Consider the following 72,089-nt stretch of genomic DNA (forward strand, 5'->3'; position numbering starts at 1 on the left):
TTGTTGTGTTGCTGGCATTTTAAACTAATAAATGTTGACTGCTTTGGTAAGCCGAATTAATAATTAAAGACATATTTACATGTGTGTTTTATTGGGGTTTTCAGGAGGTTATGTGCAGTTATTAACTGTATTTGTATTTTTGTCATTTAAATGTATATGCTTTGATTAGCATTAGCTTGTGGACATGCGCATTTTACATGTAAATGTGCCTTATGTGTGTCTTTACAGGTATGTTTATGGCTTGCTTTCAAGTCCATATATGTTTAATTAAATAAATAAAAATAAAATACAAATACTTTTTATTTTAGTTTTTTTGTACAGAAACTGTTTAGGATGTAAAGGAATAAGGTTGCCATAAGGATGGCACTCTATAGTGTTTATTCATATATTAGTTAATGATGTGTGATATGTGCATCATGTCATGACTTTACTTGAGGGGGCACAATCATAATTAACTCATTATTAACTAAGCATATACTAACATCAACTAATGGTTTGTTAATGTATACTTATGTCGGCACAATCATAATTAATTCACTGTTAACAACTTACCAAATTCAGCTCATGATTATCATTAACTTACTATCAAATGCACTTGTACTAACACAACTATATAAGTATTCAGCCCAGTTAAGTGATGTTGTGTGACTTTTCATAAAGTCAGAGAATGGAGGTACAGTATATGATCACGGCCTGCGTCTGGATGGAGAGTGAATCTGATCTTCTTCTGAATCTGATCCCAGCAAACGCTCCCTGACCTTAGTTCATGTTTCCTGTTTGGTTATTTTTTTGGGAACCGATTCCTCAGGAACTGATGTAAGTCACAGTAGTTTAGTTTGATAGGAAAGAATATCACAAAACTAATTAAGACCTTTTAAGATAAATAGTGTATTTAGTATTTTATATGTTTAATAAGGAGGGTCTGAAAATAATGGCAAACTAATCTGTGCCTTTCAGTAATGTTTATAATGAAGCTGCTGATGTCAATAGTTTAAATTCTGACAATAATAAATTGTTTAAATTTATTTCAAAGTCCAAATATGTATTATTCCTTCTTATAGAGACTGTTTGATTTAGTTTACCCTAAATGTTAATTAATGCATTAATTATCAAACATGTATTAACGCATAATTAAGGCTTCTGTTTTCATGCATGAATCCCTATGACTCCTGTCGTAGTTAAGGATCACTCTTCATTAGTTCATATCTTAACTAATCATGAGTTCATGTTGAAGTAACTATTAATTCAGGTATTAGTTCATGGTTATTCATGTACTGTTATTGTAAAGTGTTACCGAAAACTTATAAGAAAAGGCTTAAAGTGGCTTAATGTACTAAGACAGTGATTTTAACAGACCAAACTCACTAAATATCATTATAATAAAGTATACTATGTGCAAAAACGTGTTAAGATCATATTTTGGGCTCATATGATTTTTTTTGCACATAGTATACTTTATTATAATGATATTTAGTAAGTTTGGTGGAAGTGGTGTTGTTGCCTATTGGTTTTAACGTGTTAGCAAAGTTTTTCAGGGCTCTCAAGTGTAACGCACTGAGCGTGACAGTCACTCATTTCGGTCTTTTGTCACTCACTCCCGCCACACATTGTATTTCTCACGCAGAAAAACTATTTTTCATACATTTAATATGCCGCCCCGCTGGGCAGGAATCAAGCGCGTCTCCCCTGGAGTAGCCTGCCACTTCAGCCAATCAAGAAAAGAAAGAGGCTACACAGTAGCCAATCAGAAAATAGCACTATTGTATCTGGGTAAGATTTAACGCAACAACCAATGAAAAAAAAGCATATCCTGGAATTGTTCACCATCATCCTCGTTCACCCACAGAGGAAAACACTGGAGCTCTGAGCATCACTTCGAGCACAGAATAAGTCATGATCTCCTATTTTAATGTTACAACAAATTCACAGCTTGTTTGACACAAACAATGACAACTTGACTGCTGTTAGAGAATGTTTCCCAGATAATCAACATCAGTTTTTCATGAGTGTCTGAACTTAGTCAACAGTTTTATAGCCTGTTCACTGAAAACACCAGAGGGCTGTTTCATAAAAGATGCTAAGAAAAGCGAGGATTAAACTCCAAAACCTGACTTGAATTAACCTAACAAATGAGTTTGGGCTAAAATTGGTTCATAAAAGGTAATTGAAGTTCACGCAGTCCCGCTAATTCGATCCAGGTTCACCTAGTCAAGATAATTTCGCGTGTACAGGTTTTTCAAGCAGCCCTAGAGGTCGATCATGGATCAAATCGATCCACGTAGGAAACGGCATACATTTTGTGCTATTTTATGCATTTGAGACATGGTGTTTTCCTCAGTGCATAACTTACTTTTCACAAGTTTATTCTCCATCTGTAAATGTTAGAAAGTAATGCAAATATTTCCATTTTGCGGCTAAACTTCACAGTGAACGAGCGCTGCTGCGCGCATGCGCGCTAAACAGACGGAATGCAATAAAAGCGCAATAATTCTAAAATATACATTTCGCTAAAATATTTGATGTTGTACATTTAATGTGCCTTATGTACACTTTTAAACCTACAAGTAAGGTATGATCGTAACTGTAATGGACTAATGTAATGGGGTAAATCAATATACTTTGGGCCAATTACTGAGTTTAGATTCATCTTACCAATTAAAATTTAGTCTGTGCATATTTATTTGAATTTTTAATTTTATGATTTTAATTTCTGCTCTTCTAATAATAATAGTACTACAGCTGCCAAACAAAACCAGAGAGAAATGTATTCATATCTAATTAAATATTGGGTATAGGCCTACAAACATTTAGCCAGTAAGAAAAGAAAACCTGTAGTATATTTTATATATATATATATATATATATATATATATATATATATATATATATATATATATATATATATATATATATATATATATAATTCAGGTTGATTGGGACACTTTTTGCTATTGAAATGACTGGGGAAAAGTTTCCCTAGTGGCCTACATTTGTTCATCTGGAAATTAAAAAGTTCTTACAGATTTTATTCATTTGAATCTGATTGATCTTTTAATGCAGGTGATTCAGCATCTGAAGAGATACAAGCTAGTTGCTCTGGATGTAGTTGTTCCTAACAGTAACTGTATGTAATATTCTGTTGACTCATTTCTATCTCAGGTCGAGGGTTAAGAGTGAATAAAGCCTGTACTCAGTCGTCAGATACTGTTTGTGAGCCTCTGGATCAATTCTACTGCACTGAACGAATTAAAGATAGCTGTAGAAACGCTGAGAAACACTCTGAATGCAGCTCTGGACAATATATCAAACAAGCAGGTAAATGATAAAATGATATAAATATGCTGTTTATTGTTATCTGTGCTGCATTAGCAGCAGTTTAGGAAACAAACACAATATCTTTTCTGTAACTGTATGTCATTTTCTTCACAGGAACTCCCTCCACAGATACAGTATGTGCGGATTGTGAAGCTGACACATATTCAGACGGCTCTTTTTCATCCTGTTTACCACACACACAGTAAGTGTTCATTTATACTGTTGGTGTGTGCTGTTGATCATCATCTTCATCTGATCCTGGATATTATTCACAGATGTGAAGCTCTGGGACTCACTGAAACATCTCCAGGAACACGATCATCTGACCGGGAATGTGGAAACAACACTACTGCTTTATCAGTCATTGTCTCTAGTGCTTTAGTTACTTTAATAATAATAATAATTGCAGTAGTAAGTGTTTTTACAGTTATTCAGAAGAAGAAACAATCTAATCATTCAGGTAAGCTTTATTCATTTTGTTCTGAATGTTTTTCTAGTATGAGAAATAAAGTTGTTTTTTGAAAAACCTCAGTCACAATAATAGATTTCAGTTGTGATTTATTTAATAATATTTCGATCTTCTGTGGTTTGACTGTGAGAAAGCAATGCAAAACATTCTCTGCTTGTTCAAGCTGAAGTAGCTAATGCTTTCCTTCACTGTGTTTTCAGTTGTTGTGTGCTGATATAAATAAAAAAACGTATTGGAAGAAGAAGTGAAATTGTGAATCACCAATTACAGTCTAGAGACTCCTCAGGACTGTCTCCACATCAGGGCAGAGACCAAGACTACAATATTTTTAATACTTTAAATAAAGTCACTTTTCTGTTCATATAAAACACCAAAAATATCATGATGTTGGCTAAACAATTTCAAAACATTTTTAAAACCCAAAAATGAAAATAATGTCATTACTTACTCACCCTCATGTCGTTCCACACCCGTAAGACCTTCGTTCATCTTCAGTAAATGGAAATTTCCTCTCTCAAGATCCATTAATGTACTAAAAACATATTTAAATCAGTTCATGTGAGTACAGTGGTTTAATATTAATATTATAAAGACACAAGAATATTTTTGGAGCGCCAAAAAAACTAAATAACGACTTATTTAGTGATGGTCAATTTAAAAACAGTCATGAAGCTTCTGAGCGTTATGAATCAGCGTGTCGAATCATGATTTGGATCGTGTGTCAAACTGCCAATGGCTGAAATCACGTGACTTTGGCGCTCCAAACTGCAGATTCAACACAGATTCGTTTATGATCCGAAGCTTCCTGAAGCAGTGTTTATAATATTAATGTTGAACCACTGTAATCACATGAACTGATTTAAATATGTTTTTAGTACATGAATGGATCTTGAGAGAGGAAATGTCCATTTACTGAAGATGAACGAAGGTCTTACGGGTGTGGAACGACATGAGGGTGAGTAATAAATTACATTATTTTCATTTTTGGTTGAACTAACCCTTTAAATCTCTCCATTGTGTGTAAGTGAGCTCCAGTCCTCTAGGTGGCGCCCGATGGCGCGTGTAGTGGACGTCATCAATAAGCGCGAGGCAGGAGCAGCATGAACTGATGGGTTCAGATCACAATCGTTCAGTTTTATAGTTTACACAAATTAATCATATAATCATGCCGATGAAGGGAAGATTCCCCATTCGCAGGACGCTGGAGTATCTGCAGAAAGGAGAAATTGTGTTTAAAAAAACGGTGAAGATTATGACAGTCAATTATAACACACACGGAGACCTGAGTGAAGGAGCAAGGTCAGAAACACAACACTGCATCAATGTCTGCTCTCCTTACTGAAATAGTGTTTTCACTGGCAATAAAAATACTATATAATGTCAGAAGAAGAAAAATGATATTAAAAAGCACTCATGTATCAGAAGGATAATGTTTAATGTTATTTGACAGGAAGTTTGTGTTCTTCAACATTCCTCAAATCCAGTACAAAAACCCCTGGGTTCAGATAATGATGTTCAAAAACATGACTCCATCGCCTTTCCTGCGCTTTTACCTCGGTGAGTGTTTTATTCTCTGTTTCCCTCACTGTGACAGTGTTTATCTGTAACCTCTGCCTCTGTGTTCAGATGATGGAGAGCAAGTGCTGGTGGATGTAGAAGGAAAACACCATAAAGAAATCACTCAGCATGTCAGGAAGATCCTTGGCAAGTCCGAGTAAGTAGTGCATAATGTGCTGTAAAGCCCCATGAGATCAAACATGGGTCACACTTTATATTAGCTGTCTTTATAACTAAAAACTACTAAATATAGATGTTCATGTTAGTAATAGAGATGCACTGACACTACACCGATATGATTGAGTAATATCTGCTGATACCGATAGTTTGAGGGTTCTGCCTGTTATACCTTAATATCATTACAATTATTAATTTATCATATTTTTAATTATTATATTTTGAAAGAAATGCTATTATACTTAATTTCATCATCTTGTTTCAGAGAAACTGAAATTAATTAATTTAATATTAACATAAATTTGATATTTGAAAATTTGAAAAGATTAACTAAATTCTGAAGATTAAAATAATATTTCTTAACTTTCTGAATGTTATTAATTCATGTAAATACTATATGTGACCGTGGACCATAAAACCAGTCATAAGGTCAATTTTTTTTTTTTTTATATGCAATCTGAAATCTGAATAAATAATCTTAACATTGATGTGTGGTTTGTTAGGATCGGACAATATTTGGCAGAGATACAACTATTGGAAAATCTGCAATCTGAGGGTGCAAAATATGGGAAATCAGCTTTAAAATGATCCAAATGAAGTCCTTAGCAATGCATATCCACTCACAAAAATAAATTTTTGATATATTTACAGTAGTAAATGTACAAAATATCTTCATGGAACATGATCTTAATATCCTAATGATTTTTGGCATCATTTTGACCCATACAATGTATTGTTGGCTATTGCTACAAATATACCTGTGTGACTTATGACTGGTTTTGTGCTCCAGTGTCACATATTGAATATCAAACTGGTTTCTTAGCATTTTCTCTACACAAAGCACAAATTCAGTGCCCTCTTTTGATTGACAGGATATATCAGCTGTTTTTAAACTATCCATTATTGGTTGATATATTAGTGCATCTCTAGTTAGTATATAGTTGTTACTCTTGTTTCCAGAAGTCAGTCGCTAGTTCAGCCTTTTCAGTGACATCACGCGCTTCGTTAAAGATGGCAAGCGATGATTGTGTAGTCTGACATGTTTTTTAATGACACGACAAGAATTTAGGAGTCAAAATCACATAAAAATGTTGCGTAGTCTGAATCCGGCATAAGACAAAAAAATATACAATTGCATCGGTCTTGGAAAAAAATCAGCATTGATTGATATGTTGGTTATATTCAAAGTTTATTTGTACAATGTATTTTATAAAAAATATTGATCTGTTTTTTCATTATGTTAAAACCGCTAAATATGGGGCATGTGCAATGTTTCCCTCTGACGCTGTGCTGTTTCTTGAATTTTTGTTGAACTACTCCTTTAAGTGTGTGAAGTTATAATTTCATTTCCTTTATTTTTCAGTTTCATTTTAATTTGTAAAAATAAAAAGTCAAAGTTTAGAATGGATCTGCCTTGTGTAGTTGTAGTGAAACTTATTTAATAGCACCACCTAGCGGCCAACCAGTGCTAATACCAACATTCCCATGTTGAACATGCATCCCATCCTGATCACAGTGAGATGTGAGGTAATGATGTGTTTGTCTCTGTCTCTTTCTGCCCACAGTAAAGTTCTTGAAGCTGAAGCTCTGGCTAAAATGGAGTTGTCAAATCCCGCTAACTTTGGGCCCAAGAAATACTTCCTGCGGGAGTGTATGAGTGAAGTGGAGGGTCAAGTTCCTCATCCCGGTCTGGTCCCGCTTCCCAAAGAGATGACTGGCAAATACAGGGCCAAACTGGCTGTGGTCTCTGATGATTAAAAACTGTTTGGTGAATGTGAGAAACACTTTGGACTCTTTACAGTAAAAAAAAAAACATTTTTTTTGGGGTGTGTGAACAAGATTTTGTGTAAACTGTGATGGACTATGGAAAGCAGACTTATTTTATAAACTTAAAAATGATTTATTCTTGGGTTAGAAATGAATACTTCCTGACCACATTTTCATTCAGTCTGTTTTATTAATTATTAGTGTTACATTTATGATACCTGATATTGCTCAATGTAAACACACAACATTATCCAAAAGCTAATGGACAGGTTGTTAATATTGTTGCTTTGTTGACAAAAACATGAATAATTACAATTGCAAAAAGCGTTTCATTCAGCCACAATATGCTGCTGTTGTGTGTCTCACTGTATTATAATGGAATACTGCTTCAATTCATAAGAAATAAATGTTGAAACTAAAGCTCTTCAAATACAGTATGTATTCTGCACAGGAAAGCCTTGACGAGTTCATGTTAGTCAGCACTCGTCAGTCTGTTTGTGATGGGTACAATTAAATGAAGAATTAATAAAACATGCAATCAAGACTGAGGAGATTTAAGCAGAGCTGGAGGCAATTCTGATCACTTTAAGCACAGGTTCAACACTTGATGTGTCTGCATTAGTGCTAAATCATTTTGCTACAACAGAAAATCAGTATATAAATACAAAAAAAGATATATACAGATCTAAATTACATACACTATGATATCCGACATTGATTAGACTAATCAAATTTTGTGTTTCAAACAAGAAAAACGATACAGAAAGGTTTAGTAAACAGAATTTTCACGTTTGAGTGAACAATCACTGATGTTTCTGAGATAAAAACACTGGACATCAGGATTTATATCTAGTGAAATGCTGCTTATGCATTAGATTAATATCATAAGAAAATTATTCAAAGCTGTAGGTGTGTATTCATTACGGCTGGGACGATAAATCATTCAATTGTGAAATGGTTCTGGTTCGATTCTGAGATTTTCCGAATCCACCGCGATTCTGAGCCTACGCCAAGTTCACACTACAGGATTTCAAGTCCGAGTTAACGAGCTCGCCATCAGGTCCGGCTGAGATCGGGGGCATATCAGCGCTTGCCACACTTTATGTGTGAACAACGCATCAAAATCGCTCCCCGACGCCAGAAAAATACCTAGCATGCTAAATATCTGGAGCTGTCGGCCGCCTCGACATCCTGTGGCGTCACGTGTCACGACGAGAGCATAGGCGCCGATCCCGAGCACCCATGGAAAAACACGAGATATTCTTTATTCATTTTAATAACAAAGAAACACGATTGTAGCTTTCAGACACAACGTTCTCGTTTTCATAGGTAATTTATGGGCATCTTTATGGCGTTATTTTAATGACAAATGACCGTTTGCAAAAGACCCGCCCTCTTTAGTTACTGTTGCTACGTCCGACAAGCCATACCGCGCTCGTGTTCTCACGCCACGAAAAATACACTGTGGAGCAAAAAGGACACTGACTACACGTCTACAGACAAGACAAGGCAAGTTACTACTAGTTAATTTATAGCATCAAATAACATGCATGAACATCAGAAGGAATGCCGTTTCAACTGCGGAAAGAAGTCAGTACACACCATTTTTCAAGTTCAAGTCCACCAACGTTAATCTACTAAAGTCCTGTCCCAAATGGCACACTCCAGACTTGTGGACTTCCTCAGAGTCCACACTTTGGTGACGTCATGTAGTGCAGACCTATAGGGCCCTTGGCGCGAGTCCACGAGGGCACATTGAAAGGTATTTTTGGGACAGACTCGATCGTCACGCCGGAAATAACGGTCTGGTTGTTTTTTGACAGGAGCTGCAGGTTCAGGGATAATATTTAGCATCGAGAACAGGTTTCTTTTGCAAAATATTATCTCCATGTCAACTACACAGCCTGCTTTTGCTTATGCCACCTGGGCATTAGACAATATATACATGCTTATTTAAATAATGTATACAGTTGTAATAATACATAATGTTCCATTTGAACTAAGATTACAATTTTAACACATAATAAACATGTGCGTGAGTTTCAGATGAATTTACAGGTTTAAATAGGTTTACATATGACTCAATAAAGCCCTGACATTCGGTTCTATTTATTTAATGAATCATAATGCGATTGTATTATTCAAGGCGCTATTATTATGTTTGAGATATCAACCACTGGTCGATGACCATAATGTTTGTATAAACTGTAGGTAACAACTGGTAAAATGTACACCTAGGTCATAAAAGCCGTAATGATACCTACACTTATATATTTTCTTCTCAGCCATGTCATCAATTGCTCTTGAGCGAAATCTCCTCCCATCCCTTGTCTGATTGGCATTTCGCAAGGATTCCTGGGTAGTTAAAGTGTGCGGAGCCTGCATCTATGCGGGCTTCACGGAAGACTGCTTCAAGGGTACAAAGGGGGCGCTGCTGAGCACACTTCAGAGCATTAAAATGCTGAATGGGACGGCCTACGGACTCGTAGACTCGACGAGCACGCGCAATTTAAGTCCACGAGACCGAAAGTCCACATTTGGGACAGGGCCTAAGTCCCCTGACTGCTTTGTCGGACAACATGGTCGATTGGGCATTATGATTGGTTAGATCACCTGTCAATCAAACTCCCAGCGAAGGGTCAATTGTAAAGAGTGCATTATTGTTATGCGAAAACAATATATGTATAGTATTTCAGTTATCATTTGCTCATGGAAACCGAGGTGAATAAAAATGTGTTTTATACGCGTGTATTTCCCGTTCCACTTCTCGCATGTTTTCGTGACAAAATGTGGTTTGGGACTGGATCGAGTCGTTGAGAGCTCGTGTAGTGTGTAACCCCCTGTTGCAGATCATTTATGTAGTGTGAACACCACAACGACTCCACAGCAAGTCATGTAGTCTGAACAGCACAGCGATCTGTCGACATTTAAAGTCGTGTAGTCTGAACTAGGTAGTTTTTAACAGTAGATGGCACTGTGTTCCTTACACACACCACTTGAACCTTCTCCAAAATAATCATTCATAAAGTTTGAAAAGGTTGAAGTGAATTACAGGGGTGTTTGCAGTGGGTCTCGAGTCATAAAAGCAATCTGAGGTGCCGAACGCATGAGTGCTCGTCTTCCTGAGCATGCAATTAAAAACTAGCCTAGAGCGGCACCTGCCGTTAATAACTAATTCGGAAAATCTCAAACGATCTACCAATCGAGATGAATTGATTTATTCTCCCAGTCCTAATGTTCATGCTACACTCCTCAAGACAAAAGTGATTCAGAATAAACAAAATCTAAAAGTAGCTTTGTGCACGAAATACTGACTTTGTTGAACAAAAGCTTTACTTCAGAAATTTTAAGCGCATTGCATAAAAACCTACCCATTTAAAATGACTTGAAACAACCTATTAAAAAGGAAAATAACACTAAGGTTTTGTTCACATAAAATATCTACAATGCTTTTTTTTAGAATTTATTAAATTGCAAGTTTAAGTCAATGCAATTTGATTACAATTCTCTGTCTTTGTGTTTCTACGACTATTCTTGCACAGAAAATTCTCATTTGTTTTGCATTTTTGTCTAGTGCATCAGTGTGTGTTTGTAACTGAAAACAAGCCTTGTCAGATTGCATCGGCCGCTATTTTTTTCTTTTCTGCTCTTGTAGTGTGCGTTGCAGCTCCTTCAGGTTCTCCGACAAAAGCTCCACTTCATCCGAACGTCCGCTTAGCTTGGCGTCAAAGATATACGCCCGGATATTATCAATCTGTTGTAGCAGCAGCTCTTCCTCGATCGTGTCGTCAACTGCCGTGCCATCCTCATCGTCCTCTTCATCAAACGGATTGGTCGACGTAGCTGGAATTTCATCAGAAACCTCTTTAAAAGGGTTCCCGCCATCTTCGCACTCTTCATCTTCAAAGGGATTTCTAGGCGACTTCGCTTTACCTGTATCTGGATCTTCAGTTTCGTCATCCTCGTCCTCGAATGGGTTGTACTCTTTCTTTCCATTGGCCGTCTGAGAGTTTGTTGGTTTCTCCTCAACTGGAGAGAAGTGCTCCTCTTCGAAGGGGTTTCTGGCTGGTGGAGTCGGTGTATGTTTTTCTCTCTGTCTGTCCAAGGGAGGAGAGTTTCCTAACAGACGTGAGAAGGACTCAGGGCTTCCGATCAAACGTTCACCTTCCTCCTCTTCTCTCTTTTGGTCTCTTAAGTCTGAGGAGGTGATTTTAGTGTGGGCTCTGTGCTCCAGCTCTCTTTGCTGTAGATGTTCGATCTGGCTCTGCTGAAAGTCTGTCTCCTCGGCCAGCCTCTGTGAAAGCCGGATGGCTCGACTGGTCTGTTGAGCGTCAAACTCGTCCTGAAGCTGCCGCAGGTTCTCCTCCAGCATGGCCACTTCATCGGTGCGGTTGGCGGAGCGCGCCTGCCGTAAGAAAGACTCAATGTTTTTGATCTGCTGCAGCAGAGGGTCGTCCAGCTCCGAGCGAGTATGAAGAGAGTCTGATTGTGGCAGCCAGCCTGCAGCTTTGGTCACGCGTGGACCGGGAATATCCCCGTTTGCACTGAGGGTCGGCCGGTTCTTTTCATTTTCCAATCGACGTTTTTGTGACTCCAGGCCTGCCTAAGTGACGCAAGACAAGAACAGAGTTACAATAGGACTTTTATGTCAAACGTCACATAGACAGGAATTTTTTTTTACATTTTTTTTTATCGTTGGCATTATTTTCTTAAACATTTTTAGATATCAATCCGCAAATGAGATGAACATTGATTAAGCTCGCTAATTTGAAGGCATCTTAAAGGATTAGTTGACTTCAGAATTCAAATTTCCTGATAATTTACTCACCCCCATGTCATCCAAGATGTTCATGTCTTTCTTTCTTCAGTGGAAAAGAAATGAAGGTTTTTGAGGAAAACATTCCAGGATTTTTCTCCATATAGTGGACTTCACTGGGGTTCAACGGGTTGAAGGTCCAAATGTCAGTTTCAGTGCAGCTTCAAAGAGCTCTACATGATCCCAGACGAGGAATAAGAGTCTTATCTAGAGAAACCATCACTCATTTTCGAAGAAAAATAAAAACGATATACTTTTTAACCACAAATGCTCATCTTGCACTGCTCTGTGATGTCCACGCATTAAGTAATCACATTGAAAAGGTCAAGTGATGTAGGTGGAAGTACCGCGGTAGGAAAAAAAAAAAATCATTTTCTCGACCTACTTCAAAATTGTCCGACATTGTTTTACCTATATAGTAAAGGCCGTTTGATTTAGTCTTTGCACGTTCATTTTGTAAACACTGGATCAGTACTTCCGCCAACGTCATCATTCATGACCTTCCAACATGATTACGTAATGCGTGGCGCATCACAGAGCAGTGCAAGATGAGCATTTGTGGTTAAAAAGTATATCATTTTTTTTTTGTTTTTGAAAATGACCAATTGTTTCTCTAGATTAGACTCTTATTCCTCGTCTGGGATCATGTAGAGCTCTTTGAAGCTCCACTGAAACTGACATTTGGACCTTCAACCCGTTGAACCCCAGTGAAGTCCACTATATGGAGAAAAATCCTGGAATGTTTTCCTCAAAAACCTTAATTTCTTTTCGACTGAAGAAAGAAAGACATGAACATCTTGAATAACATGGAGGAGAGTAAATTATCAGGAAATATGAATTTTGAAGTCAACTAATCCTTTAGGTAAAAAGGCTCTTTAATTAATGAAGCACATACAAAAAACCTGAACCTGATGCAAAGCAACCTGTTTTGCATAACCCGTATATGACCCTCAAAATAATTAATGCACCAGACCAGCCTTTTATCCAGCTATTGCACCAGTGTTACTGTACAAGAATGAAAGTATCAATATTTATTGGAAATTCATACGTAGTGTACAGAATAATCAATCAGGCTCATCACTGATTCACTGATTCATTGAAATTGGATCATCTCATAGAAACCTGAATCTGACCAAAGCTGAGAAATATGTCGACACTTGTGGACTTTATAAATTATTTCTCCGTGCACATCTTTTTTTTAAAAAAAAATCATGTTCCTCATAATCTTAAATCAGAATATTTTCTCCTCCCTCTTGCAGCATGATGAGGGCGGGGCAACCTGTCACTCACATGAGATCCACCAATAGCAAACCACAACCATCCAATCAATTCCCCACAGACAAAATCAAGCCCTGCCTACATTTGTTCTTGTCCCAGAAACTTTTTCCCTCAGATATGTCACAAAAGAGAACAAAAGACTACCGCAACTTCTGTTTCATGCTGGCTTTAAAGTTTACCACAAAGAAAAACTGACCAGCAAACTGAATGATACCAGAAACAGAATATGATCATGTTGCTGTTCTTTCACCTGTCTCTCCTGCTGAGCTCTTTTCTCCAGCTCCTCTCTTCTCTTCTCTTTAAGCTCCTCGTGTTTCTCCTTGGTGGGGAGGGACGTCAGACCCAACAGTTTCTCCTATAGGATCATGTAAGAAAGCAAGTGTCGAATGTGAGCTTCTACCTGTATATACATTTGCACAAATACGTTTGTAAACCTGCAAAATGTTTAACATTTAAAAATATATATGAGGGATCATAAAAATTTAATTAGGTTTTTTTTTTCAGTACTGCCATAGCAAAGCTATTTCACATAACAAATGTCTTCACCAGACAAAATAATAGAATGTATACAAATGATCCATTTCAAAAAGATTTTGTCTTCTGGGAAATATGTAAACATCCTACTACCCTTCAGAATTCAAATAAGATGTTGTTCGCATCACCTGTATAAAGAGCGTAGCTGTGTAGCGCACCATCCTCTGCAGCTGCAGGGCTTTCGGGTGAGGCTGGACCTCCTCTTTCAGCCCGAGTGTGAGTATCTTCTTACTAATGCCAACAGAAACCCACAGCAATGCATTCTGAGAATCCTGATTTAGATATATCCATCACATCAGTCAGTATATGCGTCTTTAGTTTACCTCAGAACATCAATGAGCTCGTAGTATTTCTGTATCTCCATCCTCAGTCCAGCAGCATTCTCCAGACTATAGGTCGTCTCCCCGGCACTACAGAGGAGAAGAGAATAAATGATATATAAACACTGTATATATACACACATATATACAGTATAGACAAAACTATGGAGTCTGGCAATGTTTGGGATGTACCACCAGGCATTAAAAGCTCATTAAATAAGTTGAGGGCTTACTTGAGCGACTCTGCCATGCGAGTGTATTCTGGAGCCTTAGCTTCAACTTTCTCCATACACGTCCTTAACCTCTGCACAGCAAACACACACAATACTGTGGTGAAGTCTATGCTGTATATTAAGAGAGAAAATCACTAGACATATAGCTGCATGCGACAATCATCGGTCCAAGCACCCATGTGGGCGATTAGATAAATTATATATAAACCTAAAAAGGACTTAAAGGGACAGTTCACCCAAAAATGAAAATTATCCCATGATTTACTCATCCTCAAGCCATCCTAGGTGTATATGACTCTCTTCTTTCAGACAAACGCAATCAGAGATATATTTAAAAATATCCTGGCTCTTCCAAGCTTTATAATACTAGTGAATGGGGGGTGAGATTTTGAAGCCCGAAAAAATGAATCCATCCAATATAAAATAATCCATACGGCTCCAGGGGGTTAATAAAGGCCTTCTGAAGCGAAGTGATGGGTTTTTGTAAAAAAAAAAAATCCATATTTAAAAATTTTATTAACTATTATAAAGCTTGGAGTAGCCAGGATATTTTTAAATGTATCTCTGATTGTGTTTATCCGAAAGAAGATAGTCATATACACCTCAAATGACCTCAAATGGGATAATTTTTCATTTTTGGGAGAACTAACCTGTTAGGCCAGGATTCAGAAGAAACACGCATTCTGATTCCATCAGTCATGGTTGTGGAGTTATTACAGCACCATCTACTGGACGATGTTTCACAAAATTTGGTACAAATACTCATTTTTGCACGATGTATGAATGTGTCCATTTTCATAACAGGCCATTCAAATTTTAAGTTATTAGCTGTTGAAATTTGATGTTTTTTATGTAACCAAGTCATATTTAAGGATACGACATGACATCCACCAAAGAAGATTTATACAAATTTTTTTTCCAGTTGTAGCACCCCCTATAGGTGCAATTTTGGCACTCATTGGTGTGTGTTCTCAGGATGTCCTGTGGTCTGTGTGGTTCAAGTTTTATTAAAGGTGCCCTAGAATTAAAAATTGAATTTATCTTGGTATAGTTAAATAAAAGTTCAGTACATGGAAATGTCTCAAACTCCATTGTTTCCTCCTTCTTATGAAAATCTCATTTGTTTAAAAGACCTCCGAAGAACAGGCGAATCTCAACATAACACCGACTGTGACGTAACAGTCAGGATCATTAATATGTACACCCCCAATATTTGCATATGCCAGCTCATGTTCAAGGCGTTACACAAGGGCAGCCAGTATTAACGTCTGGATCTGTGCACAGCTGAATCATCAGACTAGGTAAGCAAGCAAGAACAACAGCGAAAAATGGCAGATGGAGCAATAATAACTGACATGATCCATGATATCATGATATTTTTAGTGATATTTGTAAATTGTCTCTAAATGTTTCATTAGCATGTTGCTAATGTACTGTTAAATGTGGTTAAAGTTACCATCGTTTCTTACTGTATTCACGGAGACAAGAGCCGTCGCTATTTTCATTATTAAACACTTGCAGTCTGTATAATTCATAAACACAACTTCATTCTTTATAAATCTCTCCAACAGTGTGTAATGTTAGCTTTAGCCACGGAGCATGAGATTTAAAGGGGCCTGAATCTGTGCATATTTAATGATGCCCCAAAAATTAATAAAAAAAAAAAAATGGGGTATTTTGAGCTGAAACTTCACAGACACATTCAGGAGACACCTTAGACTTATATTACATCTTTTAAAAAGACATTCTACGGCACCTTTAAGTTTGGACATTGCTTTCAGAAGTTATAGGGCAATTTGTGGAAAACGAGTGGCGCCAGACCATTTAATACACTTATATCTTCATAACGCTTTGACAAACAACCCTCTACGCACACAGTGACTATATAGTCAATGCCGATTCTATTGCCAGTGTGAGCGTAGAGGGTTGTTTGAGCAATAGATGCTATTTACAAAGTAATTGAAAATAGCAGTATTTGTTATCGCAGTAAAAAAATAGTAGTTATAACTAAAATGTGGTGGTGATGCTTGATATTGTTGGTGATTCAATGCTTAATAATAACAATATAAAACACTAAGGTCTTAGAGACTGTTGACCACATGAATATTAATCACATCTTTAACTCTGAAGTTTGTACCTCATAGAGTTTGACGATATCAGGTACGTGGTCTTTTTCCTCTAGTTTGCGCTGGTGCCGGAGGAGTGCGTCCATGCAGTGACGGCAACAGCGCACACGGTCCTCATCTTTCTCCTCCAACACAGAGGTGACAGACGAGATGCTGCTTATGGAGCCGCGGCGAAGAGTCTGCTGCACCACCGGGCCTGCGCTTCCTGGAGAGCCACTCTGGCCCGGAGCCCACAGCGCCTCCCTGGTTCCACTGGTTAATTTGTCTGAAAGCACATTACAGTACGTTCTTAAAATCTGACAGACCTGCTCAGGATGACCTACCAGCAGTTAGAAGTACTAACTGACTCAAGCAGTTGATCAATTAACTGGTGTCTAATGTGTCTGACACTTTGACTTGAAAGGTAGAGTCTTTTATTCTAAAGTCTAGTGATGTCTGATTTTGCTAACTATTTTGTTCCAGCCAGTTTGCAAAATGGATAGATGCAGTTCTCGAGTCACAAAACACTGAACTGAGAACAGTCTTAACTGCCTAAGTGGCCCACCACCACAGTCTAATCTGTCCTGCAACAGTTTCACAATAAATCAAAAATAAGTTTACTAATAATAACATAAAAGACCTCTTAACATTGTGTTTTGTGCATTGCTTTGGCAAAGCATCTGTCAATTGAAATATAGCTTAGTGCGCTAAAGGTTGCAATTTAAGTACAGTAAATAGTCAATATAGGGGAGTCTTAATTTATAGTCCTTTCCATTTAACCCTCTGGTGCTCTTTTGTAATTTTTGTCCAAAAAATTTCACATTTTAATTTTTAAAATGTTTTACTTCTTCAGAATGGTACACGTAGTGACTTTTGTGGCACTTGATATTTGAACAAATGAAAAGGTTACATGGTCCTAAAAATAGTCACACTTGTACTCCTCGAAAAATGAACGCCATAAAAATGAATGGGAATTTGTTTTTAAAATACAGAATTTTTGGGAGGTACAATCAACAGATCAGCCACAATGCAGAAAACTAGCAAACAGCAATGAAGGGGTTAATTGAAAAATATATATATATATATATATTAAAAAAAAAAAAAAAAAAAGGTCATATTTATTGCATCAATACTTGGTACCATAAAATTTCCTCAAAAAATTAAATAAACAAATTTTATTGAACAACAATATATTACATTAACTTTAAAGGGGGAAAAAATTCAATAAGGTGTTGTACCACTTTTGACTAAGAAGAGTATGAGTGTGTCCCTTAAACGAGGAGCACCAGAAGGTTTGATCATATCTAAACGTGTGTAACTCACATGCCAGTGGCAGGGGCACAAACTCTGTGCACTTTCTGCACATAATCGAACCACAGAGTCGGCAATGGTGGCGGCGGTTACGGATGTTGAATTTGCCCCCACAATCAGGGCAAAATGGCACATCCTGGTCATTCACCCATGATACCACTGATTTCTCAAGTGCTGAGAAAACAAAGAAGCATAGTAGTCACATTTTAACTTATTACTTAAGTGGTACAGAACACATTTTTGATCTTTTGTTCACATACATCTTATTTGCGCTGCATCCATGCTGGTTCTGTCAAAGGAGGTTAGCTGAAAATGAAAAGCAAAAGTAGTAATGTTAAACAACTTGATTAAATAGACAGTTCTATTTAAGATCTAACCCATTATCTGAATTTATCAGACTTTTAAAACTTAAGCCCAAAAAAATCTGCTTTATTTATGTGTATCCAGACACTTCTAGCTTTGCAAGCTCATGTGATCCAAAACACATTTCATGTATTCGTTGCATTTCCAGGTTTGGCACAAGGTGCAGTTGCATGAGCGTAAACTGAAATTACCATCTGACACGGCAAGTTTGAAGAGAATTTAGCCAAGCAAGTCAGTTAAGGTTAATAAAACTGTTATGTTTATAGCTAGCTTCCTGAAAAATCACATCCGGTTTAATGTTCCTTTAGGGCTTTTCACACTGCACTTAACCATGGGTTACTGTCATTCTAAACTCAGCTTTTAACTCCGTTATTATCATTCTTAACCCAGCTTTTAACACCGTGTCATTGTCCTCCTTAACCCAGCTTTTAACCCTGTGTTATTGTCGTTCTAAACTCAGCTTTTAACCCTGTGTTATTGTCGTTCTAAACTCAGCTTTTAACCCTGTGTTATTGTCATTCTAAACTCAGCTTTTAACCCTGTGTTATTGTCATTCTAAACCCAGCTTTTAACCCGGTGTTACTGTTGGTCTAAACCCATCTTTTAACTTTGGGTTACTGTCATTCTAAACCCAGCTTTTAACCCTGTGTTACTGCCATTCTAAACCTAGCTTTTAACCCCGAGTTACTGTCGTTCTAAACGCAGCTTTTAAGTAACCCCGGGTTATTGTCATTCTAAACCCAGCTTTTAACCCTGTGTTATTGTCATTCTTAACCCAGCTTTTAAGTAACCCCAAAGGGCTGTTTCATAAAACAAGATTAGAAAACAAGCCAGGCTTATTTTACTTAGACTTGTTGTCAGCGAAACAAACTTTCGCGAAGCGAAACTTTCTGTTTCATAAAACAAACTTAAATTAGTTCAAACTCAGTTACTCTGTCAGGCTAAGCTGAGCTCCTCTAACACTGACCAATAGGAACGCAATGATATTACAGCTGACTCTCTCACATACAATTATTTGACTTTATTAACATATATATATATATAAATTCAGGTTGATTAGGACACTTTTTCCGAGTCATTTCAATAGCAAAAAGTGTCCCCAGACAAAAATCAAGCCCCACCCTACATTTGGTCTTGTTCCAAAAGCCATTTCACTCAGATATACGGCACAACAGGGAAGAAAAGACTAACACAACTTCTGTTTCATGCTGCATTGCGGTGCCAAACGTGTGCAGTGTGAAACAACTCAGTGTTAGAATGTTACAGTTAGACGTTTAGAAAAAGACAACCAATCGCGTGCCTCCCATTAACCCAGGGTTAAGGAATGTACAGTGTGAAATGTCATTGTATGAATACACAGGATTATTTGTTAATATATGAGCAGTGTAAAATGTGAAGCCAGATAACCCAGGATTCTGTTAAAACAGGGTTTAGAATGACCCAGGGTTAACTAGTTCAAGTGTAAAAAGGTCTTTTGAGTACTGGGGTTTGTTACAGTAACATTAAAGTGCCCCTATTATGCTTTTTCAAATATTATCTTTCACGCAGTGTGTAATAGCTGTTTGTGAATATAAAAGCTTGACAAATAAAGTTTGAAGTGTTTCTGAGCTGCCTGAAACGAGTCGTCTGCAATTCCAGCCTCACCTCCTGTTACAAGCCTATGTAACAATAAAATTTGCATAATGTCAGCCTATGGTCTTCATTGGCTGCTTGTGAAAAAATATACTTCCAGTTGAGACTGGAAGAGTTTGCTGTTTTCAGGGCTGCAAATCCGTTTTACTGCAATTCCAAAGGATAAGGACTCACACTGGAATTAATACAGAAAATGAATACTGTTCGTATCACTGTGTATCATCAAGTGCTGAAGAAGAGCTGAAATTCAGATATGCTAATGAGCGTTTTGTTTCTGACACGCTGTAGGCGGTCTACCAATCACAGATCAGAGCAGAGAAGGCTCAAGGAAAGGCTGGGTTTAGAGAGAACCATTTTTCTTACGAACCGTTTTCAGACTCTTTTTGTAGGAGACTCCAAAATAAAATTAGGAACCTTCAAAGTAGCATAATAGGGGCACTTTAAACATGTTCAACAGAGCCTGCACTTGCAATGTGATGCTGGCAAAGCATTCGTGTCTGATTCTCTAAAGTACATCAACAATCACATGAGATGAAATTATTAGGAGGGCAATGCTCAAACATTCACCTTTTCCAGTCGTATAATGCATTTGTTGACCTCAATAACATAATGGTCGATTCTTGCAGCTCTTTGCTTCTTGAAAGAATCCAAGTGACTGCGGGTGGCTCCTATTTTAACAGAAGACATATTACAGTCTGACAATGACAGCTGATTGTAGTAAACACCCAATGATCCAGGAACAGCTTGAATGCGTGTACAGTTACACTACCGACATTTAACTGAACAGCACTGAAAGCAATGTGAATGGCTAAAGAGAATGTTATCCATCTGTCTTTGGCAGTAAGAGTCTTACCGAGCTCCTGCGGCTCCCACATGTACGGGTCCACTCCTCCGTAATAAAATGACTCATAGCTGCTGTCTGTCCGCTCATCTCCATCCCGCTTTAACAGCTTGTCTTTGGCTTTCTTTGCCTTTTGCACCAGGCCTGAGAAACAATGTGAAAAATACATCAATTCCTCCACTTACTAGGATGTAAACTAATGACATGTCCACATTTAGATGAATAGTACACAAAAAAAGCTGCCAAATTCAGGAACAACAAAAGCGACAATGCAAATACCAGTTACAAATTGTGAGCATTAATTTCATCAATTCGTTATCCCCAAAAACAACTGCTCCACTAATACAAACTCTGGAATTTGAGTTACTAATTTCTGTGCTCCGATAACATATTGCTCAATTTAACAGAAAACATAAATCATTTCACATTCACTACTCTTCCTCGTTGCAGACCGATGTCGATCTAAGTTACAAAGTGCTGTCTTCATCTTTCAAACGCATCTCCAATATTTATCCGTGTTTTATTATGCCTCTGGTCATGAAGCTTTTTAAATGGATGCAAAGGCTTTTTAGGTCGTGTTGAATCTGCCATTTCGGATCCAGTTTATGCTGCTTTCATGTCTGCAGCATGCTGTGTTTGCCCACCAACTAGGAACCCTGGGTGTCGAAAGACTAATGAGACAATTTACAGCTGTGGGATCACACAGGCCTTGGCTATTTATTGATGACAGAGTTTGGCCTTTGGGGAATCGTTTTTTTTAAAAATTAAAAAATAAGCATGACTTGTGCCCCTATTATGCTATTTTAAAGGTTCCTAATTTTGTTTCGGAGTCTCCTGCAGTAGGTTTACATGCATCTAAGGTCAAAAAACACTTTAATTTCTCATCATCTCTTTTCTCAGTGTCTGAAATGGTACGATCAAGGATTCAGTCTCTCTAAACTTTGGCTTTCTGAGAGTATGCTCTGCTCTGATTGGTCAGATGGCCCAGTCTTTAAAGGGGTGGTTCAATGCGATTTCACTTTTTTAACTTTAGTTAGTGTGTAATGTTGCTGCTTGGGCATAAACAGTATCTGCAAAGTTACAGCGCTGAAAGTTCAATGCAAACGGAGATATTGTCTTTTAAAGTTATGGCAGTTTATTGCCTACAAAAACGACTGGTTTGGACTACAACAAGCTTCTTCCCGGGTTGGTGACATCATAAACCCTGCAAAACACGCCCCCGGGAACACGCAGCAAAGTGGGCGAGGCCATGTGGCGCAGAATAATGGAAGCGGAAGAGTTGTGTACACCGGACGCGAGCGGCGCATCAAAAGATAATAGAACCCATTATAATCTGTGATATTTTCCACACTGGATGCGGTGCTGAAGACATCCTCCAGGATCTACACGAGTTCAGTGCTGGATTTGCACAAATGCTTTTACTGAAAGATGAAGCAGTTCCCACTTTAAAAGCAGAAGCTGCTGTTTATTGGCTTCAAACTGTTGATGTGTTTTATTGTTTGTACATGTCCGTTAAACATAGTTCTGTTGCTATTTTTTGGTTGCATCAAGGACATAAAGAGCAAGCCAGTTAGCTGTATTATAGTGCATACTTCAACAAACAAACACCAACAAACTTCTATATTCATACACAAACAGTTGTTCATGCTATAAATTAAACACTACCTTTACAAAAATGCGACTACTCAGTCATGTATTCAGCTACAGTAAAGCTTTAATCAGGATTAAACTGTATATTGAAAGCTAACAAACAGCAGTGACAGCATATCTAAACACTTTGACACAAATACTAAATGAAATACCATTCATAAACATCCTTTACAAGCCGCAATTGCTTTTAAATTCTGGCTCAATTTGATACAGAAATAATCATGCATACAATATAACTGAAGCGCACTTAACTGGTAACAAATGGGAAGGGGCGTGGCGTTTCTGGGTGCTTCAGCGAATCACGATGGCTCTGGATACACTGGGCCAGCTAACCAATCTGAGCACATTGCGTATTTCGGAGGGAGTGGCTTCATAGAAGCAGGAAGTCAAACGAGCCGTTCATATGACATATGAAAATACAGCGTTTTCAAAAAAACGAAGCATTAAGACATGTTAAACTGTGCCCCCAAAAACACAATTCAAGCCTAGAAAAAACAACACTAAACCACCCCTTTAAAACTTTGCAGACCGTTTATATTCACAAACAGCTTTATTACACATTACATGAAAATATCTGAAAATGCATAATAGGGGCACTTTAATAAACAAGGAAATCCCTAGAAAGGATAACAATATATGACATTATTTTTCCTCTGTTTTATAAAACATTATTAGCAAAATGAATTTGATAGTTTCACCATGTCTACACCAGACGTGAGCAGTGCAACGTAACAAAAGCAAACCGAACCCATTATAATCAGTGATGCTGTCTACACTGGATGCGAAACAGCATTCACAGGCCTCGTTCTATTTCTGATGTACTTCAAGCACTCGAGCTACTTCTGACACAAAGAACAAAAGGATTTGCAACCTGTACTCTGACTCATCAAACCCTTTTCAGTAAACATTTCTACTGGTCAATATGTCTTCTAAACTAAAGACTGACAAAATGCATTGAATCGGAGCACCCTGCAGCGTCGTCACACACACTTGAGTCACGCACATAAGAGGAGTTTGAGGTATGATAGCATAATATACTTCAGTTACAAATATGCAATATAAATTACCATACTTTTATTTAATATACACATTGTACACTGTGTTCCAAATTATTATGCAAGAGACAAATCAGTAAGATTTCTGTACAATAAACATTCAGAATTTAGTTTTTCTAAGAAAATGTTTGTTTGTTTGTTTATTTATCCATGTCTTTTTAGATAACTGGTATCAATCTCAGACAGCTGGCGGGTGATGATTTGGGCTGGAATACTGGGAAGTGAGATGGAGGGTATTAAAATTACTTTTGCAAGATATGTAGAGTTCATAACTGGCCATTTTCAGCTATGGTATAAAAAGAAGGATAGTGCCTTCTGAAATACAATGCACTATTCACTATCCCATGCTGCAAAAAAACACCACAGCAATAAAACTGTTTGAAAATGTATTTCTAAACCCACTGTAAATGTTTCTCTTTGTGAGGTTTGGTTAGGAGTGGCTGAAATGCATCTTTACGCACAACTGCCAGCCTGCATGGAGAGCTTCTTGAGACTCCAGAGACACCAAAAGCTTCAAATACCTGTTTGCTGCTCAACACTGGCTTTTTTAAAGCTGCCCTTTTAATACAATTATTTTTTTTGATAGGAACTTTCATTAATAAGTCTTTATCTGACCGAGTTCTGCTGTGCTCTAAATCACTCATTCGATAATCTCCATTCAGTTTCACACAATATTAGTTGTTTTCATGCCTTTTGCACAACATTGCACCATTTCATGCTTTTCATCTTCAGAAAGATCTTTCTTCCTCCCCATATTGCATGAGAACTGTGACTTGCTTAATAATGTGGAACAACATCTTTAAGTAGGGTTTCCCTAGATCTGGCAAATTATTTTGTCTGAGATTGATAGCAGTTATCTAAAAAGATATGGATAAATAAACAAACAAACATTTTCTTAGAAAAACTAAAATTTGAATGTTTATTGTACTGAAATCTTACTGATATGTCACCTGCAGAATAATTCGGAACGCAGTGTATATAATGCATCCATGTGTGTATAAATAAATATTAAACTATCATTAATTTAATTTATATAAATTGTCATTTGAAAGAGCTAAACTGAGTGAGTGATAAATGTCAGTTGTGATGTTTAATATGATATGGATTTAATAGATGTGTATTTTATGTAATTATGATACTTGCCCTGTAACAGTCATATCTTGTGCACTTTATACAGTGTAGGGTTACAAAATTCCAGGAATTTTCAAAGCTGAAAGCTTTCCATGGGAATTAATGGGAATAAACAGGGAATTTGCCAAATTGCAGGTTAGTCTATAACAGGGAATATAGCTGGAAAAAAAAAATCTTACAGCCTAATTTTGGTTAAAACGAGATTTAATGTAATTTCAATTAAATTTTTCCCCTGCACATTCCTCAATCACAGTCACACAGCACATGACTTACTGCAGGGCTATTGAGGCCACACCCCTGCATGCACTGTGCATTCCCCCAGTCCATAACATGCACTTTTGATCACAAATACAGAAAAAAACAGTAATATTGTGTAATATAACTACAATTTAAAATAACAGTTTTCTATTTTAATATACATTAAAATATAATTTATTCCTGTGATCAAAGCTGAATTTTCAGCATCATTACTCCAGTCTTCAGTGTCACATGATCCTTCAGAAATCATTCTGATATGCTAATTTAATAGTCAATTATCAGTGTTGGAAACAGTTGTGCTGCTTAATATTTTTTATAACCTGTGATACTTTTTTCAGGATTCATTGATGAATACAAATTTAAAGAAAAGCATTTATTTAAAATAGAAATATTTTGTAATATACACTACCATTATTATTAAATATACACTACTGATCAAAATGTTGGGGTCAGTAATTTTTTCTTTCTTTTTTTGAAAGAATTTAATACTTTTATTCAGCAACTATGTGTGGAATTGATAAAAACTGTTATTGTTAGAAAAGATTTCCATTTTGAATAAATGCTGTTCTTTTTTATTCATCAATGAATCCTGAAAGAAAATTCGTTTCCAAAAAAAAAATATGATGATAACGGAGTATCAAATCAGCATATTAAAATGATTTCTGAAGGATCATGTGACACTGAAATAAATAACACATAACAATTGCTGCAATAAAAATATATTTTACATATTTACTAAATTAAAATGAATTGAATGCGAAAAATAAATAACTGTTATTTCATGTTATGACCAAACAAAATATTATACATTTATATTCACCTAACTCCGCCCCATGACGCTTTGCGCAAATTATGGGAGTAACTTCCTTTAAGCTGTAAACAATCAGTGAAAGACTCGCTCTATGAACGCAATAATACATTTATTTTTAAACTGAGTACAATGAGATGACATTATACTCACCCTACAACCATCGAACATTAAAAGGACATTTAAAAGTGTAAAAGCATCAACAAGGTACTTTCTACAGACCATGAAAAAGCGTGATTCTTTCCACAGCAATAACAGACGAGGTAAATATAACTATAGTGATATATATCTGTATTATGTAATATACGTTGCCTTAATAAAAAATGTATATGAACTTCAGTATTGCGTGATACTATTTCACAGTGATTTCCATCATTTTTACAGATAATAAATTGTATTTGCCTGTGAAAACAATCCTGGAAAGAGACGTGAGGCTTTGATGAGAATACGAGAGATTCTTCATGCATTCCAGTGAATTATTAATGGGATATATCATAAATTATATCGGGAGAACAGACCACAAATGTGCAGTATCTGTTGCGATATATACTATTATAGCGGTAAGCAAAGAGACAAAAGAAAATAATCACGAGGATAGAAAGCAGCGACTGAAAATAGCTCTTGCCATAGATATTCTTGTTACGTTAAAATACCAAGCGTTACGTTATTCTTGTGATGTCTGAAAACAAAACATGAAAGAATATTAACAGCTCATTCAGTCAAACTGACGGAGAAGCTTTATTTGTTGGGCAACCTTATGATTTGAAACAATTCGTTTCAGTCTTTTTAAATGGAAGTTCCCCAAACCAGAAGTGCAACCCATCATTCGAAACGCAGTAGGCTAGTCAGGAATTTCCCAAAATTTCCAATTAATTCCCATAAATTTCTGTTAAGTTTCCAAATTGGAATATTTCCAAAATTCCCCAGGTTAAAGGGTTAGTTCACCCAAAAATGAAAATAATATAATTTATTACTCGCCTGTAAGACCTTCGTTCATCTTCAGAACACAAATTAAGATATTTTTTGATGAAATCCGATGCCTCAGTGAGGCCTGAGCAATGACATTTCCTCTCTCAAGATCCATTAATGTACTAAAAACATATTTAAATCAGTTCATGTGAGTACAGTGGTTCAATATTAATATTATAAAGCCAAGAGAATATTTTTGGTGCGGCAAAAAAAAAACAAAATAACGACTTATATAATGATGGCCGATTTCAAAACACTGCTTCAGGAAGCTTCGGAACGTTATGAATCTTTTGTGTCGAATCAGCTGTTTGGAGCGCCAAAGTCACGTGATTTCAGCAGTTTGGCGGTTTCACACCTAATCTGAATCATGATTCGACACAAAAGATTCATAACGCTCCGAAGCTTCATGAAACAGTGTTTTGAAATCGGCCATCACTATATAAGTCGTTATTTTGTTTTTTTGCCGCACCAAAAATATTCTTGTCGTTTTATAATATTAATATTGAACCAGTGTACTCACATGAACCGATTTAAATATGTTTTTAGTACATGAATGGATCTTGAGAGAGGAAATGATATTCAACAAAAATATCTTAATTTGTGTTCTGAAGATGAATTAAGGTCTTACAGGTGTGGAACGACATGAGGGTGAGTAATTAATGAAATTACTTTCATTTTTGGGTGAACTAACCCTTTAAGTTCCTGTGGAAAGTTTCCGGAAATGTTCCGCCCCTTTGCAACCCTAATACCGTGTACAAACCACATCCAGGACTAATTATACTCAATAAAGACACTAGCACCTCATTTTCACAGTGTTATTGCAGTTCTAAGTGGTGCATAAATTCGTAACGTGTTCTCTTATTCCCTTTCACCATTCGTCAATCTCACCTAAGATGGCATAAGTCCACTTATGATGGAATAAAACACACCTTGTTACACGTTTAACACAAGAGACACTCTATTCTTGTTGGTGAGTGAGAAATGGCAACCAATCTGCCTTAATTCCAACTTACTTTTCAGCTGGCCGCTGACGTGCCGGTTGTCTCCAGAGTGTTCCTCTTCATAATGGTCCTGTAGCTGGTAGAACGACTGAAGATCTTTCAGACAGAGTGGGCACAGGAAGCCCTCCTTCACCTCAGCTGACTCCTCTAATGATGGAGGGTACATGGAGGCCATAAGGTGGGTTTGGATGTGAGAGGCTGGATCCAACGCTTCTGAGATTACGCTGCACCTGTCTGACAGCACCGGCCACCCCAGACCCTCTCCATCACTCAAACAATACAAAAATATTAATATTACATAAACAACTGTGATATCTCAAGATAAAACATGTGTTATATAGAAAATTCAACCACTAATCTGGCAAAAATCAACTTAACATCATTTATAAAGAGGCAATTAATGACAACATCTACAGACCTATGGGCATTACTGGAGTAAATGATAGAGGGAATATGAATTTTCATAGGTTTGGAGTCATTCTTATTATCTACATGTTAACAAAAAAGACTACTTCGATGTTTAGCAGACCCATTGTTAGTGATTTAACAGCTTTCATTAGCTTAGCATCTCTCTTATGTGGATTTTTACATCAAACCCTTTTATCTCCGCAGAAGAAAGTATTTTTTCTTATTATTGTGAGTTAACTTGCATCGAATAAATAAATGTGCAATGTGTCCTCTATTGTAAACATCCATAGCAGTGTATAACAGTTTGTAAACAGGCCTAACACAAACACACTGACAGATGAAAAAGAAACACGTTCATCTACCTTATTCCTCAGCGACAAGCCTTCAGTCTATTTAACATCTTCTTAAGAGTCAATGCTTGGAGATATGAAGAATAAATGCGCTGTAAATGGAGAGTAAAGCGCTGATCGTACAGATGATCGTGTGACTCTCGGTTCACTAGGCGTGATCACAGGAACACTGAACTGCGCGTGCGCGTCACTTCAGCGTGTCAAAATAAAAGTCCGCTCTGAAATTAACAAAGGACAGAACATGCAGGTACTGACAGAACACAACACGTACAACTGAATGTTCTATTAAAAGCTTGTTACACCTTTATATGCCATGTATATGCCAACGCGAGTTCACCTAACAACATTCGATCTCATGTCAACGCAACACGCATGCGTGGTGGTGCTCTCGCGAACGCACGTTGGAGATTAATATTTTGTAGCCTAAATAAATTGATAAATTATGTTTTTTGTTTGTTTTTTTTCGCAAACTACGGAAGCCCTAAACGGCCATGGATTATTTTTTTCTATCTTGTTTTCTCGTTATCACGACTTATTTTATCGTGATCTCGAGATAACAAAAGAAGCGTGGTGAATTAAAGGGGCCGCAGCATGAATCGGTGCATAGTTAATGATGCCCCAAAATAGGCAGTTAAAAAAATAATTTAAAAAAATCTATGGGGTATATTGAGCTGAAACTTCACAGACACATTCAGGGGACACCTTAGACTTATATTACATCTTGTAAAAAATGTTCGATGCACTCTAAAAACTCCTGGGTTATTTCTTTAACCCATTTTCTGGGTTATTTGTGTTGGGTTAAAATTATGGATTATTTTTTCAGAGAGTAACCATTTTCTGGGTTATAGGGCTAATATTTTGACCCAATTCCTGGGTTGTTTAGGTTTCTGGGTTATTTTTCAAAGAGTAACCCATGTTCTGGGTTAACGCCCCTCTCCCTGCCCCCCGCTGTTGTTCTGGAATTTTCTCACAACAGTCGTTTGGAATAACCGTCACTTGAACTTGAACGCACTCGATCCGTTTTGGTCTGGGCTTCTTCGGTGCAACTTCGTCGCGTATTCAAGGTAAGCAAGTATTTTCAGTGTCAATGTAACGTAAAGTTTTCTGTGTCCATGTCCCCGTTGCTAGTTTAGCACCATTTGTAAAAAAATGACCATGGCTTACCGTGGTAATTCTGTGGTGAGCATGTAGCCGCCTGCGGATATCGCAACAACATCTAACTAGTTTAAAGTCCGTGTAAAGTCAAAATAAATGTGTGTTTTGAATTTGTCAGACTAAATAAGAAAGTGTTATTAACCACCCAGCCAAATTTGAATGATTAAAAATAACGATAAGTTCATGAAATTAGGTGTCAAAATGGTTGAAATGCTTTTTACACATAGTTGAGAAACGTGTGACCTATTTAATGTGTTTAGAAGGAAATGACAACTGTGCTGTACTTATCTCATTGTTATAATACTGGTAATAATACGATAGGTACGTGCAGCTAGTGGCGACTTCATGCCGCGTTAAGGGGGTTGAACACCGGACGAGAAGCGCCGCGCCGCGCCGCGTCTAGAACAACTCGAGGTATCGTGTACTTTCTCAGTTTATGGCCAGCAATATTGTTATGTTTTAGGACATTGTGGAATTAAGATAATGTCAGTATGTTATGAGTGTACTGTATAATTAAATACAACCGTTGCTGAGTATGCAGTCTGAACACTTTAAGTTACCGTTAACTGAATGGAGAATATCACCTGAAAATCCAATAACATCAGCAATTTGTATTCATGCAGCTGATTTCTGTAAATTAATGTAAAACTAACTTTATATTGCAGCACATGGTGAAGTCAGTATATACATTAACGACGATTTGAGACAAATAAGTGTAAATTTAATATAAATCTATGTAACATTACATAGCGCGCTGTGGCGCTGCAGGATTTTGAACAAGGTCCTGAACCGTTGCTGGGCGCCGCCGGTGTGTGTACACTCATAGAGAATAATGTGTTTGAATATAACGTTACGCTTCTCTTCCGGTGTGCGACCCCCTTTAGCCGTGGCTAGAGCGACGAGGCTACAGAATAACCAGCTGCGCTGTGCTTATCATATTATACAGTGCTGAGTAGTGAGAGTTAAAGAAGCGTGTCAAGTCTTCAAATTGTTGCTAACCTCTATTGTTTTCTCCAGGTCATTTTAAATGTACAGCTTTGTCGCTGATAAGCTAACTGAGTGGCGGATGTCTGAGCTGATAGAGAATTTTAGAGGTGAGCGTTTTACTCTTTAAAGGGATAGTTCACCCAATAATGAAAATGTGATGTTTATTTGCTTACCCCCAGGGCATCCAAGATGTAGGTGACTTTGTTTCTTCAGTCGAACACAAATGATGATTTTTAACTCCAACCGTTGCCGTCTGTCAGTCTTATAATGCGAGTGAATGGTCACACAATTTATAAGAGTCAAAAAATATACTTAGACAAATCCAAACTGAACCATGCGGCACGTGACGACACATTGATGTCCTAAGACACGAAACGATCGGTTTGTCTGAGAAACCACTATGTCAGTTGGACATAGTGGTGTTTTAGAGGTAAAAAATGATATAAATCATTTTCGGTTTCTTGCACAAACCGATCGTTTTGTGTCTAACTGTGTGTTCACACCGCCGGCGGCGAGAACGTCAAAGTGACAGGAAGTCATTAATTTTCAATAAGAGCACGGCGGCGAGCTCCGGCGAGAGCGGTGCGGCGCGGCGCGTTTTGGACGATGAGAGCGGCGAGGAGAGTTGAAATCAGGTTAACTTTATGGTAATGAGCTATGACGCGGTTCGGCGGCAACCAATCGGAATGTAGATGTCCTCGCTTGACAGGCTTCCGATTGGTTAACGCAACTTGTCATTTACTTTGACCCTCCCATCGGTTTGAACGAACAGTACAGCGTTGTTGGCAGGGCGGCCAAGGTGACTGTTGACGCTCTCGCCGGCGGCGGTGTGAACGCACGGTTAGGACATCAATGTGTCGTCACGATCCGCAGGGTTTAATTTGGACTTGTCTAAGCATATTTTTTGACTCTTATAAATTGTGTTACCATTCATTCGCATTATAAGACTGACAGACGGCAACGTTTGGAGTTAAAAATCATCATTTGTGTTCGACTGAAGAAACAAAGTCACCTACATCTTGGATGCCCTGGGGGTAAGCAGATAAACATCACATTTTCATTTTTGGGTGAACTATCCCTTTAACTGCCCTCATATCATCTCTCTATACCTAAATATTTTTCTTTAATATGGCTTAAATGTGTCAGTGCAAGATTTTGTGACAGTCACAACTTCTTCGACAGTGGGGAATGCATCTCTATAATAACCCTTATAGTTAAAAGATACTTGTGCCTTGTCTTTAAGCTGTTATGCATAATAATAGGCCAGATATTTACCTTCGCATTAATGTCATTATTACACTTGTTAATGAAAGAAAAGATGGACAGTATAGACTGTCATTCACACAAAATGGGTAGTGCTGCAAAAGAACCACATTAGTTAACTAGCAAATTGGGCCAGGTTTTTTTTTTGTTGTTGTTGTTGTTTTTAACAAAAAAACAAAAAACAGCATTCCCATAAAAGTGATTATTTGTTAGCTTGATAATCAGAGTGTCCGGTGAGTGGTTCACAATTGTCTCGACTTATTAACAATACTCATGTTGTCTTGTTTTCTGTCCTTCAGGTGAAGACAGAGATGAGGAGGCATTTCTTCTCTTAGATGAGGACACTATCAAAACTCTTGTCCCTCAAGTTCAATCCAGTTATTGAATGTTGTCAAATGTTTGAAAGAGAATGAGTTGTTTATTTTTCTATTTTTTCTAATGTCTAATGTTATTACAGTGTGACCTAAGATAAATAGGTCCAAGTGTGTAGAGTTTATGTAGAGTTTAATTTAATTTTAATGCAATAAAAATGTAAAAGTGCTTGAAGTGTGTAAGTGCCTGAAGTTTTATTTTCTGAAATAAGGCATACTGGCATAGTAACCCAAGTTAGGTTATTTTTGACCTTTGGTTAAAAAGGGACCTACTCATTTCTGGGTTATTTCAACCCAGATATTGGGGTTGTTCTTTTGACCCAGAAGTTGGGTTATATTAACTACAATTTTGGGTTATTTTAACCCAAAATTTGGGTCAGGTATTTGACCCAGAATTTGGGTCAAAAAGAATAACCCATTTTTCTGGGTTGAAATAACCCAGAAATTAGTTGGTCCCTTTTTAACCCAGGATTTGGGTCAAAAATAACCCATAATGGGTTATTTTTGACCCAGGAGTTTTTAGTGTGTGGCACCTTTAATGTCTGCTCTAAATTACACAAATGTGCCAACAGCTGGCAGTATATTACCAAATACAATTTCTTTGTAGGAAACTGTCATGATCACCAGTGAGAGTGCCCTATCAGCCACTAGAGGGCACTCCATCCCGGACTCTCATTTCCACCTGTTACATGGACTACAATTCCCACACACACTCACCGGACTCCTTATCCAATGTCATTACACCCAGCTGTATTGTATCATGTCATTAGTGTCTGTCTATTTATACTGAGTTGTTTCTTTCATTGGTTGTGGTTCATTGTTTAATGTCACGTGTTTTCTGATTCCCTGGTTGTCTGTTCTGTTTTTTCTTTGTGATGCACTTAACGTCACGTGACGTATATGCACGTGACGTCACCGTCGACCGTTACGACTGCGGTCACTCCCACTGAGTGGCGAAAGACTGAAGGGGCTCGCACACCGGCCGCTCAGCGCCGCGACACGTCTTTCAAACTAATTTCAAATTCGAACGCATTGTTTTCTATTGTTTTCTGAGACGTAGCTAGGCGCCGCGGACAGGTGCCGAATGTCGCGTACACTCATAGAAAACAAAGCGTTCGAATTTGAAAGACGTGGCGCGGCGCTGATCGCTTCGTGTCCGGTGAATGCTGCGTTAACCAGCATTGGTTTTCAGCGTGAATGTCGCGAAAAAAACACAAAACACATCCAAAACGGGAAAGAGCTTTGTGATTGACTGTACAAATAGATTTGGCACAAAAACTGCAGAACAGGGAAAAAAGCAAGTGGATCACTGTAATTCACAGAAACAGCTAGACCTCAGGCAGAGAAACATGGATTTGCAGTTATCATTTTGTGTCAAAATGTTGGATTTTGAGGTAAAATCATACCGTATTGTATTGTTATATTATGTTGACAATTCATCAATTAAATATTTACCATCTTATATTCTGCATAATTGGGTGTTTTTCAATAAACAACACTGACAAAACCTATATACTATAAAACTATTTATGTTTTAGGGCTGGACAATATGACGAAATAACATTGATATAAGTGAGTATGCGGATTTAAACCTACCAATATTGTAGTTATATAAAATATTCATAGGCAGATTTGCTTTAGGTATTTCCCAGCCGTCGAAATCAGGCACATATAAATGTCAGGAAACACGACTCCAGGCTGCATGTCAATATCTATGGATTAGGTTTATTTGACAAGTTGTAAGGAACACTTTCGAGTCCAACCTTTAGTGTAATTCGCGTTTTCGCAGTTTCCTCTATTAAATCCAGTCATGCAGCAGGTTCTTTTGCCACTCAGTCCAGCTGAGGGAGCGCGCTTTCGGCGGGAAAGTGATGTCGATGCATACCCTCTATAATTTTATGACACAAAATTTTGAAATGTAGGCTTAAATCAAACACATTTTAATTCAGATTCTGTGTATATATATATATATATATATATATATAAAACGGAAAACAAAAACAACGAAAAAAAAACAGCTGGCTGACCCCCCCCCCCGCCCCCGCCCCCCCCTGTTCCAACGTCTATGACTTGGATCTACCTTTTGTCTTTGTGTGTACCGTGACAGAACGAATCACCACTATGCAAGGATCCAGCGGCAGGAGACTCCGGTCATCAGTGGGGGCTGAGGAGGCTCAGGCCCTGTTGTCAACTCTTCGTCAGAGGAGAATGGGAGTGCGGGCATTTGTCCAGAAGTTCTGGTCACGGGCGGAGGGGTATAGTCTCTCTGATGCAGTCCTCAAGGACACAGTTAATAACTGTCTGAATGATCCTCTGCCGCAGTGTGAGATGGAGCTGGTGGGGAGGTTACATTTTTGGAATTTCGCCAGTTACCTGTATCTGCGTAGGGATGGGCAGATTCAGAGACCTCCAGTACCCGCTCCGGCCCGTGACTCCGCTCCAGTCCGTAAGCCCGCTCCAGCCAGTGAGTCCACTCCAGAGCCCGCTGCAGCCCGTGTGTCCTTTCCAAGGCCTGCTCCAGCCCATGAGGGTGTTCCAGCCCGTGAATCCGCTCCAGAGGCCTCAGAGGAGGTTGGCACTGAGTCTCCGCTTCACACTCGTAAGAGGAGAAGGAGGAAGGCTTTAGTTATCCCTCAAGGCCTGAAGGCCCTCCCAGAGCCCTCGCCAGCCCGTGAGCCCACTCCAGAGCCCTCGCCAGCCCGTGAGCCCACTCCAGCTCCGCATGCTCTCCATGTCAGTCCGGACATGGCCCAGAAGGTGGTTTTAACCTTTTATGTCTTGGCGGTCTTGCGTGCCTGGAGGATGCACACTGGTGTTGTTGACTCTGGATCAGGCGGCCAGTTCAAGGTCGCTGCCATCCATAAACAGCCCAATGCCATCCCGGAGCAGCCCAAGCCCGACCCCGCTGCCATCCCGGAGCAGCCCCAGGCCGAGCCCGCTGCCGTCACCGAGCTTTCCGCTCTCCCTGATACGGCCACGGAGGCCGTCACCGAGCTTTCCGCTCTCCCTGATACGGCCACGGAGGCCGTCACCGAGCTTTCCGCTCTCCCTGATACGGCCACGGAGCACCCTTGGCCAGCCTTGACGCCGCCGTCCAGGTCGTCTGCCCTGCTGCCGCAATCCAAGCCTTCTGCCCTGCCGCCTCTGCCCAGGCTACCTGAACCGTTGAGGCCCGCCTGGTCAGTTCCTCCAGCGCCACCCTGGCACTCAGCCAGGACTCTAGAACCGCTGGAACCAGCCTGGTCAGTTCCTCCAGCACCGCTCTGGCTATCAGTTGGGGACCCTGGATCTGGCCCGCCATCCCTCCCCCTGATCCTCCTCCTGTCCACCTCCCTCCTGAGTTTGTGTTTTTGTTTTGTTTTGTCTGGTGGAGCGTCTGGTAGAGGGGGGGGGTAATGTCATGATCACCAGTGAGAGTGCCCTATCAGCCACTAGAGGGCACTCTATCCCGGACTCTCATTTCCACCTGTTACATGGAATACAATTCCCAAACACACTCACCGGACTCCTTATCCAATGTCATTACACCCAGCTGTATTGTATCATGTCATTAGTGTCTGTCTATTTATACTGAGTTGTTTCTTTCCTTGGTTGTGGTTCGTTGTTTAATGTCACGCGTTTTCTGATTCCCCGGTTGTCTGTTCTGGTTTTTCTTTGTGTTATTTTGTACCTGTTTGTTTTGGACTGATTTCATGGACTTTGACCCTTGCCTGCTCTGTGGATTACGCTTTTGGATTACCCTTTAATAAATCTCTCTGCTGCACTTGGATCTACCTTTTTGTCTTCGTGTGTACCGTGACAGAAACAACCATAGACTGTAAAATTTGATACATGCATAGGTCTGTATCATGTGCTATGCCATATAATGTACTTCATGTAATAAGATTTAATTCCGTACGAAACTTCAAAAAGCAGTTCTTCTCTGCTGTGAAATAGTGGTGTATGTTACAATTTTTGCACATCACTTTGGGTGTTCCTGCACACCCAGGAACCTTGCCTCTTCCCTTCTTATAATACATTGTGGCCAATGTGAGGTATTGTCCAAAACATCCTCGAAATGTACCCTTTATCGCACAATGTTGCCCTGAGGCAACGAAAAGAAAAACTGAATATCTGAACATGCAAAATAAAAAACTTCATAAAACCTGACAAAAGGCTTCTCTACACTTTCATACACGCACACATATTTTTTTTTTATGTACAGTTCATGTCGTTTTAAATAAGATTACTAAAGCAAATAATATTGCCTTGTTCTCACACATGTGCTCCTGTGACCATGTGTCAGAACAGGGTGTCCCACCTTTAAATGGTGCTTGATATTGACTCCAACACCTTACTGAACTGTTCTTTGGTACTTTCTCAACCTTTCTAATTGGTTGTAATCATTTAAAAAAAAATTACTAAACATAGGGCTTAAGAAAACTTTCCGTTGCCTGAGGGCAATGCTGTGCTGTAGAGGGTTAATGATGCCTTTGCTAGCTTTCTGGGCCTCGAAAGTGTCGATTGCAGACTCAATGGAGGGACAGAAGTAAAGCTCTCAGATTTCGTCAGATGAATAAAAGTCTCACGGGTGTGGAACGACATGAGGGTGAGTAATTAATGACATAATTTTCATTTTTGGGTGAAATATCCCTTTAATACGAATTTTCCCGCCGAAACGCGCTCCCTCAGCTAGACTGAGTGGCAGAAGAACCTGCTGCATGACTGGATTTAATAGGGGAAACTGCGAAAACACGAGTAAAACAAACGATTACACTAAAGGTTGGGCTAGAAAGTGTTCCTTATAACATGTCAAAGAAACCTAATCCATGGATATTATTGACATGCAGGAGTCGTGTTTAATGACATTTATTTGTGCCAGATTTGATGCTGGGGAAATACATAAAGCAAATCTGCCTGTGAATATTTTATATAACTACAATATAGGTAGGTTTAAATCAGAGTAATCACTTATATCAATGTTATATCGTCATATTGTCCAGCCCTAAACTTTTATAGTTTTTGTCAGTGTTTATTTAAAAACACCCAATTATGCAGAATATAAGATGGTGAATATTTAATTGATGAGTTTTCAACACAGTATATAACAATACAATATATACGGTATGATTTTACCTCAAAATTCAACATTCTGACACAAAATTATAATTTTAAAACATGTTTCTCTGCTGGAGTCAAGCTGTTTCTGTGAATTGCAGTGATCCATTGCTTATTTTTTTCTGTAGCTTTCGACAGTCTTGTAAATATATACCTCAGGTTTTGTGTCAAAGCTATTTGTACAGTCAATCACAAAGCTCTTTCCCGTTTTGGATGTGTTTTGTGTGTTTTTCGCGACATTCACGCTAAAAACCAATGCTGCCGCTCAGTCTTTTGCCACTCAGTGGGCGTGACCGCAGTCATAACGGTCGACATATAATAAAATGTTTATTATAATATCTATGGTCATAACAGTCGACAATGACGTCAAATGCGACAAATCAGATAGTTCCACCAAATTACCTGTATTACGTAATACATGTGTGGGTTCATATTTAAAATGTACATTATAAATATTATACATTTTATGATACATATACATGTATTTTTTAATAATTTTGTAATAGCACAGGGGAGAGCCAAAATGTACACAAAAATGTAATTTTAAAAGATAATGTTTTAGACAGCGATATATTTTTGCTGTGGTCAATATCCCCCGTCAGGTGGGTCAAAAGGAAAAACAACAATACAAGCTAAATTTTAGTCAAGCTGTTAGTCTTGTTTTCATTAAATATACCTGACTATGACCTTGTTAATATGTAACTACAAACATGTTTTGTCATTTATCTTTGCAAAAAAAATATTAAATTACATTTTCATTTTTAATTGAGAATTCATTTCATCAAATGTTTCAAAAGTAACCCGACAGTCATTCATTCATTCATTCATTCATTCATTCATTTTCTTTCGCTTATCCGGGGCCGGGTCACGGGGGCAGCAGTCTAAGCAGAGACGCCCAGACTTCCCTCTCCCCAGACACTTCCTCCAGCTCTTCTGGGGGAATTCTGAGGTGTTCCCAGGCCAACCGAGAGACATAGTCCCTCTATTGTGTCCTAGGTCTTCCTCAGGACCTCCTCCCGGTGGAAAATGCCCGGAACACCTCCCCAGGGAGGCGTCCAGGAGGCATCCGGAACAGATGCCCGAGCCACCTCAGCTGGCTCCTCTCGATGTGGAGGAGCAGCGGCTCTACTCTGAGCTCCTCCCTCTCTAAGGGAGCGCCCAGCCACCCTATGGAGGAAGCTCATTTCGACCGCCTGTATCCGGGATCTTATTCTTTCGGTCATGACCCAAAGCTCATGACCATAAGTGAGAGTTGGAACGTAGATTGACCGGTAAATCGAGAGCTTCGCCTCACGGCTCAGCTCCTTCTTCACCACGACGGACCGGTACATTGACCGCATTACTTCAGAAGCTGCACCGATCCGCCTGTCAATCTCCCGTTCCGTCCTTCCCTCACTCGTGAACAAGACCCCAAGATACTTAAACTCCTCCACTTGAGGCAGGACTACTCCACCAACCTGAAGGGGGCAAGTCACCCTTTTCCGTCTGAGAACCATGGCCTTGGACTTGGAGGTGCTGATTCTCATCCCAGCCAGTTCACACTCGGCTGCAAACCGTCCCAGTGCACGCTGAAGGTCCTGGTTTGATGGAGCCAACAGGACAATATCATCTGCAAAAAGCAGTTACGAAATCTTATGGTCCCCAAACCGGACTCCCTCCGGCCCCTGGCTGCACCTAGAAATCCTGTCAATAAAAATAATGAACAGGACCGGTGACAAAGGGCAGCCCTGCCGGAGTCCAACACACACCGGGAACAGGTCTGACTTACTGCCAGCAATGCGAACCAAGCTCCTGCTCCAATCCCCCTTCTTATAAAGAGGGATTACCACCCCGGTCTGCCAGTCCAGGGGCACTGTCCCCAACCGCCACGCGATGTTGCAGAGGCGTGTCAACCAAGACAGCCCTGCAACATCCAGAGACTTAAGGTACTCAGGGCGGATCTCATCCACCCCCGGTGCCTTGCCACCGAGAAGCTTATGTACTACCTCGGTGACTTCAGCTTGGGTGATGGACGAATCCACCTCTGAGCCCTCGGCCTCTGCTTCCTCAGAGGAAGACGTGACCGTAGGGTTGAGGAGATCCTCGAAGTATTCCTTCCACCGTCCGACGATATCCCCAGTTGAGGTCAACAGCTGCCCACTTCCACTGTAAACAGTGTTGGCAGGGCACTGCTTCCCCTTTCTGAGGCGCCGGATGGTTTGCCAGAATCTCCTAGAGGACGACCGATAGTCTTTCTCCATGGCCTCACCAAACTCCTCCCAGACCCGAGTTTTTGCCTCCACAACTATCCGGGCTGCAGTCCGCTTGGCCTGCCGGTACCTGTCAGATGCCTCAGCAGGAGTCCCACAAGCCAGCCAGGCTCGATAGGGCTCCTTCTTCAGTTTGACGGCATCCCTTCGGATCCAACTCACCACCAGGTGGTGTCCACCACCGGGTTTGGGGATTGCCGCCACGACAGGCACCGGAGACCTTAAGGCCACAGTTCCGAACGGCCGCGTCAACAATGGAGACGGAGAACATTGTCCACTTGCACTCCATGTCTCCAACCTCCTTCAGGATCCGATCGAAGCTCTGCCGGAGGTGGGAGTTGAAGATCTCTCTGACAGGGGGCTCGGCCAAACGTTCCCAGTAGACCCTCACAGAACGTTTGGGTCTGCCGAATCTGTCCAGCCTCCTCCCTCGTCATCGGATCCAACTCACCACCAGGTGGTGATCAGTTGACAGCTCCGACCCTCTCTTCACCCAAGTGTCCATGAATGAAAAGAGTCTAATGAAACAACCACAAAGTCGTTCATCGATCTCCGGCCTAGGGTGTCCTGGTGCCACGTGCACTGATGGACACCCTTATGCTTGAACATGGTGTTCGTCATGGACAAGCCATGACTAGCACAAAAGTCCAATAACAGAACACCACTCGAGTTCAGATCAGGGGGGCCATTCCTCCCAATCACGCCCCTCCAGGTGTCGCTGTCATTGCCCCCTCCTCGAACCGTCACCTTAATGTGGTGGAGGGGTTTGAGTGCCCAAATGATCCTAGGAGCTATGTTGTCGGGGGCTATATGCCCCTGGTAGGGTCACCCAAGGCAAAAAGGTCCTAGGTGACAGGTCACACTAAGAACGGTTCAAAAAACCCTTATGAAAAGAACCACATCAAGGTCGGTTACGTCGCCCGGTATGGCGCAACCAGGGCCCCACCCTGGAGCCAGGCCCGGGGTTGGGGCTCGCATGCAAGCGCCTGGTGGCCGGGTCTTACCCCACGGGGCCCGGCCGGGCTCAGCCCGAAGCAGCGATTTGGGGCCGACCTCCCGTGGGCCCACCACCGCAAGGGGCCGGTGTGTGGATTGGGCGGCAGTCGAAGGCGGGGGCCTCGGCGACCCAATCCCCAGACACGGAATCTGGTGCTAGGGACATGGAATGTAACCTGACAGTACAAACTTGAATTGTTTAGAATATATATATTTTTATATTTTTTTTGGCAATGTCAATTTATTTTATGAAACATTTTTTCAACTGTATGAACAATATGAAAATTAAATTAAATCAACATAATGTAGCAGTAGGCCTAGTCATGTTTCCAATCCAGTTGTTTTTATGCATAAATTCAAAATAGGCTGTTTGGAGATGAAGAACATACTGGTGCCTTGTCCCTAGAATATTTTAGATTTCCCAGTAGAATCCCACTCCAAAGGGGGTGAACAGACATCATATACTTTTCTAAAAGTAATGTGATGAGATGGTAATATGGATTTTCATCACTATTTTGGTATTTCAATACTCTCCTTTTCTTGGTCAGATCAACACAAACTTTCCTGAAAGCTTTGGTGTATATAGAAATAGTTTTTGCTGTACTCTCATTCCCTTCTCCGAGACATAATCTTCCAAGAAGTCACTATGGTGTCTTTATTCCTGCACACTCTTGCTGGCATGTGCCATGTGTTGCAAGCAAAATCATTCAGTAGTGCCTAAAATCAGCAAGGGCATCATCAAGGAGACAATTTTGCAACCTGTACTTAATTGTCAGGTTTATGACAATAAAAGCCTGATGACGCTAAATGTGTTCAGTTTTCTGATAATATAATTAACATATTAAAGTGTGGCAATAAATTCAATGAAATAACAACAAAGATCATATTACTCATAAATATTTTTTAATTTGGCTTTTGAGTAACCATAACTCATTGGGCATACTTGTTTGTGGTGGTACCAAATGTAGTTTTTTTAGATATATTAAACTTAAACTTTTAATAAATTTCATTGATTTTGCAGCTTTAAATTGTACATTGAGTACATCATAGCTTAAGTTTTCACAGTGTTTGTGTGCAAAAACATCTTAAATATCCTCTATGTGAAAACAGAAGAGCAGCAATTAAGCTTCTTCCAGACAACTGATTCTGGTGCAAGATCTAGAACTGTAATATTAAATCTCAGTGCGGAACTTGACAGTAGTATTCTTCATCTTCTGTTTGTAGACCTCATCAAACTCTTCATTTTGTGCCACTGTGAATTGACTTTTCCAGTCTCCAACTTTACCTTTTGGAACACAAATAACAAGAAGATAATAAAATCAAGTGAAAGGAGAGAACTCAGAAGGACATCATTAGATGATTCGGCGGTTTATTAACCTTTCCGCATGAAGGGTGAGATCTTGAAGTCCATGAAAGGGACTGTGACATAGTTGGTCATGTTGTTCTGTTTCATGGCATCAAACTGAACCCCTTTGGTTATTTTCTCCCTTTCTTCAACTGAGGTGGACAAACCCAAGAAGGAGCACAAATGTTCCACCTCACGTCCAGTGTCCTGGATAAGAGAAGAAGGAAAACACACACTTTAGACACATTTTACACTTGATCAAATGGTCACTTAATGAATTGAACTTACTTCAACCAAATCCTCATAGAACAAGTACAGTAGGTTAGAATATGTCTGTTTTTTCTCCCACCATCCACTGACATGATCGTACCAAGGGCCGAACACATCTGACGGGAAATTGCTGATGTTAAAACGAAACCTCCATACCAAAGTTCTTGATTGATAATGTAGGGGTTGTAATTGAGAAATGAAATATATTTACATGTACATTCTCAGTGTTTTAATATCTATAAAATCCCTTTTAAATCATGACATTAAAATTATGGTTTGAACCCAATCTGTGATTGATTATTCTACTTACTTTTCCCTTTCATAAATTTCTCTAAGAAGTTGTTCCAATCTCTTGGTTCAGGCTGTACCTTGTTCATTCGGTCAAAATGAAAATAGGAAACGGCATTGTCCTTTGCATTACGTCCTACATACACAATCTGCAAAAAGTGAAAATAAAAAAAATAAAAATTACGACATAATAAAGGACTTGCTATGTTATATGATTATATTGTATGAATCATGCAATATTATTCAGAGATCATTATATTTTTTTCAGAACTATAGTAGAGTAATTCACTTTTATTAAAGCTGCACTGCACAATTTCTGTTCTACTAGCGGGACCATAATTCCATGCATAGTGACTATTTCCAAACAGGCTTTGCAACTATGTCCCACACCTGCCAGTATTTATATTTATGCTGTAGTATTTAAAGTGGTCTATTGGTTAAGCCTATGTTGACACTCAACAAAATAGAGCAACATTTACACTTTTCAAATTTTTAAACTCAAGTTTCAAATTAATTGCTTGTTGTCTTTGAACATTAAACTGGGAAATGATAAAGTATTTTAACATTAATTTCCTGTAGGAAATTGTTAGCTACCTCAAGATGCAAACAAGGCTCTCGTACCCCTTTTCCACTAAGGCAGTGCTGGTTCAGAGAGCCTAGTTTCAAATTATTTTTGTCTTTCGACAGCCAAAGCACCAGCTCTGAACAAGGAAATGTGGTTCATAAGTAGCGCCAAAACATTGCTTGTCTAGAGGTAAGAACCGCTTACTTCAGGGGCTGGGGCGGGTGAAACCATTTTTGAAATAGCAGCTATTTAAAGATAATAGCAGCTCGATTGTAATCTCCATCTATACAAATTGGATTCAAACTGTGTTTGGATGCCGATGTAGTTTACAAAGCCATGAGCATCAATAGTGATGCAGTATCCGCCATTGTTGATAGGAGGCTTGTTCAAGATGAATCAGAGCTGCGTGGACCAATCAGCATGTGACATCAGAGTGCCACAGGTCTGCGGGAGCGTTTGTAAAGCATGCAACATACGACTCCTTGTGCTTTTGGATCGCTCTCACGGTGCTTTGGTGTCGTGCACTGATCAGACCGATTGTGGCTCGGATGTATCTCGAACAAGCTTGGTGTGTTTGGCGCTGCCGCGGTAGCGTTGTTGTGAAAGATGAGGTGTATACAGTGACAAAAGACCTGGCTTTGTGCTGGCTCTCTAGCCTGTGGAAAGGCAAACTGGTTCTTAAGGCAGGAACACACCAAGTTGACGGTCGGTCATCGGGCAGTTTTTGTTCGTCGGCCGGCTAAATTTTCTCAGTGTGTTCCACACCGTCTGGTGAAGTTGGCCTGGTCGTCTTTTTTTCTGGCCGATTCAACATGTTGAATCAGCGTTGGAGCTCGTCGGTCCACCGGGCCATCTGATCATTCTGATTGGCTGTTCAGCTACTGTCACCTGCTGGTTTGGAAAGGCATTTCATCTTGCACAGGCGCAAAACGGACGTGCTACTTGGCCGTCAGCTGTCGACCGTTGGTTTGGTGTGTCAGGACAAATTTGGACACAGATGCTGCCAACCCCACAGTCTGCTTTCGTTGCCACTAGTTCATCGGCGTTGGCTTGGTGTTGTCACGGTTGCTGATCCGCTGTCTCATTCTGTTGTCTTGTGTGCGTGTGGTTTGTCACGTAATCTGTTCGTGTGGGCGTCGCCGCTGATTGTCTGATCAGCGGCAGCTGTTTCTCATCACCTCAGCCTACTTTATGCCCTGTCTTTCGTCTCTTGTTGTCAGATCGTTGTTTGGAGTCCCGCATGTGTTTTCCCTCGTGTTCCTCGTGAGTCTTGTCTGCGATTGGAGTTCTTCGTGTCTTCGTGTTCCTGTTCTCACGCTGCCACGCTGGATTATACTCACCACGGACTTCCACTGATCTGCACTACCACGGACCGGTTTCACCACCTCATCTCATCTGTTACACAGCCCATCGAAGTCCCTGTGATCACCTCTCTCCTGCTGCCCGCCCGTTGAGTCTTGTGTTTTCTTTGTTGGAGTGAAGCTCAATAAATGAGATTGTACTTGCATTTGCATCCGTCTTATTATTCCGTGACAGAACGATCTGACCATCATAGATGCAGCAAATTCAGCGGCGCTGACTGAATTCATCAACCACAGTATTTCACGGATGGATCAGCAGCAGGAGAGCATCTCATCCACCGGCCGTGCTGTACAAGCCCTGGTGACACAGGTGTCCGAGCTCTCTCAGCAGCTACAAGAACTACGCAATCCCACTGTGTCACCCACACCGCCGGTTCCCCCCTCACCACCGGATCGAGGAGACCATCCTGAGCCTCGACTGCCTGTCCCTCAACCATACTCGGGTGAGACGAATTTCTGCATAGCCTTTCTTAATCGTTGTTCCATGCTTTTCTCTCTTCAGCCTCACACCTCTGAGAGAGAGGAGACCAAGGTGGCATTCGTGCTCACCCTGCTCACGGGACAGGCAGCTTTATGGGGAACGGCGGTGTGGGAGAATCGGGATCCCTGCTGTTCCTCGTTCCAGGCACTCGCCGCGGAAATGAAGAGGGTCTTCGACCGTGCGGTCGCGGGCAAGGAAGCAGCTCGCCAACTCACGGAACTTAAACAAGGTCGTCGCACTGTTGCCGAGTATTCGATCGAGTTCCGCACCCTCACGGCGGAGTGCCGATGGAATGAGGAGGCGCAGTGGGACGTCTTCCTGCATGGGCTGGCTGACCGTGTCCACAAGGAGATCTACGCTTTGGACCTACCACCGGATCTCAACGGCCTCATCGAACTGGCACTACGGGCGGATTCCCTGCTCAAATGTTTAGAGCGCCTCTCCCGGCCGGACGGTGGAGCTAGTGGCTCGGAGGTTCGGACAATCGGCGTGAGAGACAAGTGTTCAGTAAGTCCCGGGCTGCTTCTCTCCCTCCGCATCGTCCCTATGACTGTGCTATAGATTTAGTGCCCGGTAAGTCTCCGCCTAAAGGCAAATTATACTCTCTTTCTGTTCCTGAGAGGGAGGCCATGGAGAAATACATTTCTGATTCTCTAGCAGCGGGGTTCATCCGTCCTTCCTCTTCTCCAGTGGGGGCGGGGTTCTTTTTTGTGGGGAAGAAGGATGGCTCCTTGCGACCTTGTATTGACTACTGGAGGCTGAATAACATCACGGTAAAGAATACCTACCCTTTGCCGTTGATGTCTTCAGCCTTCGAGAGGTTGCAGGGAGCATCCGTTTTCACAAAACTGGATTTACGTAACGCTTATCATTTGGTCCGCATCAGGAAGGGGGATGAATGGAAGACCGCCTTTAACACCCCCAGGGGGCACTTTGAATACTTGGTCATGCCCTTCGGGCTGTCCAACTCCCCGGCGGTCTTCCAAGCACTCGTCAATGACGTGTTGAGAGATATGGTTGACCAGTTCATATATGTCTACCTGGACGACATATAGATTTTTTTCTCGTCTCTCCAGGAACATGTTCAACATGTCAGGCGAGTGATTCAATGACTGCTAGAGAATGGGCTTTTTGTCAAGGCGGAGAAATGCGAGTTTCATGCACAGTCTGTTTCTTTTTTAGGGTACATTGTCTCGTCTGAGGGAGTTTGCATGGACCCTGACAAGGTTAAGGCTGTGGTGGATTGGCCAACTCCAGATTCCCGTAAGGCCCTACAGAGGTTCCTGGGGTTTGCCAATTTCTACCGGTTTATTCGCAGTTTCAGCCAACTAGCCGTGCCTCTGACCGCCTTGACCTCCCCCAGAACGGCGTTCAGGTGGTCTGACGCAGCCCAGGCTGCGTTCTCCAAACTGAAAAGCTGCTTTGTTTCGGCTCCCATTCTGATTGCCCCTGATTCCACATGTCAGTTCGTGGTGGAGGTCGATGCGTCAGAGGTGGGGGTAGGTGCAGTTCTATCTCAGCGTTCTTCCACAGGCGACAAGATGCACCCTTGCGCGTTTTATTCTCATCGCTTATCTCCAGCCGAACGCAATTACGACATTGGTAACAGAGAGTTGCTGGCAGTCAAGTTAGCGTTGGAAGAATGGCGTCATTGGTTGGAGGGTTCGGGGATACCCTTTATTGTTTGGACTGATCACAAGAACTTAGAATATATCAGATCTGCTAAAAGACTCAACTCCAGGCAGGCTGGGTGGGCACTTTTTTTTCGGACGTTTTGACTTTTCTCTCTCGTACCGCACGGGTTCAAAAAACATCAAACCCGATTCTTTGTCTCGTATTTTTGATCCATCCGAACGCCCGTCTACTCCCAAGTGTATTTTTCCCGAGACATTAGTGGTCTCCACTCTGACATGGGAGATCGAGTCGAAGGTCAAATCGGCCTTAGAAGGGGTAACGCCTCCGACCGGGTGTCCACCGAAGCGGTTATTTGTGCCGGAAGAGTTAAGGTCCAATGTGATCAAATGGGGGCTGTGGCGACCAGGGCGGGCGAGAGCCGTGAGGGAACGGCGCGAGGCCGGTGGCGCGAGTGTTAATGAGCTTCACCTGGGAGGCGCACCTTGAGTCTCTCACGGAGGAGCTCCGGGAGCATAAAAGGAGGAGCGACTACCGTGGAGGACGAGAGAGGACCAGGCCTGGACTTTATTTTATGTTTTGTTATGTTTGTGTGGCCGGCAGACGTCCGCGAGGGTCTGCCGGTATTACTTTCGTTTTGTTCTTTGTTTATTTTGAATTAAAAGTTACGTTCAATGTTCGCCGGTTCCCGCCTCCTTCTTCCCATATCTACTAACCTTGTTACATGGGCATTGTTCCAACGTGGCCTGTCATCCAGGGGTTCATCGAATCATTTCATCCCTTTGCCCAAATTACCTTCTGCTAAGGAGACAGCGGTAACTGTTGTAGATCAGGTCTTTCGGTTACATGGCCTCCCGATGGACACCACGTGACGTCTCCGACAGGGGTCCCCAATTTGTGTCCAAATTTTGGCAAGAATTTTGTAAGTTGCTGGGGGCGACGGTCAGTGTTTCCTCTGGGTTTCATCCTCAGAGCAATGGTCAAACCGAGAGAGCCAACCAAGATCTGGAAAGAGCGTTGCGATGTTTGGTCTCCAAGAATCCTTCCTCCTGGAGCCAGCAACTCTCTATGATTGAGTACGCACATAATTCGTTACCAGTGTCTTCTACGGGCCTCTCGCCGTTCGAATGTAGTTTAGGTAACCAGCCACCTATTTTTCCCAGTATGGAATCCGAAGTCGCGGTCCCCTCCGCTCACGCTTTTGTCCAGAGGTGCTGCCGCACCTGGAATAGAGCCTGCGAGACTCTACTCCGGGTGGGGACGTGCACCAAGGCTAAGACCGATTGCCACTGGTCGAGGCCTCCCAGGTGTGTTCCTGCCTTTAGAAGGCTTGTCAGTTGAACCAACTGGCAATAGCACTAGCTCTGAACTAGCACCCGGTTCGTACTGGTGGAAAAGGGGTATGAGTGATAATTGATCACATTTATAGAAAAGGCAGTTTCAAAAGCTTATCCTTTAAATATAAATAAGCAAACAGTGAAGTCAATATCAAAATAGAATATCAGACTTCAAATTCGATTACATTTTATCATCACACAATCAAAAGGATCCGCAGTACTTTACCCTTGAGTTCTGCTCCCAGAAGGACTTTGGTATAAGCTGAACAGGTAAATGAGTTTTGACGATACGAGGAGAGGTGGGCAGATGCTCAGCCATTTCTATCCCTGTAACTGATAATTAGAATGTTGTGTAAAGCATCCCTTTTCTAGCTTTACAAATTTTGCCTTACAAAAAAGGCAAAAGTTCTGAAAATTAATAAAAAATGTAAAAAAAAAAAAAAAAAACTGGAATAACATGGTTGGAAAAGTCATCAGTTCCCTGATTTAATACTTCATAGAGCCACCTTTGCTTTAATTACAGCCATTAATCTCTTTAGATACGTCTGTACTAGGTTTTGCACACTAAAGCCCTATTCGGATGGGATTAGTTTTACATGGGGAGGTGGGGGTAAAGTAATTATTACCAGAGCTTCTCAGTGATTCTCAAGTCCCGTCCGAATGAGCCATCTAATCATCACGGACAATGTCAGTAAAGATTACGGCGACTTTTACCTTCTGTAAAAAGGTCTGGAAAAATTACCTCAGGTAATACTAATCACGTTCGAATAGACCCGCTGTAAATATGTACAGTCATTTCCTGTTTAAAAGTAGCATTCTGTGCATTTTTCAAGCATGGAAGCACTTTAAGAAACATTCATTTGTGTTGTAGGTGGTGGGACAAGTCTGTGGCAAACCTCAAGTATTTTCCACATACCATTAAGAGCATAAAGAAGTTCGAAGCAATTGTCAGAGGCACAAAACTTTAGCTAAGTGACTATTACCATCACAGTCCAATCAGAATTTAATTAATAAATTGTTTGACTGGACCTAACTGTTTTATATATATATATATATATATATATATATATATATATATATATATATATATATAGATTTGGTTTGCGCACATGGTATCAGAAAGTTAACTTGATCTGTAAGTCACTGACCTCTTGAAAACTCTTGAAAGCATGCTTCCAGGCATGGGATTCGTGTATAGATTGGCTTGGAAGTCTGACGCTCTAGATCATCCTTACCAAAATACAGAAGGTCCAGTATATAAGAAATCCATGTGCTACCTAGCAAAATAATGGAAAGGAAATTTTAAAATGCATTTTTGAAAGGTCAGTTTAGAAAGACAATACATGGTCCTGTTTCATAGTGGGTTAGTAATGGTTAACTTAGCAGTATGCAATTAAGGATGTACTCAGACTAGGTGCTCTGAACTATGCCCAAGCGCGTTTGACCCCTAAAGCCTAAAGAAGAGGTGGGCCAGAACGCGGTTCGGTTGGGCTCGAGCGCGGTTTGCATGCGGTGTGAGCGCTAACCGTGCCGGAGCACAGAACAGCTACTACTTTTGTGTGCGCTACTCTTATCATTACGAATGCAAACATCTTTATTACTACTTTGATAGTACACTTTTCAATTCATGTAATTAATTCCAGTTTATTTGGGTTTACAACAGGTCTTATTGATGAATTTTAGTTTGTGAGTAAAGCCGCAAATTCCTCCATTAACATCAGCTGCCTTCATGATAATCCTCTGATACGTGCTTTTGAAAATTGCTGCGTGGCATAAATCATAATTAGCCTACGTATTAGGCAGTATCTTAGCGAAAGTGCATTTCTTCCTGTTTTCTTTCATTCAAAAAGTTGCATCGCATATAAAGTAAGCATGCTCCGGCCTGGAATGTTAGTTGCAGTGTGAGTGCAGGCCACCGGGGGAGTGGGGAGGGGCGACAATCGCCCTCGGGCTCGGTTCAAGGCAACCATGCCTAGTTTGAGTACACCTTAAGAGTCAAGTCAGCATGTTTGCAAATTTAATTAAACAAAAACTTCATGCAGTAGTCTCACCTGCTTTGGGATAAGTGGCAATAAGAATGTCATCAGGTCTTGCTTGAAAGTTTTTCACCTTTTCCCAGTTGTCAGTGAAAAAGTGAGTCATGGAAATACCCTCAAAATCAAACATCTCTGGCCGACTGTGTAGTTTCAGCTGCAGTATAGAAAAGTTTCAGTTTAATGCTGAAGTCTCACTGCACTGAACAATCATTATAGATTCATCACTGACAGTAAACAAACATTGTCAAATACTGTTAACAGAAACATTTGCATTACTGGTGACAATATTATTTCAACTATGTAGAGAGTATGTACATACTGTAGTGTATTCACTTTTAGGAATATATTTTTATTTAATGCAAAACATATAATGTTGAATATTGGTAAGGGTATTCCACAGAAAAGCCATAATAATTGGAGAAATATGTGTGGTCTACTTTGTCACAGCGCACCTGCAATTATGTATCAAGATCTCACAATTGTTCTTTAAAAAGTACGATACATTAATGTTTCTGAATTTTAATTTACTATATAACTTGCCAATCCTCATTCCTAACTGTTCACATCTTTAACTGGTATTAAACATTCATTATATTATATCATAGATATTCATTTTTATACTATTGTAAAACACTTCAAAGAGAATTATTTACTCACTGAAGGCATGTCAGGGATTTCCATTATGACGAAAAAGTGTTTTAATTTTCTGTCTTTTCATCCACTGTCCTGGAATGTTTCTGGTAGCTCTCCTGTGTTCCTCAAAATGCAAAAAGGACTTCAGATTATTGCTATTCAGTGCTGTCTCTATATATAAAAAAAAAGCCCCACCCTTTTTTCTTTCTGAGTGCTTTTCACTCCGCTGTAAAACATTACACATGTTCAAACTGCCTTCCCCAAATGAATGTTCCTGAGGGAGGGAAAAACCATGTGTCTTTAGCATTCCAGAAGAGATCTCAACATTGCCCCAAACCCTGTTTGGTCATTTTGTTGATTATTTTTTAACTGTGTCAGGAGCTATTATGTTACTATAACTTGATGTTGATTTACCTGTGATTAAAACTGGATTGGTTTGTCAGTGTACATTTTGTCTTTACTGAGGGAACATCTTGAATGCTGTGGTAACACTGTGTTCTTATGACAGGGATGTCTAATCCTGCTCCTGGTGGGTCAATGTCTTGCCTTAAACACACTTGCCTGGAAGTTTCTAGCGAAGCCTGCAAGGTTAGCAAAAAAAAAAAAAAAAGCATAATGCTTCAGTACAGGGAAGGAGACCAGAGTTTTTTGTTTCTTTGTTTTTTTTGAGAATGGATGTCAATGGAGGACAGGCTTCAGTATGCTGAATAAATGTTTTGGTTACGATAACCCTGGTTCCCTGAGAAGGGAATGAGACGCTGCATCTGAGGATGACGCTGTGGAAGGGGTTTCCAAACTCAATCCTGGAGGGCCACTGTCCTTCAAAGTTTAGCTCCAACTTGCCTCAACACACCTTGCTGGAAGGAACCTATTCCATAGCAACAACATATTCCATAGCAACAACAAAAATATATCTTGACACCATGTAATGGTTAATTTTGGAAAAACACAGTTATTTTGAGCATATGATTATATAAAATACTTAATATAAATTTGAATTAGGTAGGAATTTAAAAATCACAAAATAAACATTCATCAATAAGTACTTTTTACTTAAGTAGATTAAAAAGCAAGTACTTTTGTACTTTTACTCAAGTAAAATTGAAAAGTACTTCATACTTTTACTGGAGTAATATTTTATTAAACATATATGTACTTATACTCAAGTTCTTGATTTACATCCACCACTGCCACTACACAGTACCATATAGAAATTTATAATATAAATATCTCTAATGCATATATACTAATTTTACATTAGGTATTTCATATGTGGTCTAAAACTATAAACATCCATATCAAATCCTATATAATCAAATGCTGAACGTTTGCATATATTTTGTTTAAATAAACTTGCATATTGTATATAAATGTAATAAAACATATGCTTAATATGCTTTTACTGAGTGCACTGCTCGTTGGAATGTGTTAGGTGGATTGTCATGCGGGCATTTTCGCAGCCTCTTTTTGCTGCTGTCGAAGTCCCTGTCTGCCCCAAATGGCAAGACGGATATTCAGAGTGGCCCCTCAAGGCCACTTCCTGAGTGTACTTCTGTTTCACACATTGCTACTATCATACTGTAGGCCCCCCTTCGGCCTCCATGAGGATGTGACCATTGCATGTTCCACCTGTTAGGTGAGCTTTGTACTTCCCTTTTGGGGTTATGTACGTAATAGTGCTTAGCTCCCTAAGCTGATCATGGTGGTAGGCCTTAATCAGGCCTCCTCCTTAGATTCAGCCCTAGGCTTGTTTGTGCTATCCTGTAGAAACAGGTGTTTAGTGCACAGCCTCCTCAGTGCGTTAATTAAGCACTGAGTAGTAGGGGTGGTGAAAAAAATCGATTATTGATTAATCGCGAGTATGTTATGGACGAGTATGAATCGATTATTAAATTTTCAAAAATCGATTTTTTATTTATTTATTTATTTATTTTTTTGCATTATTTTATTTTGTAAAAAATGTTATACCGGGAGTTGAACGTCACAAACGCGCCCAGTTCCAGTTAGCAAGCGCGTGTAACGGCAGCCAGAGCAGGTGTGTAAAATGGAAGAACCAGGAACGAGCAACCAACCGATCCACCCAGCCAGGGGCGGACTGGCCATCTGTGTGATCTGGAGAATCACAGAACGGCCGGTACTCCAGGACGGCCGGCGGGCCACCACCCACCGCCACGCACGCAGTCATCATCTGTTTTTTTCCCCCACTAATCTGTTTCACACTCCAGTACTGTAGGGGGCAGCAATGCACCTTTAAGTTGGATGCCAGCTGCACTGGCTGTGGCCGCCAAGTAAGCAGCAAAGACGTTAGATCAGTGGTCTCAAACTGCCGGCCCGCAACTGATCTAAATTATTCTTATTCTTATTCTCTAGTTGCTACCTGTCTGATATGCAAAGAAAAAGTCGCCGTTCTAAGGGGCATTCACATATCGCGTCCGCGCCGCATTCTCCTTTCCAATGCGCTTTCGCTCCAGTGGCGTCTGTCGTTGCTATGCAACCATGAGCCGCGCTCTCAATCGCTTCTATTATGAGCGCGCCTGCCTAAATTACAGTAAAAGCACTTGACTTTAAGTCACAAGCGCCGATTTAAACCACCGAAACTTTTTCTTTACCTTGACATGTTTCGACTGCAACCTGCAGTCTTCCTCCACCTGAACACATTGTCTTTCTAAAAGAAAATTGTCCAATTTCTACAGTATGTTGGTTCTGATCTACTTCCTAAAGGAAATAAGCCTTTCATTTATTTGTTATTGTTTAGTTCAACTTGATGAGTCACAACACAATGTGATGTATTCATTTCTGTGTTCTACAGAACATAAGCTACATACAAATAATTCTGAAGTTATAACTACAAGACACAGAAAGTGCTTTGAGTTGTTGTTACTCAATGAAAGAGTTAAGTAATTCAGTAGCTGACTTTTTTTTTTAATACTGCAATCACTTTGTAGTGTATTTTCGTTTACTGTTGTGAAATGGAAAATCAATAATCGCTAATCGAGAATCGTTAATGTTGGGGAAAAAATTTAATATGCCAATATCTGCTTCAAGCTATGCAAAACACCTCTCTGAGCTCAACAGACATAGTGTCTGCTGAAATCCAGGGGGGTAACTGTGAGACACCCAAACTGAGAGCTTTCTCAAACCTAGGGTATCGGATAATTTAAATAAGTTCAAAGACAGAAGGGGGACCATTGTGTTTCCTGCTTGTTAATTAAATTAGTTCTAAAGACAGAAGGGGAAGCCATTTGTGTATGTGTATTGTCACTTTCACCCTGTATGGAAAAGTACTGAGAAGAGTTGCTCAAACATTGGGGGTATAAATGTTTGTGGGTTCTCTTGTGTCCTTAGTTCACACTCGGGGCAGACATTGTATGGTTGTGTCGACTGTGGACTCTTTCTTGCAAGAAATAAAATCTTTATAAAGTGAATTCTCCTAAGGTTTGTCTCTTACTAGTGATGTCAGCTAATTCATTTTTGCCGCAACAATTTTGGTGTCAGAAGTGGGATTCCTTGGACGGACCTTCTGGACCTGGAGAGCACCGGTGACCTGCAATCCTGACCCAAGTCAGCCCTAACCCCGTTTAGATTCAGGGACGAGGGGCCGATGCTGTGTAGGTCTGGGAGGACGACCACTGGAATCAAGAGAAAAGAACCCGAGACGGCAACGGGAGCTTCTGGTAAGAGACAAACTTGGAAAATTCAGGGGGAGATTTTTTTTTTTTTTTTCTAAATAGAATTTGGTTAAATTGAAAATTGAATTGATAGGGATAAACCATAAGGGGAGTCTGAATCTGTGGCAAATGCAGCGTGAACTGATGTTTTTTACAAGGTAAAAAAAAAAAAAAAAAAAAAAAAAAAAAAAACTGAAATCACGTGGGCGAATAAGAGGGACTGAGTTGTGTGCGGTCCGGGGACTAGAGGGACTGAGTTGTGTGCGGTCCGGGGACTGAGTTGTGTGCAGTCCCGAATAGGGCGCTATTGAGAGCGTCCGCCCAGCTGATCTTGGGTGAAGAGATCAGATCTGTACGGAGACGTCCAACAGATTAATAGCGCGCGCGCGAAAAGCCACAGAGTCAGACTACCAATATGGGGAAATCCCAAAGCAAGCTAGCTGAATATGAGACACCGGTATTTTGTCAAATGAGAAAATTATATGGCCAAAGATGCATGCAAGATATAGAAAAGTTGATCAAATATCATGATTTCCCAAAAGAAGGAACACTTAGTAGTACAAGGTTGAAAACGGTAAAATTGTCGATCGAAGAAGGGAGTGACATAACGAAGGGTTGTGCCAAAAAAAACATGTATGTGGGAAATGTGAGAAAACAATTAATTGCTGGGTGGAAGAGGCAGATAATAGGGAAAGAAGAATGTTGAAAAAAGAAAAGAAAAATGAAGAAAAGGCGACTGCGCCTCCACAGAATGAGATTACTATTACTAACACATCTTATGCTTGTGCTTTTCCACATGAAACACCGCCGAGCTACACAATTTATCCCAATGCGGAGCTCCAAGGCCTAAAAGTGACCCCGACCTCGACTGCTCTCCGTTTCCACCGAACCAACCAATTCTACCAGCCAAACCAACTCCAGCTCCCCAGCAGAGAGACGGGGGAGCACGCGCCGCTGAGATGAGAGAAGAGAGAGCGCGCACAGCTGAACGGTCAACAGAAGGAGGAGCATGCGCAGCCGAGCCAACAGCAGAGGGGGCGCACGCAGCTGAAAGCTTCCGGGGCAAAGAAACACTGCCGTCCGGAAGGAGAAAGAGACTAGTGATCCGGAAGACAAAGCAAAGAAAGAAAGGTGCGCAATCATATGTTTTACGTTCCAACACACATGCACGAGCCAGAATGCTGGAGTCAGACGGGGACTTCGATCTGAATCCTGATACCCTCACAGAGAGCGACGAGGAAGAGGAAGAGGAAGAGGAAGATTTTGAGATCCAGAGTCCGAAGAAAACAAAGAACTGGGACAGAACTGCGAAGGAAGAGCGGGTGAGCATCACAGCACCCATGGTGGAAGTTATGGGAACAAATTCAATAGAATTAGTATACCGCCCTTGGAATTTAACCGACATGAAAGAGGCGATGGCCCACCTGCCGAATCCCGACGACGCAGGGGACCGTTTCGCCACCGAACTAATGACATTCTGCCAAGAGTTCAGCCTGACGCTAAATGAACTGAAAAGAATCATGATGGCAAAGCTGGGAGGAATGAACTGGCACAAGATCAGCGCAGAATTACCAGCAGCAGATCACAGACGAAGTCACGTTAACTGGTATCATGCTTCAAACGACGGATATCGAGCAGCTGTGGACTGACTGAGACTGTGAGGAGAGCATTTCCAGCGCGCATTGACATGTCCAGAGTGAGCCACTGCCGTCAAGAACCAGGTGAGAGCGTTCAAGTTTATTATGAGCGACTCTACAGTGTGTTTTGCAAGCACAGCGGGTTAAAGGAACCAGCAGATCGTGGCGACAGACCAACCACGTGGGAAAGTTGTTTGGCGAATAGTCTTTTGAATGGACTGAGACCTGAGATTTCCCAAGCCGTGAAACACAGCTATATTGAATGGACTGAAGGACGAGTAAGCACCATCATGAAACATGCCTTGCATGCGGAAGATGAGCTGAGGGCAAAGAAGGAAAGGTCAAGAATAAAAGAATTGCAGTTGGCAGCCGTGCAAAGACCGCAAAGATTCAGCGGGAACATATGGGGACACAATTCAGATAAAAATGGCTGTTATCTGTGCGGAGCTGATGACCACATTGTTCGTGAGTGCACGAGATGCAAGAAGTGCAAAATGGATGGACATTGGGCAATAAACTGCCCTGAACTGCGAAAGGCTGACTGAGGAAAAAGGATGCGGAGAGCAGGAGGAGATCGGGTGGACCACGGCCAAGGATGCAAAAAAACGCCGTAAAGGGAAGTACACATTTACTAATATCAAACACACACACAAACGCACCCACACCTGAACACATGCACTGATAATGCAATGAAAAAAAAAAAGAAAAAAAAAAGAAAGAAAAGCTTGCACCTCTTTGTGTGTTTCTGAAACAAACAGAGAAGATTTTGACAAATGTTTGATTATGTATAGCAGTAAGGGATTTTTAAACATGCCTGAATATCCCCTGCTAGTTGAAGGGACAATGATTTCATTTTTGGTAGACTCAGGGGCGACCCGATCTGTTTTGCGATCATGTGACTTGCCACGTGAACCAGCGCTAACAAACAAAACGCATGGTTCTTTGTCTGTATCAGGACATTATATAACAGAACTGTTCACTGTGCCACTAAAGTGTGAGACGGAAGGGGGCCACATGCTGAAGCATGCATTTTTTAACTTCAAAAACATGCCCAGTACCCGTTCTGGACCAAGATTTAATGTGCAAATTAAATTTGGTAATGGTTGCAGATCCCTCGGGCATTGTAGTGAGAGAGGGTGAGCAAATGTATTTGAAAACAGAACCAAAAAATGGGTTTACAAATGGCACATAACCAAAACTGAGTGGCCAAAAACAATCTGTGAATTGGGGAAAAATAGAACGCTGTCATTTGGTACAGATTTTATGATGCCTGACAATTTGCATTGCACGTCACATCGCAACAGAACGAGATACTATGGAGGAAAAAAAAAAAAAAAAAAAATGGGTTAATGTCTTCTGTTCTTTTGCAGCTACATGGAGACAGAATGCGACCAGTGGGTTATTTCTCTGGCAAATTAGATCCAGTAGCAGCAGGCCTGCCGCACTGTCTGAGGGTCGTGGCAGCTGCTGAACAGGCTGTGATGGCCTCTAGAGAATTTGTGGGGTATTCTGACATGACATTAATGGTTTCGCATGCCGTTTCCATGATTTTGCAGAAACAGAAGACATCACATTTGTCAACAGCACGATGGCTGAGGTATCACACAATTTTGCTGGATATGCCAAACATCACGGTCAAGCGTTGCACAGTGCTGAATCCTGCCACTCTCTTTCTAAAAGAGGAGGATGGGGAGGAACATCATTGCTGTTTGACTGCACTCAAACAGATATGTACCCCGCGCCCTGACATTTCGGACACACTGCTCGAAAACAGTGAGCATATCCTGTTTGTGGATGGCTCTGCGTTCAGAGATCCACAGACAGGCCTGAACAAAGTTGGTTACGCAGTGACCACTGAATTCGAAACATTGACATCTGGCACATTGCCATCAAATTTTTTTTAGCTCAAGCGGCGGAGCTCGTAGCCCTAGCAGAAGCATGCTAGCTTATGGAGGGTAAAAGTGTAACGATTTACACAGATTCACGATACGCGTTCGGGGTTGAGAATGATTTTGGGGCTTTATGGAAACATACAACATTTTTTTTATTTTTTTTTTTTTAAATCTGATGGCCGGCCAATTCTAAATTATTCTCTTGTGTCTACTCTTCTAGACACAATTCTCTTGCCAAAACAACTTGTTATATGTAAATGCGCAGCGCATATTAATAACAAAGATTTCATTTCAACAGAAAAAACAAGAGCAGATACGGCTGCGAAGGCCGCGGCAGCACAGCAGTCAAAGGAACCAGAATGTATTTTATTATCTGAAACTAACACAAATGCTTTGACTTCCTTACAGAGTATGCAGGCGTTTGCTACAGTAGCGGAGAAGAACCTGTGGAGACGTTGTGGCTGCAAACTTGAGAATGATGTGTGGATGAGCGTGGATGGCAAGCCTTGTTTACCCCGACATTTTTTTTTTCTCTCATTATGCTAAATGCTTCCATGGGCGAGACCATGGAGGCAAAGGGGCTATGGTAGGGCAGATGAAAGACATGTTGTTCACAAAGGGTTTTATTGTGTTAATGTACATGAGAATGAGAAAAAGAACCAGAGTAAATCTAAGCCCATTTGAAATTGTTTTGGACGACCACACTTTATGGGAATGGAAGGGGGTAAACAACAGTTGCCATCCACAGATTTGTGTGAGCACAATATGTTGAATTACCACAAAGAAAAGTCTTCTCTGTTGTCTAATGTCTGTGTGTAGGTGAAAGATGCTCAGGGCAAACCGGCTGAGACCCCCTTGCACAACATCAAGCCGAGAGATTACATGGTGATAAGGGACCTGAGGAGGAAAAGCTGGAAGGCGAAAAAGTGGCTTGGGCCTTTTTTGTCGTGCTTCTGACAACACACCGCCGTCAAGGTAGCTGAGAGAGCGACGTGGGTGCATGCGAGCCATTGCAGAAAGGTCCCACCAGTGATCGGGGAGGAGGAGCCGAGAGGTGAGGAGCAGGAGGCACACGTCTGTGCAGGCAGAGATCAAATATAGACATCGTTTGCCACTATCATCTCAGGAGCAGAGACAATGGCACAACGTGGTGCTGAGCCAAATAAAGTAAAAAAAAAAAAAATCACATCAAAGAATAATCTTCCTCACACGTTCTGGACGTACAACTGTGCGATCCATTTAGCCAACTGTAAAGAATGGAGCAAGTGAGACCGTGGCACCGGTTTCGAGTGCCCGGAACGTGTGGCATGAAGCAGCATTCGAACCTGAATTCCCAGCTGGGATGGAACGGCGTAGATGGGAAATGAAGGAGCAGGAAAAGGGGGAACAAAACCGGAAGTGGACGAGGCAATGACAAAATGCCAAGGGAACAAGGCCTGCACTCTGGCACTGCTGCAGAAACAAGAACCGAAGATAAACACAAGCTGCTGGCTTTGTCTGCAAATGTCTCACGCCTGGAAGGCAGTACCATTGACTGTTGAAACAATAAATGAAACTGACTGTCTGATCCCAAAGCAGATGACAGAGGTGCTTAGAGCTACAGCGGACATCGAGCAAGGGAAGATTCCAACAAAACATCCAACGTCTGCCTGCAAGAGAACACAACAGTACAATCACACAGACATGTTGATTCCACCATTGAGAGTGATGCATGTTCAAGGAGATGTGTGCGTGTGCTCACAGAGACTGAAGCTGAACGTGAACACAGGGTGGTCTGACTGCAGAGTCAGAATTGACATCAAGAATTCAACAACTGGGAACTGCACAGCGGTGATAGGCGGTAACACAACAGACTTTACCTGCCCATTTAGCAAACCAGGTGACACTTCACCTGCGGCAGTTTGGGTTTGTGGTGACAGAGCATACCATTTCATGCCACAGAAAGACTGGACAGGTTGCTGTTACCCAGCTTTAATGAATGTGGGAACATCTGTGTATTTTCCGGGTGATGAAAAGGGAGAAAGGACCAGACAGAAAAGAGATATTGGTTCTGAAATAGGGGCATTGCCAGACCGTTACAATGGTTATGTCTTGTCAGACCCATGGACAACACCTGGGGCAAATGTGGGCTGGTCTATTTTTCTGGGGGTAGGAACAGCAGTAACGATAAACAAAATCAATGGGTTAGCATGGAGTGTTTTAGCTTTAGCCAATAGCACTGAACATGCTATGACAATGATGAATGAGGAAATGAGACAAATCAGAGATGCAGTTATTCAGAACAGACTAATTTTAGACATGTTAACAGCGGAAAAAGGGGGAGTTTGCAAAATGTTGGGACTGTCATGTTGTTTTCACATTCCAGATTACAGTGACAACATCACAAATATCATAAACCATATGAGAGCAGCTGTAAGGGAACCTGACAAGGCTGATGATTCATGGTTTGGATGGATAACAAATCTGAGAGGTTGGGGATACTGGATATGTTACACTGTGTTGCCAATTTTTGTAATAGTGGTACTAGTATTGCTGTGTTTACCATGCATTTTTCAGTGCATTTCCAGCATAGTACAGAGAATGGTGAACACCAGTATGTCTCAGCAAATGGGTAAACTAACTGTTTATGATGATTACAATGAGTGGATGAACGAATTTGATGAGATGTTTAGCGAGGAGACACCTAAAACAAATTAGGGGATTTTTATTTTATTCTTATTTTTGTTTATTTAATCTAGGTAAAATTTAAAGGGAACCCAGATATCTAAATGCTTCTTTATTTACAAATTTAAGAGAGTGATCATTTATACAAAAATCAGAGATGAAGAGTGTAAGTGTGATGAGTGACTTAAATTTGTTTGTTTTATTATTTTTATTATTATTGTTTTATTGTTACCTTTTTATTACTATTATATTCATATCTACAATTTCAAATTTTTTCTTGTGAGTTATCAAAGAATGATAAAAGGGGGAATTGTTGGGGAAAAAATTTAATATGCCAATATCTGCTTCAAGCTATGCAAAACACCTCTCTGAGCTCAACAGACATAGTGTCTGCTGAAATCCAGGGGGGTAACTGTGAGACACCCAAACTGAGAGCTTTCTCAAACCTAGGGTATCGGATAATTTAAATAAGTTCAAAGACAGAAGGGGGACCATTGTGTTTCCTGCTTGTTAATTAAATTAGTTCTAAAGACAGAAGGGGAAGCCATTTGTGTATGTGTATTGTCACTTTCACCCTGTATGGAAAAGTACTGAGAAGAGTTGCTCAAACATTGGGGGTATAAATGTTTGTGGGTTCTCTTGTGTCCTTAGTTCACACTCGGGGCAGACATTGTATGGTTGTGTCGACTGTGGACTCTTTCTTGCAAGAAATAAAATCTTTATAAAGTGAATTCTCCTAAGGTTTGTCTCTTACTAGTGATGTCAGCTAATTCATTTTTGCCGCAACATTAATAATCGAAAATCGACTGTAATCGAATCGGGACTTCAATAATCGTAATCGAATCGAATCGGGAAATCAGACAGATTAACCACCCCTACTGAGTAGATCCTAGGTTGGGCGGATGATACTCCCCTCGATAATGAGGGTTCATAGCACTCAGCTGAGTTCTGCTCTCCAGGATGCCCGTCTCTACGCGTGGGTTTGAGCTGCTCCTGCCTTTCTGCGGTCACTCTTACCTGCTCTTTTCTACCAAGAATGCATTTTGGAGATTCTGTATTCAGACAAGGTTGGCCAAGACTAAGTTTGTCTTGTGACAGGCCAGGTCGTCCTCCCTGGTGGCATTGGGGGTGACTTTGTTCCCCTCTTCGTTCCCTTCGGTTCCCTGGCCTCATTCCCTTAAAGGGACCACTTTGTCTGTGGAAAAGTCTGTCTCAGATGCCTATAGCGGTCTTGGTAGGACTTTTCTCTCTAAAAGGCCTTCTGTAGGCTCAGCTTGGGCTGTTGGCCATAGGGAATGCTGTCACTGACAGCCTGGTGTGACCCGAGGGGGAGTTGCTATGCAGTTTCTACGAGAAACGCAGAGTTGAATTTCCCTTTCGAAAGGGAATGTCTCAGGTTACGTATGTAAACATAGTTCCCTGAGAACCAGGGAACGAGACTCTGTGTTTCCTTGCCATGCTTCAGGCTGCCTGCAGAACAGTCCCTCAAGATGATGGATGTTGATTGCTTCCCTAGGCGCTCCTTTTATACGTTCGGGTCGCGCCAAATGACGTCACAGGCTGTTGCCGGTCAATAAGGATTGGAGTTATTGGATAGTTGGCTTTCGAACAGTGTACACAGGTAAATCCAGCCACTAGTACCCAATTTGCCGGCTGCAACTCTGCAACTACACAAACTTAATCGGTCATATTGGGACTATTTTCAGGCACTGCGTAATCATTGCACTTGCTGCTGGTATGGCAGCAAAGTTCCTTGATTATTACGCCGGAATGAGAGTATAGTTCCTAGTCATATCGGCCTAGAAAATTGCAACTTTTCATTTTCCGTCGGTCTTAGTACACGATGTAACTACATAAGAATCAAGTTTTAAATAGGAAAAATATCGAAACTCTTTGGTCATTTTTTAGTGAGGTGCTAACGGTCCAATCAGATTCAAAAAACATTTTGTGAAAGGAAGAATATTGTCACGGGTGGCACAGAGACAAGAAGGTAAGATCCAAATGCAGCTTTAATGGGGTAATCCAAAATCGTAGTCCAGACAGGCAAGGGTCAAAATCCAGATAACAGTCCATACAAAATAAAGAAAACAAAAACAGAAGCCAGTGACATAAACGGAAGCCGGTAACATGAAATGAAACCACAATAACAAAAGAAGAAACAAACCAAGTATAAATAGAAGGACACTGATGAGCAAACCCAAAACAGCTGGATGCAATGAAACAGGATAATGAGTCCGGGAAGTGAGTTATGGGAAATGCAGTCCAAGGGGTGAAAACAAGCCTTCCTTCTCCTCTTCCTTCTTTTACGTGAGTGAGGCGGTGACTCTGTACTAGGGTTGTAACGATATACCGATATGACGATATATCACGGTATGAACACGTACGATTATCATATCGTGTACATTTGCTTATTTACGGTATTGTAAAAAAAATAAATAAGACGCAGAATTTCACTTGCGCATACACAACAACTTTCTACTTCACTACACTCTAAACTTGCTCCACACATACAGCAGACAATGTCAGAGACAGAAGTTGCTATCTCTAATCTCTATGCCCCGTTGAAAAATAAGTTACAATTTGCATTATGGGAATACTTTAGATATAGAAAAACAAACGCAGGGCTGTCCTCGAGTGTAGATATCCAAAAACAATGTGGGCGCAAAGTAGGCCTACCTGCAAAAGGAGGAAACGCATCGAACATGTTGACCTATATTCGAGAACACCATCCGTGTAGATGCAGGTATGTTCCGTTTATAACTTAGCCGTATGATATGCGTGATGGAGAGGGAATCCCAGAATCCAGTCATGAAAATGGAATGTACAGTATAACGCAGCAATGTCAGGTAAAAACGCGATTTGTTGGACTGATGAATAAAACGAAAGCAGAGCTGTACAATAAATAAAATCGTGACATGGTCTAGGCAGGGTCTGTGAATATTAAAGCGCAAAAAGACGGCTGTATAAATGTGTTTGTTTTGCGTGCCAGTCTGCGTGAATGAGCTGCGCCGTTTCCTGTACTACATACTCAAGTATGTGCGACGCTCCTATTGTTTTTTCAGTGTTTGCCGTCTCGTTATCAGAGGACATGAACACAAACATATCCAAGGTTGCTCTGAGATAGCGCTTAATGAGCATTTCATCATTTTATTTGAGAAAAACCATTATCAAATACACTGAAACTCAAAGCTCTTCACTACATCCCGTCAAAATAAAAGACCGCTTTTTAGCTCGAAGAAATGGACTGAAATTTATTATGATTGTTAAATAGAATGTATTTCTCAAAAAAAGTTAATTTCATTTTCATCGTTTTGATAATATTTGTATTAAAAAATAAAAGCCAGAAGAATTAGTCAAAGCAGAATTTCTGAATTTTAATTATTAATAAAAGTTGTTCATGTTCTAATCCAATCATTTATTAAATGTGTTTGATTGTTTTTGATTACTGAAACCTGAATAGAGAAAACAAACATTTTAATTAATTTATTGGTCATTTTAATTGATGATATAAATAAAAATTGATTGTTTAATACCGTATACCGTGATACCGTGAAACTGTGATACTTAGGCAGACGGTTATCATACCATGGAAATCTAATACCGTTACAACCCTACTCTGTACCCACCTCCTCTGTGGGCTCTGGAGTAAACTCACAGACTCACTGGAGCGGACTCACTGGCTGGAGCGGGTGCTGGAGGTCTCCGAATCTGCCTATTCTTACGCAGATACAGGTAATTGGCAAAATTTCAGAAATTTAACCTCCCAACCAGCTCCATCTCCCACTGTGGCAGAGGATCATCGAGACTAGTTATTAAATGTGTCCTTGAGGACCACATCAGGGAGACTAAACCTCCCCGCCCGTGACCAGAACTTCTGGGTGAATGCCTGCACTCCATACCTCTCTGGAGAAGTTTAGTCAGATCCTGGGGACCGCTCTGACTTCCCCGGGTGCTAGCCGCTGGCCGGAGTTTCCTGCTGCTGGATCTTTGCATGATCGTGGTTTCTTTCATGGATGGCACAGAGACAAGAAGGTAAGATCCAAATGCAGCTTTAATGGGGTAATCCAAAATCGTAGTCCAGACAGGCAAGGGTCAAAATCCAGATAACAGTCCATACAAAATAAAGAAAACAAAAACAGAAGCCAGTGACATAATTGGAAGCCGGTAACATGAAATGAAACCACAATAACAAAAGCAGAAACAAACCAAGTACAGTATAAATAGACAGACACTGATGAGCAAACACAAAACAGCTGGGTGCAATGAAACAGCTGGATGCAATGAAATAGGATAATGAGTCCGGGAAGTGAGTTATGGGAAATGCAGTCCAAGGGGTGAAAACAAGAGTCCAGGTAGGAGTGCCCTCTAGTGGCCGATTAGGGCACTCTCACAAGTAATCATGACAAATATGAACAAAATCAGGAGAAAAGCTGTTTGTGAATCAGTTTGAGATGCTGTCATATATAAACTGAATGAAGATTGTTTTTGATGTTCTTCATTGTTGAGACAGACAGGTAGGTTTAAACAATTCATTCTCATGCACTGTTAAACTCATGTGAATTTGCAGGTGTAAATACATTTACTGCGATATTAGTGTATTTTGAGATGCTTTAGTCTCTACTGAGAGTTTTTCTTACTTTTAACAGCCTTTAAACAAAGTCCCAGCTTTCAAACTGTGTAATTTTTTAAGAAATTTGAACAATAAAAACTGTTTTGTGGCTCTTTAATGTGTTGTGACAGATCGCTGTAGCGCCTTAGTTTGTGAACCGATCATCTCTTCCTACTATTATTTATAGCATCAAATAAACATAAATGAACATCAGAAGGAATGTTGTTTAAAATGCATAAAGATGTAAATACACACCATTTTTCAAGTTCAAGTCCACCGAGGTTAATCTTCTAACTCCTGACTGCTTTGTCAGACAAAATGTCGAATTCTGCATTATGATTGGTTAGATCACGAAGACACGAGAGGTATCTAATCTTTCTGTAGAACAGACATGATAAATGTGAGGTGACAAAAGAAAGAACGACTCTGATCGGGAGGTGAGGTGAACTAACAGACTGCATAGCCTGAAGATTCAAAGATCCAAGTCAGTAAAATGATCCGAACTTCCTGCTACTAGTGCAGATGTTGCAGGTGTCACTGCATCTTTTTGATGAAAGCAGCAATCAGAATCAGAACTGGCAGAGAAAACACAACCAACACAAACAGTCCGGCAGACCAGAACAAACCCCAATGATCTATAGCAGGAAGGAGGAAGAAACAACATTTGTTAATTTATTTTTAAGCTCACAGTTCAAAGATTTTATAAAGTTCCTGTTTTCCTTACTATTTTTTTTGTCATCATCCGTGTTCTTCAGTTTTCCTTTTGATTCTGTAAAAGATATTGAATGGTTTAGCATCGTTTTTCTGTTCAAAACATGATGAATAAACCTCAACTGCCTACTTTAAAAAATAATATTTCTAAGCCTCTACTGAGTTTCTCTCACCTGTGACTGTGACTGTCACTGTAATCAAGATTTCACCATCAAAGTCCAGAACTCTGTATGTTCCTTCATCATCGGACATAAACTCTTTAATGGTCAGAGTCCCATAATGGTCACTAAGTCGATCATGGTTTACATTAACTCTTGACTTGCTTTCTCTTATCCACACCTCCTTCCATTCTGTGCTGCTTTTGTTTTGATGCATAACTTGATGAGCATCTGGCAACAGAACATCCAACTTTAGCTTTTCACCTATTTTCACAGAAATATCACCTGAGGACAAACAGATTTATAGTGAATCATTGTTATAATGGTATTGTAATAATTGGAAAAAGATTTAAAGATTAAGCCTGTCCCATTCAGTTTCTCTGCAGGTTACATGCAATATCACACAGTTATTACTAAAGGAAAACTTTACCATAAATATGAAGTTGGTATGTCCTGATTTGTGGCTCCAGCACTGACTTGGCATTGATGTCATAAACATTCAAAATGTATTTCCCAGCGTCACTCAGTCTCAGATCCTTGATGATGACGTCACATGCTCCTTTTACACATACTCGTTTATTACAGTATTTCCTTTGATGAACAAGGATGTTTTTTGAATGTCTGCTTAAATTAATATGAAAAATCTCATTGGCCTTATAAACACATGGCAGGATGACGTTGCCTCCCTTTTTTCCCATCACATGTATAGGGATGGTTCCTGCTTATACAGACATAAGTCAATTAATACAGAGCATGGATATTAAAAATAATAATAAAAAAAAACTTATTTTTCTCTCTATTATCAGTAATCAGCATCATTATAAAATATTCTAGCAGTTATTTTAGTCAACTGGATTAAAAAAATATTTATATAAATGAAGGCAATAAGGAGCCAACAATATCAGCAATGCCACATTTTAACATTTCAGTAGTTTAAAATATTGATGGCAGTAGCTCAAAGTGGCAGTGCATTTGTAGTGAATCCTGAACATTAAATGAATAAAAGAACTCAGTCATGTCATGGTGTGTGATTGTTACACCTGTCAGCTGTTATTTCTGGACTCCATTTCCTAGAACTGTCTGCTCATTATTAGTTAAAGGTGCCCTAGAATCAAAAATTTCATTTACCTTGGCATAGTTGAATAGCAAGAGTTCAGTACATGGAAATGACATACGTTGAGTTTCAAACTCCATTGTTTCCTCCTTCTTATATAAATCTCATTTGTTTAAAAGACCTCCAGAAAACAGGCGAATCTCAACATAACACCGACTGTGACGTAACAGTCAGGATCATTAATATGTACGCCTCCAATATTTGCATATGCCAGCTCATGTTCAAGGCATTACACAAGGGCAGAACGTCTGGATCTGTGCACAGCTGAATCATCAGACTAGGTAAGCAAGCAAGAACAATAGGGAAAAATGGCAGATGGAGCAATAATAACTGACATGATCCATGATTACATGATATTTTTAGTGATATTTGTAAATTGTTTTTCTAAATGTTTCGTTAGCATGTTGCTAATGTACTGTTAAATGTGTTTAAAGTTACCAACGTTTCTTACTGTATTCACGGAGACAAGAGCCGTCGCTATTTTCATTTTTAAACACTTGCAGTCTGTATAATTCATAAACAACTTCATTCTTTATAAATCTCTCCAACAATGTAGCATTAGCCTGTTAGCCACAGAGCACTATCAAACTCATTCAGAATCAAATGTAAACATCCAAATGAATACTATACTCACAGGAATCGATGCATGCATGCAGCATGAATGACGGACATCTTGTAAAGATCCATTTGAGGTATATATTAGCTGTGTGAACTTTGTTTATGCACTGTGTTATTGTCGAGAGCTCGGAGGGCAGGGAGTGAGAGATTTAAAGGGGCCGCAGCCTGAATCGGTGCATAGTTAATGATGCCCCAAAATAGGCAGTTAAAAAAATCAATTTAAAAAAATCTATGGGGTATTTTGAGCTGAAACTGGGGGCACCTTAGACTTATATTACATCTTTTGAAAATATGTTCTATGGCATCTTTAACTTGTTACAGCTGTTTACTGTTTCAACATGTCATTACCTCTGTCTATTTGTACGCCTTTTGGCTTCTTATATTGAGGAAGTCTTGTTCTGTGCTACTGACAGATTTTCTGAGCAGTCTCCTTGTGCATGGTGTTTATCTTTGCCTTGTCTTGGATGTTCTTGCACACGTCTCGCCAATGGAGTTTTATGTTTGTTTGGACTGATAATTTGTGCTCTGACTGGTTCTGTACAATGACTTTGGATTGTATTTTTCACAGGATCGGAAAAAGTCCACGAGCGGGGACTCGAACTCAGGACGCCGAAGCGCAACTGCATTATATGTCGGTGCACTGCCCACAAGGCTATTGGCACCGATAAGTTTTCAGTTTGTTCCCAAGAGCTCCTGGAAGTTTGGTTTGGTGTGACCCATTAAATACAACTATATAAAAAAAATAATAATAGAATTATTGCACTTTACAAAGAAAATAATCAAGTTTGATAATACTATTATATTTTAAAATTAAAACTTAAAAAAAATAAAAATTGCAATTGTTTTATAGTACACAAAATAGAATGCTAATATTTTTATTTTAAATTTATTACATTTCTTTTTTACATTTTATATGTGAAGACAACATTCTGGAGAAGGGGTGGGCGATATGACCAAAATCTTATATCTCAATATGAGTAATTTATTTCACAATCTCACTCAACTATTAAAAAAGGTTCAAACATTCACTGATGCTCCAGAAGGGAACACGATGCATTAAGAGTCGGGGGGTGAAAACTTTTGAATTTTAAGTTCAATGTAAATTGCACTTATTTTTTCTTCCGGGAAACATGAAAGTATCTTCTGTTGCTTCCGGAGGGCAGTACTAAATAAAAAGCAATGATATTTAAACAAAATAAGAAAAATTGTGACATCTCCATCCTGTTCAAAAGTTTTCACCCCCCCATCTCTTAATGCATTGTGTTTCCTTCTGGAGCATCAGTGAATGTTTGAACCTTTTTTAATAGTTGAGTTTGAGTCCCTCAGTTGTCCTCAGTGTGAAAAGATGTATCTGAGAATCATACAGTCACCACTGGAAAGGGTTCAAATACACAGAAAATGCTGGAAAATCAAAGAATCTGCAGGACCTGGAGGATTTTTCTGAAGAACAGAGCTCAGTTTAACTGCTCAGGACAAACAAGAGACTCATGAACAACATCACAAAACTCACAAACAGTCGTGGATCATCCAGCTAACCACACACAGTATTAAGAAGCAAATTCAGCTATTTTTTTTTGTGTTGTGAACTAAATGTAAACATCTTTTATGTGAAATATCTTATTCAGGACAGTACACTGTAAAAGACTGTAAAAATGCTGCAGTAAAAAACTGTTAATTGCCTTACAGAAAGTTTCCGTACTATATACGGTGAATAACTTTAATAGATCTAACGGTACATTTAATGTAATTTTACGGTAAAATACCATTAAATTCACAGTTTTTGGAAGTGAAAAATAACAATTCACTGTAAAATTTACAGTGAAAAAACGTAAATTGACATTCCCACAATTCCCTGCGTGACACTTCACATTTGATATATTTTCGTTTAAATAACTCTGTTTCTTCTTAGTTTTTCTCATGTTTTCTAATCAGTTATGTACATTAGGGTTTTATGTTACATCTAATGTTGTTAAATTAATGTTTATTGCATTTTTAAAATTTTATGCATGTTACCATGATGGTGTTTAGTGTGTGTGAATGACACTGTGTGCACCTTCTATATGTTAGTGTTGTCCTCCTCAGCTTGTGGAAAAGCTGCTTGTGATGAACTTTGATTCATCATGTGACTCTTATCACCACTGTGTTTGGTGACTGTCAGTGTATTATAAAGGTACAAAACAGATATTAGTACTTCATTAGGTTGGTAAATTAACATTATATCAGTTAATGAAATACGTTATTTTACCGTAAATTTAACATTTATTTTTTACGGTAAAGTTCTGGCAACCACAGCTGCCATTTTTTTACTGTAAATTTTACTGGGATTTTTTTTTACAGTGAACTAAATAAAAAATAACATGCATTTTGTAAGATCTCTCTTATTTTGTTAACATTTTTCACATTTTCACAGATTCTGCAAGTGGTTCACATACTTAATTTCAACAACTACTTGTTTATTGCATGATATCAACAGATGTCAATATTGTGATTTCAATAACACGGAAAACAGCACTATTCTGTGATGTTGCGTACTGTTATAAATTAAAAACTTGACATTTTGAATTTTTACCACAGTATTTAATAATATAATATTTATATATATATTTAATATTTTAAAAATATTAAATAAATTGTAATGCCATCTAATTCAGTAAGCAATTATCATGCAAAAGCTGTTGTAAGTATGTAAACTGTGTACCAACATCATTTGTGTAAAGAAGGCTTTTATGTGTCAAACTAAGTGTTGTAGTACCAGCACAGTGTGTTACAGTGAAGTTATTGAGTATTTTTCATAAATATAAAATGAGCAAAAGGGTTTTGGGTTTTGCACTTTTCAGACGGTCCCTTCAGACTTGTCTCTGCGCCGCATGCTCAATTTATACATTTGAGGAAAATTGGGTTGTTGTAGCTCATTATCTAGGTTACTATGATTGGAAGTGGCTGAATTTGTGTTTTAACAACGTTTAGCTCACTAGTTATTGATCAGGGAAGCTCGAATCTGTGAATTATTTGTGTGCATTATTAACGTCTGGAACTAACTTAAACATACTGCCAGCCAGCCAGCGGGACATTAAAGAGCAAGTGTTTGTCCGAGCTCACAGCAAGGGAACGATATCTTTGCGTGGGAACGCAAAGTTTCTCGATGGAACGCAGAGTTTCTCGTGTGAACGCAAACGTTTTGCGAGGGAATGCAAAAGTTTAAAAAAAAAATAAAAAATCCTCCCATATTTTTTTCCCACCACCACGTCCCTTTAGGGGCTCTGTAAAATACAGTCACTTGGCGTTGGTTCAACAGAAAAGCAATCAACTAGAATAACCTGGAACTGAAAATCAAAATTTGTTACAACTTATAAACAAAAAATACTATATACTGACCACTGTAATTGAAAACCGATAACAGCAGCAGAAGTTTCAACCTGATGGGAACACAGAAGAGCTGGTTATATGGTACAGAATACACTGTAGAGAGTGTTACACAAAATACATTTATAAGGATAAATGCTTGAGATAAATGGATAAATCCTTTCCCGAGATGATAATAATAACAATAATAATAATAATAAAAACTTTCGTTTTCGTTTTGCCTGAATATTTAACACATGGTTGTTGCATGATAAAAATTTCCGATTTAAAAATATATATCTAACTATAATTAGCCTATTAAATTATTCCAGTGTAATCCTCCGTCTCAAATGTTCATTCAAACACACAAACAACATGTTTGCTACCACCAATGTCACAATCTAACAGACAAACCACGAATGAAAACCTTAATCATCGCTGATCATAATCACATTAATGGATATTTTTTCCACAAAACGAAACAAAAGTATTGGTAGGCTATAATAACACAAAATTGAATGATATTGATCTATATTCAAAAATGAGAACTTACATGGTAAAACGTATGTATTTTGTTGAAGCAAGCGTCAGATTATGCTCCCTTCACGAGCTCTCGGAATTATATGGGTTTCTTAGGGAAAAAATGCACATGAACGCATTCACATATCGAAATCTGAATGCGATGAGCTCATAATCACAACTGCAGAAGTGGTTATTATCTTATTTCCAATAGCACGTGAAGGCAGCATTAAACACATACACACACACACATTTGATTTGAATAATAACTTTTATTCAAACAAAAGAACGCCAGCTCCTGTAGCAAAGCCTGTATTTCAGGCTGGTTGAGCTTAAACAAATACATGCGGTTTTTCTGGGTAATACACAAACATTTACATTTATCAGCTCATTTCAGTGCTTTGTGCAACAGTGAGTACAAAAAATAAAAAAATAAAATCTGTCTTCAGTTAGGTGATTTAACATTTTGATAGGCTAGCAAAATCAAGCCATTTTTGTGGGTGGTTGCTTTAACCCTCTATGAGGAAAAAAAATATTTGTCCTGCTTAAAATCGGACACTTTAACAATATCAATAAACATTTTCATACATTTTTAATTTATTTATTTTTTTATAAGTTTGTTGCCTGGAGGCAACATTGTACCACAACAGAAAAATATAAACATTTGGCATTTTCATGTAGAAAAATATTATTGAAAACATCAATTTCTTTAACTAGACACTTGAAAATTTATCCAGTTTTTA

General features: G+C 39.9%; 3 protein-coding genes and 2 long non-coding RNA genes across 6 annotated transcripts; 3 read left to right on the forward strand and 2 right to left on the reverse strand.

Annotated features, from left to right (window-relative positions):
- Positions 1-3,167: 3,167 nt before the first annotated feature.
- Positions 3,168-3,663, forward strand: LOC137026690 (uncharacterized). The gene is made up of 3 exons (XR_010895909.1): positions 3,168-3,315; positions 3,430-3,517; positions 3,591-3,663. It is a non-coding gene; the product is annotated as an uncharacterized lncRNA (long non-coding RNA).
- A 1,165-nt stretch (positions 3,664-4,828) lies between these two features.
- mrps25 (mitochondrial ribosomal protein S25) lies at positions 4,829-10,867 on the forward strand. Its single transcript, XM_067395528.1, has 4 exons — positions 4,829-5,083; positions 5,235-5,341; positions 5,411-5,498; positions 7,084-10,867. Exons 1-4 carry the CDS (start codon positions 4,950-4,952, stop codon positions 7,274-7,276), a joined length of 522 nt encoding a protein of 173 aa, XP_067251629.1. The 5' UTR covers positions 4,829-4,949; the 3' UTR covers positions 7,277-10,867.
- A 46-nt stretch (positions 10,868-10,913) lies between these two features.
- Positions 10,914-31,470, reverse strand: LOC137027378 (rabenosyn-5). 2 transcript variants are annotated; one of them, XM_067395525.1, is made up of 13 exons: positions 30,664-31,470; positions 28,361-28,566; positions 27,603-27,859; positions 20,731-20,862; positions 20,445-20,545; positions 18,143-18,188; positions 17,895-18,056; positions 16,604-16,857; positions 14,467-14,537; positions 14,237-14,323; positions 14,042-14,144; positions 13,630-13,734; positions 10,914-11,888 (listed from the first exon to the last, which is right to left on the reverse strand). In XM_067395525.1, exons 3-13 carry the CDS (start codon positions 27,763-27,765, stop codon positions 10,914-10,916), a joined length of 2,199 nt encoding a protein of 732 aa, XP_067251626.1. In that variant the 5' UTR covers positions 27,766-27,859; positions 28,361-28,566; positions 30,664-31,470. The 2 variants fall into 2 exon arrangements, with proteins under 2 accessions (XP_067251626.1, XP_067251627.1); XM_067395526.1 differs by lacking the exons at positions 27,603-27,859; positions 28,361-28,566; positions 30,664-31,470 and adding an exon at positions 22,621-23,261.
- On the forward strand, positions 29,293-32,357 carry LOC137027380 (uncharacterized). The gene is made up of 3 exons (XR_010896028.1): positions 29,293-29,412; positions 30,521-30,597; positions 32,053-32,357. It is a non-coding gene; the product is annotated as an uncharacterized lncRNA (long non-coding RNA).
- A 9,027-nt stretch (positions 32,358-41,384) lies between these two features.
- On the reverse strand, positions 41,385-50,577 carry LOC137026691 (cytosolic sulfotransferase 3-like). The gene is made up of 8 exons (XM_067394116.1): positions 50,439-50,577; positions 49,797-49,935; positions 48,894-49,022; positions 47,972-48,078; positions 42,392-42,518; positions 42,100-42,197; positions 41,844-42,018; positions 41,385-41,751 (listed from the first exon to the last, which is right to left on the reverse strand). Exons 1-8 carry the CDS (start codon positions 50,460-50,462, stop codon positions 41,639-41,641), a joined length of 912 nt encoding a protein of 303 aa, XP_067250217.1. The 5' UTR covers positions 50,463-50,577; the 3' UTR covers positions 41,385-41,638.
- Positions 50,578-72,089: the final 21,512 nt, after the last annotated feature.

The sequence above is a fragment of the Chanodichthys erythropterus genome, chromosome 9 (assembly GCF_024489055.1).
Source record: "Chanodichthys erythropterus isolate Z2021 chromosome 9, ASM2448905v1, whole genome shotgun sequence".
In the NCBI taxonomy this organism is placed as follows: Eukaryota; Metazoa; Chordata; class Actinopteri; order Cypriniformes; family Xenocyprididae; genus Chanodichthys; species Chanodichthys erythropterus.

Bases quoted from the DNA above. Each gene is read 5' to 3' on its own strand.
- mrps25 (XM_067395528.1), top strand. From the start codon at position 4,950: ATGCCGATGAAGGGAAGATTCCCCATTCGCAGGACGCTGGAGTATCTG. The intron at 5,084-5,234 runs GTCAGAAACACA...GTTATTTGACAG, and splicing joins GACCTGAGTGAAGGAGCAAG to GAAGTTTGTGTTCTTCAACA. The intron at 5,342-5,410 runs GTGAGTGTTTTA...CTCTGTGTTCAG, and splicing joins TTTCCTGCGCTTTTACCTCG to ATGATGGAGAGCAAGTGCTG.
- LOC137027378 (XM_067395525.1), bottom strand. From the start codon at position 27,765: ATGGCCTCCATGTACCCTCCATCATTAGAGGAGTCAGCTGAGGTGAAG. The intron at 14,324-14,466 runs GTAAGCCCTCAA...TCTCCTCTGTAG, and splicing joins CGCATGGCAGAGTCGCTCAA to TGCCGGGGAGACGACCTATA. The intron at 14,145-14,236 runs GTAAACTAAAGA...TGTTGGCATTAG, and splicing joins GAGCTCATTGATGTTCTGAG to TAAGAAGATACTCACACTCG.
- LOC137026691 (XM_067394116.1), bottom strand. From the start codon at position 50,462: ATGGAAATCCCTGACATGCCTTCA. The intron at 49,936-50,438 runs GTGAGTAAATAA...TCTATACTGCAG, and splicing joins AAATCCCTGACATGCCTTCA to CTGAAACTACACAGTCGGCC. The intron at 48,079-48,893 runs GTCAGTGACTTA...TCTAATTATCAG, and splicing joins CTTTCAAGAGTTTTCAAGAG to TTACAGGGATAGAAATGGCT.